This window comes from Nestor notabilis, unplaced genomic scaffold (assembly GCF_000696875.1).
Source record: "Nestor notabilis isolate BGI_N333 unplaced genomic scaffold, ASM69687v1 scaffold7595, whole genome shotgun sequence".
In the NCBI taxonomy this organism is placed as follows: domain Eukaryota; kingdom Metazoa; phylum Chordata; class Aves; order Psittaciformes; family Psittacidae; genus Nestor; species Nestor notabilis.
Genome location: NW_009929729.1, coordinates 7,332 through 79,420, shown reverse-complemented (window position 1 = coordinate 79,420; position 72,089 = coordinate 7,332). Strand labels below are relative to the sequence as shown.

Here is a 72,089-nt window from a genome sequence, read left to right as displayed (position 1 = left end):
AAATGAACTTCAAACAAGCATACATTTCCTTTCTTCATTGTTATTGCAACTTTAGCATATTCCTTATAATGATTTAACTTTGAATTGCAGCTTTTCTGTTGTAAAAGGTAGCTTTATTGTCTTTTTTATGTTACTTCACCTTGTTTTTCTTATGATGACTGCTGATTGGTCAGGGAACTGGGTAATTTTAGCTGAGAGGACTTCCATTAACACTTTAAAAACTACAGACAATACTGAACATGTAAGAATACTTTCAGGACGTTTATTGCTACTTTTGAGACTTGTAACTTTGTTTAAATTTTTAATTAAATAGATTTCTTAGATTCATGAATTAAGTGTTCTTTGAAGTTTGTGTTTTCCCTCAAGCTCAAGATAGTACATTTGCAACAAGATTTTAATACAGTATACTATAAAATTTTAATTTCCATTCCAAAATTATTAATATCTGTCCAGGACAACTTCAAACTGATGTGTACTAATGCAATGATTTACAACAAACCAGACACCATTTACTACAAAGCTGCAAAAAAACTGCTGCACTCAGGGATGAAGATACTGAGCCAGGTAATAGAAAATACAAAACAAAATATTAAAAAATATACTGCTTCTTTTCTGATCCCTCTTTCATTCAACTTTCCTTACAGGGATCTCATGAAAACTAATAAAAACTTTGTATTTGTCAAATGTTTGCATATAAGAATTTAAATACATTGTTTTAAGGCTCAGGTCTCAGTACTGCTACTAGATCAGTTATTGAAGAAATATTTCGCATTTAATGTTGCATTTTCTGAAATATATTTGCTAGTATATATTTGCTAGAATAAGAAAGAATGAACTGAAATAAAGTCCTCTATGCATTATTAAAAGATTCATTAAAGCAGCAAATAAAAGCATTTCTGTGATTTTTAGGAGAGAATTCAGAGCCTGAAACAAAGTATAGAATTCATGGCTGACCTGCAGAAGACAAGGAAGCAGAAGGACAAGCCAGAACTGCAGCAAACTGGCGAAGATGAAAATGGTCCTGGAAAAGACAAAGGAGAACCTGTGGATGGTGATCCCAAAGCATTCAAAACACCTGGCAAAGAACACAAAAAGTGAAGTATTATCTCAGTAATAGTTACAGCATACATCCTTTACATGCTGTGGAAACAAGATGACTTTTAGAGACCAGTGGATGGGGGTTTCTCTCTTCCGGTAGTGCATAGACATTAAGACTTCCTCATCTGAACAGAGCAACATTTGTATAAAATGTCCTCATACACCAAAAATAAATAAGTTTAGAATCTTTTACAATACCCTTTTTTTTTTTTTTTTTTAAATGTAGATAACTTTGTACTGCTCATCAACTCCATTCCTTCAATTGTTTTCTATTTTAGGGTCTGTTTCACTTAAGTAGTATTGTTTTGGAGAAAGCTTGCAAACAGGACCTTTTAAATATTTTGGTACAAATAACTGTAGCCAATTCCAAGTACTGTTGTGGGGTTTTGTATTTGAAATATGTAAATGCGTAGATACCAAATGTATACTTACTGAGATATCTTTTAATATAGAGAAATACCCTTTTCGGTGTTCTGAAATACTAGAGAATGTATTTTCACAGATTTGAAAATACAGACAGTAAATTTCAGAGTATCTAATATTTTACCAAAACTGTCCTTGTTAGTTCTGTGGGAGTGCTGACATAAGATCTAGCAACATGCTAAACTCAGACATTAGTGTGGCTGAAGCAAGCTGAACATGCTGAAGTAAGCTAAAGACCTTTACAGTTATTAACACGGAAAAGCATTTGCTGATGCAAAGTTGTCACATACTTTTGCCAGCTATATTCAGTGGCACTTTTCTTGTATTAGTTGTTTTGTCTACAAAAACAGTTTGCATAGGACACAAAACCAATTTATTCCCTGTATCCTTTCATGGTATTTAGTTGGTGTCTGTTAAATCTGTCTGTTAAATGTAGTAACTAAGTTGTGTGCATTCTGTTCACAGGAAGGACAAAGATCTACTTGAAGACAAATTGCGGAGCACTAACTTGGAAAGGGAACAAGAGCAGATTGATCGTATTGTTAGAGAATCTGGAGGGAAGTTAACAAGACGGCTTGCAAACAGCCAGGTAGGTCTTCGTGTATTTAATAACACCTTTCACTTTTCATAAATAGGCTTACTTAGCATCTTGTGTCAGCTGAAACTTAAGGTAGATTTTACTAGTTAGAGTATACACCATTCCACACGTAACTGATCTTTTGTGTAACATCTTAAGGTTTAAAAAAAAGGCATATCAGCTGAACACATGCTAAATTTCAGCAGCAGAGCAAGTTCAGTGTACATTTCCGGAAATTTTACATAATGTAGTAGAAAAACGTGAATAGTAGGAACCTCAAGAAATCTGACCTGCAAAAATCTGTTGTTCTGAAACAGCCATGTATCTGATCAAAGGTTATTAATGTTCCAGGAGAAGGAACCCAGTTTGGTAATACTGGGCCCACTTAATTTTTCTACATTAATTATATGTATTATCACTTAGCTTCTACAGAAACAGCAAAAGTTATCATCATATCTTAATTCCTTGTGCCTGTACCAATAAAAAAATCAGTGAAAATAAAAAAGGTAAAAGCAGCACTCTCTTCTGAGTCTGACCTTTCCAAATCCCTTTCTGATTCCTATTAGTAGGATGATTTCATTAGATGTTTTTATTAGTCTGAGAAATTAAAGTAGTCTGCTCTTATTTCAGTGTGAATTTGAAAGAAGAAAACCAGATGGTACAACGACTCTGGGCCTTCTTAATCCAGTTGACCTTACTGCAGGAGGTAGGTTGGTATGATACAGGTAACAAGCCGCTTTCAGCTATCAGGCCTGCTGCTGTTTTGCTTGGGGAGATCAGCAAATGCTGGCCAAGGACTGGATATTTCTTTCCAGTCTGATAAAGATCTGTATTTAAAAAGGTGCAGCTCAGCATACACATAGATAGGCCACAGTTACGGCTGTTATTAGGAGCAGCTGGAGGGAGCCCTTGGTGGCTGCTGCTTCTCCTGTTTGTGGGAGCTGCACTAGAAAGCTTTTGCCATTGGAGAAGAGACTACCTGCCATATGCTTGGGCACATTTCATTCCTGGACTCCCCTTAAGTCTGGTCTGTGTACAGAGTGCAGTGTATTCTGACCCGAAAGGTCACAGATGTTCCAGAATTAGCTGCTGGGAACATGTTGGTGCCATCTGTGTAATGCCACTAGCTAAAAGAGTTCAGGTGCTTGACTTTTTAACTGCCAGCTCATTACAGAGCTGAACTGACTAGGTCAAGAACAGGCAGAAGTCAGGCCGAAGACTTGACTTTTCCCTTTCCCCTATTTGTGCAGTAGAAAACGTCAGCAAGAATAAAGAAAGTGTGGTCTTTCACATGAAGAATCAGATGCTTTTTAATGTTGTCACCTCTGTTAGGGAGGGACAGGAAGGAGGAAGACTGATAATGAAAGCTTAAAATTTACATTAGATTTTCTATACTTAACCAGTGTTACTACTTACTTAGTCTGGATTCATGTTAAAGACTACACACAGTCTTTACTGCAAAGCATTTTGGGAGGAAAACTTTGAGAGTTGTATCCTGTGTATTCTGAAGTTTCTGGCTATGGGTGTTGAATGAGTTTTCATGTCTTCCTCTGTCATCTAACTATGCCTAACACACTATTGCTGTGTATTGATATATCCTATTGTAGAGCCAGGTTACTGTCCTGTAAAGCTGGGTATGACAGCTGGAAGGCTTCAGTCAGGAGTTAATACATTACAAGGTTTCAAGGAAGATAAAAGAAACAAGGTTACTCCAGGTAAGTGCTCGTTTGTTTGTTTTGTTGGTCTTTTTTTTAAATATAAATCATCCTCCTTTTATAAAGAAAATATGTTGATCTCATTGTTAACACAAATAGTTTGGAACTAAGGTTTTTTCATGAAAAAGTGCATTTTTGCATGTCTGTCAAACAGCAGCACATCACAGTCTAGCTTAATTTACACATACAAAAGGGGAGGCATACTTAATCTTCATCTATATTGAGAAGAGGTTTTCGCAAGCTCTGAGGGAGCATAGTGGGTTGCCTGAGAAGCTGTTACCAGCACCATACTGAATTTTCATATTGTGTTAAGGTGTACAGTATTGTTAATAAAAATGCATTTGAGGTGGATGTTACTGAAACATTTTACAGTGTGTCTGAACAGATGGTATTCTATGAAGTTTGTTTTCACTGTAAGAAATGTGTTCCTAAAAATTTCTTTTTGGGGGTTGTTTTACAACCCCTTCTCACTTTTATATGATGCACACATATCAGAGGTAATAATTAATACTGTTGTTATTCATTAGTGACATACTTGAATTACGGACCCTATAGTTCTTATGCTCCGACATATGATTCCACATTTGCCAACATAAGCAAAGAAGATTCTGACTTAATCTATTCAACATACGGGGAAGAGTCTAATCAAGGATCTTTCAGGTAATCAAAGAACTAGGATGTGTATTACAGCTTTCACGTTCAGAAGCAGCTTGTGTCACTGCAGTATGGGCTGTGTCTTTGCTGTTGAATGATGTCACTGCTGTCTTTATAGGCTGCTGGGTTTAGTTTGTTCAACTTAAGAAACAAGTAAGAGAATTTGCCTGTGAAGTGAAATTAACCAAAATTGAAGGATTTTGATACTACTGATGCATAGGAACACAGACTAAAGTTTAGGTATACTTACGACTAACTCTGAAGGACTTGTGTTCAAAGCCAGGAAAATGTTGAGTGATACAAGTGTTTATAGAAACTGGAAATTTTAACATTAATGAACTCTATTACTGCCTTGAGTGAGATGTATCTTGGGTCAAATACTGACCAAACTACTATGGTTGAAGTGGGAGAACTGAGTCCAGAGAGAGTGATTCCTAGTTAACATTCTTAAATGCTGTGTATACTGCTTGATTTCTGTATTATTTACTACAGTAAAAATAATTAATTCTCACTGTTTCTATTATTCTTGATTATGAAAATTTCAGCACTAAAGTCCTTTTGATTTATGAGAATTTCAAAAATGGAATACACAGCAGTATAAATTTGTGTGACATGTGGGAATACTGAAGGGAAGTACAGTGCAAGGTTTGCTCTCAGTTCAATGCAGCTGCCTCAGGCAGTATAGCTTTCCTAGTTTTTCAGGTTTTGTTAAGTATCTGAATGGGTTCCTCAGCTACAAAAGGCATGGATAACTAAACTAAAGCAAAGTGTTTAGATCCAGTTCTGTGCTACTTTTTTGTGTTCCTATGCTGTACATAGTGGTTTGGCTTCATGTAGCATTTTTCCACTGGATGTTTGGTATTAAAATAGTTACGTTAACTCTTTTGATCTTCTAGTATCCATGATTTTTTGATGAAATCACAAGATTACCCTTTCTTAATGGCTGATAGTTTGCTTGATGTTCTAACTAAAGGAGGACACTCTAGAGCTCTCAGAGAACTGGAAGTGGTAAGAGTGGATTTGTGTCCTGTCCATCTTTCGTTTCAGCACACAAGCTATAAAGCTGGGGAAAGGTGATGCTGATCCTATTGATGGGCTCCATTTTAATGGGTAAAATCTCAAAGTGAAGACTGATCTTTGTCTCCAGTGGGAGGATTTTCTGGAAAGGGATTATTCTGACTTCTTAATTAGTGAAACATGAAAATTAATTAAGTATTGACAGGCAGTCACACATTCTTTCCCTGTCTACTCTCTCAGTCCCATTAGCACTAGCTTTTGTTCCATTCAGTAAGAAAATGCCAGTAAGCAGTAGTTCAGAAAGGAGGTGATCATGGACAGGCTTTCCTATTTCCATGAGGAATAAGTTTATCATGTTCCTAGCAGCCACTGTTTAGTTCAGGAGAACTAGTAACTAGTTTTTCCCTTTATGTGGTACAGTGCTTTTAAACTCAGGTATGTGCTGTGTAAAAATACTGAACAGCTGCTCTTCACCTCTTAGGAGATTTCAGTACCTGTGTATCCCGACCATGAAGGGAATCAGAGGGGATGATTTGACAATGTTAACTTAATTGGCAATCTAAGAATGAGTTGAGAATCTCCACAGGACAGTTCCTGTTAACTAGAAGTCTTGCTTTGAGTTTCACATCAGCGTAAACTATTGAAATAAACAGATCATAGCCTTTTATTAATGGGTCATATATTAGGTAGATTAATACTAGCCATAGTTCGTGGGTCAAAGATTAACCTTCAGCCCCAGTTCAGACCTTTGTTTAGTCTTACTAGTTCAGCTCTTTCCTGGTACCCAGTAGTGACACTGACTTAGAGGGTTCAACCACTACAGTTGCAAGTATTAAGTTACATAGAAGCAGAATACATTTCAGCCTCTAGAAGTCTTCCTTCCTTTTCTTCTTGCCCCCTAGTAAATAATCTCTGATGTGACATCACTGGGGAAAAGCACGTGAACTTTGCAAAAACAATACAATATGTGCTGTAAAAATGAATTTTAGTAAACATTAATAGCTGAAGAAAGCCCTCTAAAAACCAGCTGCTTTGTGACTTGGTTTACAGAGGAGGCTTATTATGACATTGTATGTTTACCTCACTTTAAAAATACTGCATATTGCAAGATTTTGCTAGGAACGTGAAGGTTAATTTTAATGCTTTCTTTAAAAATCCTTTCTCTCTTCAGCCATCGGAGGAAGCTGAAAGCTCACATGAAAGAAGCAATGCAATGAAAGATGTAAAGGTAAAACTTCTGAATCGATTAACTACTCTAACCAACTGACCTGTCTAACCCCACAGTTAAAAAACTGCCTACAACTGCAGGGCCTGTTCAGCTACACAGAGTGACAGGCTGTAAAGGTACACTCTGACTTGTGACAAGAGCGTGCGATTTTGTAGGCATTTGGAGCATAAGAATCTCCAAAAAGTTAAGTCTTAAATGAGAGTTTACATCAAGAGAACTGGAAGAAAATGCTTATAGATTTTGTTTCTGATTAGTTAACCATGTGTTAGATCTGGTTGGCAGCTACAGTCATTTTATTCTTACCTTAATCTGATTTGGTTTAACATGAACTTGTAACATAAGTAGGGAATATCACATGATACACAGCTGTCTTTGAGAAAAGTTTTCTCAAATACCTTGACCCATATAAACATACAATACATCTCTAAAATCATTCCACCCAAACTTGTTCACTTAGAAAACGTGTAGCAGCAGTTCTAGGGGAGAAGGAGCTGCTCTCCTGGAGCGTTCACTCGCAGCCCATGCCCAGACTGGTTTTCAGTTTTGGCCTCAAATCTTAAACTCTGCTTTAGGTGAGCTAAAGGGGGTTTTATTCTTTCTTTTTTTTAAATTGGGATGCTGGTCTTAAGTTTCTGTATCATTTGTGCCTGCCCCCAGCGGTTTTAGCAGATGTCATTTTCTGTGCAAGTATGAAATAGAATCATAAACTGAGTAACTGTAGAGCAGTGGAAGTTCACAGGGTGTCTTTTCAGCTTTCCCTCCATATGTTCACATTTTTGTAGAGGAGCTTAATTTTAACTAACTTTGCATTTGGATTTTCCTCAAGCAATGTTGTTGTTGTTTCAAGGCTGATCTAAATTACTACTTGCTGCTTTTTTGTTGTTGTTTTAGGTTATGGAAATTGATATTGCTGCCAGGTTGGACTCTACTAATAATGACAGACTTACAGCACTAAAAGCAGTTACAAACTTTGGCATGCCTATAGAAGAGTTTGATTCTGAGGGTGAGTTTTCATGGTACTTGCACTTTTGATCTGTCTGTAACTGTTTTACTTTCTCAGTCCCTTTGCATAGTCAGCCTTGCTATGTTTTATATCATAATGTGAGTGAATATACTCTCTTACTGGTTAGGAATTTATTTATTTTCTTCATTACACAGAGGCTGAAATCTTCCAGAGGAAACTTGATGAAACAACAAAGCTGTTGAGAGAACTCCAGGATGCTCAAAATGAACGACTAAGTACAAAACCACCCCCTAATATGATTTGTCTTCTGGGTCCATCTTACAGAGAGATGCACTTGGGTAAATGCACTTTTTCTGATCATTCTTGCAGAACTGATCAAGTCCCAACTTGGATTAACGTCAAGAAACGCAAAAGTTTAGCAGTTACAGTGCAGACTACATGTCCTCTTAGGCCTAGAAAATTCAGCATTTTTCAATGTAAAGCAAGATAAAAGTCTTGAAGAGTAATTACAAGTATTTCCTCTTTATTAATAGATTTCCTTAGAAATGACTGGGAGCTTTCTGTATGCCATGGGGCAGACAATAGCCAAACGCTTCTAACTCCCTGATTTTTATATGGTCTTTGAACAGGGCCTGCTTAAGTGTTACTGAGTTCTTAGCATAAGGCTAGCTTTGCTAGGTTTGATCTGGTTATCAGTCTGTTTTATTATAGCAGTTAATACCAGTCATACATTCTTTAATCGTCTGAGCAAAGCTGCCTGTCTCTCAGGTCAGTTACACAGCCTGGGTTAATGGCAGCCTTGTAAGACGGGACTGTGTGCAGAGGGTTATGTTTACTTGTGCAAGTAAAACCAACTTTTGCAGTACCAGCTGCAGCATATGTGGTATAAAATCACCCCCTTGAGGTGGTAAGATAAATCCCTCATTACTGGAGAAATACTACCAAGTTGGTATAACACCAAGTCTAAAGCAGATCAAGTATTACATTTCTTAACATATTTAAGTACTTGCAGCTTCCATCTGGGAGGAAAACCACATTTATAGCAACACGACCAGAGCCCCTGGTGCATGTACAAAACTGAATGCTGGCTCCTGAAGGCCCTCTGGTGCTGACACAGTGGTTGTGGGTGCCACCAGCTTCCTCCTGGGTGTTGCAATAGTGTGAGCCAAGCATCATTAGCTCACACCTCAGCTTCTGGTGTTCCTTGAGCCTTGCTCAGCAGCTCTTCCCTTCTTCCTCTTCTTAACCATCTTTCATAGTTCCCACTGTCTTGCATGACTGCATGCAGTACAACAAAATGCTTCTGTTGCAGATACAATACTTAATGTAGTTGTATCTGTACTTAAATAATTAAGCTGGGTTTACATGGTGAAGGGCTCATTTTGGGGATTTTGTGTCTACGCAGCATATAAACACATCCACTTATCTTTTCCAGCGGAGAGAGTAACCAATAACCTGAAAGAACTTGCACAACAAGTGACTCCAGGTGACATTGTTAGTACATACGGAATCCGGAAAGCAATGGGAATTTCAGTTCCCTTACCTGACACGGAAGACAGCTGGGTAGATTTGACAGAGGGTGAGTGTACAGAGATGTATTACAGCATCTGTTCAACTAAAACAAAACCACGTCTGCAGATCATTAGACTGGCTTGCGATAGAACTTGCAGTAACCTGGTTCCAACTTTCAGTTCTTCTCCCCTTTTTTAAATTCTGTTTCAAATGGGAAGTTGCTGTGCTTGGTCTCAGTCCAGAATTAATCTTTTGGATGTATGGGACTTCGGTTCAGCTACATGAAGTAACTATTTTACTGTGTATCTTGCAGCAATGCCAGATCTTAAAGCCTGGCACTCCTTTCAATTTTAGTTTTTCCATTTAGCATGAACTTAAAAGGGAAGAGGTAAAATTCCTCACTTGCTAAACGACAATATTGCACTTTCTCCTTCTCCGGGCTTGTGGCTGTGCCTGCCCTTTGCTTAGTTTGGCCAGCTACTGCTTTGTAGGTGGACAGCATCAGCCCAACTCCACGTCTCCAGCCAAAAATTACTGCTGGTTTGGAGGGAGTAAGGATGCAGATCAATGGAAAACCAAGTGCCAGAACCAGCCCCCCTGTATGTCAGATCAAGGGTAAAAGTTGTGTTCCTCCCCACTCCTCACAACAGGCGAGTGGTTCCTTTCAGGAAACTAATACCCCATTTATTCAATCTGTGATTGCAGTCAAGATATTTCTTAATGAAAAGCACAGGGTTACTTCAGGAACTTAGCTCTGCAAGGAAACTGCTCAAGAAATTTTGGTTGCAAAAGTGTTGAGCGTTTTCTGTTCCATAGCGCTCCACAAGTGAGGGTACGTTACGGAGCCAGCCAACACATGGCACTTTCAGTACAGAGTAGCACAGCTACTCTGGCTAGTACAGAGCATGCAGCTGACTTGGGACTGTGCACCAATAGCAGATGTCAGGAGAACTCTAGGGAATGCATGTTGCATTTAGGCGTTTTCTGTGATAACTGAGCCGGTACCTGCTGTAACCTTTCAGACTTTCAAGAACCTAAGAAGACTGTCACCATCCCAGAAAGCGAGTGTGGCCCGGTCACAGTCTGAGGCTCTGGTCCAGTTTACAGCTGTCTACATGAACCTCCTTCAGGTGCATTCACCTGGCACATGTACTTTGTGTGTTAAACTACTTTTGTTCATGAATTCTGGGGACTGGTGACACTTGAAATTGAATGGTTTGTACTAGAGTTATGTCCGCTACATAAATGCACTAAATTATTGTTTTGGCATTCCTTGGTACCTCTGCTGCATTTAAGTTTTCCTGGATTGTTAAATGTCTGGAAAAGTCAAAGCATAAGTGAAAACATACCTGTATATGGGGCAGGGACTCACCAGCAGTTTCTAAAAGCAATTTACAGACTCTGTATCTCAGTCTGGTTGGAGCAGAAATCATTAGTATCTGAACAGGCAAGTGTCCCTTTTTAAGTTTACTGTGCAACTCTAATGATCATGAGGAAGAGAAATAAACTTTTTGAGAAATAAACTTTTTAAGAAATAAACTTTTTAAATACGAATGACAGAGCTGTGGGAGACTCTGGATGTGGATCCATCTCATCTCAGAGAGGCACTGCCATCTGCTCACAGGGTTCCTAAAGCTTGAAGGCAAGCTGAGACATGTACCATGCTGGTAAGGGGAGACAAACCCATCTGCTTGCTGCCAGCAGGTGAAGTACCACACTGCTACAGGATGGTCAGTTCTGAGAATCTCACACAGGCAAATCTTCATATTACTGGAAGGTACTACTGAATACTACCTGCATGATGATTTTAGGCTGGCTTGTCAGAAAGGAGCACCTAGGTGAAAAAATAGCATTAAGAGTTGAGTTCCTCTTCACCAAAACCACTGCCAAAGCAGACTGACCACACAGCTTTCAGGCACAGAGAAGTCAGGCACCCTCGTGGTACCACACAGGCAGGCTGTGCCCTGGTCTTGTCAGTAACTCTCACGTAGTTGGGCAGTGTTAGACATGGGCTCACCACAGGCATCCTGAAGCATTTGTAGACGTTGCTCCTTTTGCCCTGTGTTTCCAGTAGTAACCCTGGATGTGGTCAGGAATGACATGCAGTGTGCCAGTCCCTCTGCTCAGCAACCATAGAGCATGCAGGGCCATGGAACTGAACTACAAAGCATCATGGTGAATTCCACCCCTACACCCAGTCCAGCATCATCACTACACTCCCTCCTTTCTGCCTCTCTGAAAACAGCCGCAGGAATGTTTTGCAAGTTTTACAATTGAAATTCATCCCAGAAGGACTGAACTCTCAACCTGGGTTTTTCTCCAGTAGTTCAGTTGTCCCAGATAATTTCTTAATAAAAGTCACCGCTGGAATTTTTTCACAGGTCAGTCCTGGTAGTTGCAGCTGAAATACTACTCCAGGGAATGAATTTTTCCATGGGTATTTTAAGTCATTTCCATGCTGTAAGAGAAGACCAAAGGCACAAACACCATGCATCTCCCTTCCCATCTCTCACAATCCAGGTAGAGGAGCAGGCAGACACAGAGGACAGAAAACAAAGTATTGAAACTATTCTGTAGCTGTTGACAGAAGAGACTTTACAGCATATTTTCTACTTGCACAATTTAACCAAAAAAAAAAAAAAAAAAAAAAAAGTGTTGAGTTTACAAGTAAAAGCCATCTCATTAACTCTGCAGGGGGGTAAGAAATGTACCTCCTTTTCATGGGGATCTTCAAAATCACTGCAAACCCAAACAAGTTTCAGGAAGTTTTTTATTTAATGCCAAAACCAAAAGTTTGTTCTTTAAAATAGACTGCTAGTTCAAGACTTTATTAGCTCTTCAAATGTTTTTCGGTTTAAGGAAACAATAATGCTGTAAAGAAAGGTTTTGCTAACAAGGTTATTCCTTGATCTTGAATTTCACAGTTTGCTCTCACAAGGACTGTGGAAAACAGTTACTTAAATACAGCTGCTGCTTAAATTGAACTTTTTCGGTGGTTGAATGTAGCTCTCATGTTATACAGTCCTCGGTCATCCCCAGATCCAACTCCTTTGTGACACGCCTTCTCACTTCCCAGGCGTGCCTTGCATAGCACACAGACATTGGGCGAGCAGCGCAAGTGCATTGTGTCCTCTTAAACATGCAACACCCCAAGGTCTTCCCATTTGGAAGCTACAGGTCTCTACACCCCTTCTGGAAGCGAGCTTCAGTCAAAGGTACACCCAAGCACAGGTTGGCAGTAGAGTGTAAATAAAAGCATTTCAAAATGCTGTTACAGACAGGGAATTTTCTTTCACAGATAACTTACACCTACATCCTAACAGGTCTGTGATGAGAGACACTTTTAAAAGCCAGCTGCAGGCACAACGCACTTGGCAAAACATTCATGAGGCAAATACTCACTTCACCTAACATACAATATCAAAGACCAAAAGGAGCCTTTGATGCATGCATGGTCCTTAGAAAACAATAAATAAATATCTCAAAACAAGCACTTGCTGAGCATCTGTTACTACAAACATACAACGTACAGGAGTAGCAAAAGCCATTTTAAAGTTTATTGAACTACAACACTGACCTTACGCTAACAAGAAGAGTACAAAACGTCCTTCAGCAAGTCCATGCATGACCCAGTCAACCTCAAAGTTTTCTAACCTGCCATTTCTTGTTGGAGACTTGCTATAGGCACAGGTTTGACCTACCAAATTGACAAAGGCTAGAAGCACAGTGTTTAATCCACAGCTGGGCAATATTTAGACTTCTTCCTGTCCTGAACCATAGTCACTTCATCTTCTAAAGAAATGACACAGTAATTGGAAAGTGGCAGTGATGCATAGGACTGCTTGTTAAACACTTTTCTGGTATGGGCTAGTACTAAACCCAGAAAGATTAGTAAACACTGCTTTGTCTGTTGAAGAGTAAGGCTTAACAGAATTGATGTTGAACTCCTTAACCACCATGCTGCATCATCATACTACATGTGGTATACTGAGGAAGGGGGGATCCATCCTTAGTTAATACCTGTAACTGGGCACAGGCTGTTAGCCTTACAAAATACTACCATCTGCACCAACAGAAAACAGACTAAGTGACTGCAATAAGTAGAGAAACACTAACCTAGAAAACAGTAAAAGCCATTAACAGCTTAAGAGTTAACAAACTAAACCAATGTCAGCAAGTCTATTTCCGTGATGATCTTACTAACACTCTGTGTGTACTTCCAGTATTGAGGCTCTGTTGAAACATTTCCATTATGAATATGTTTTTTCCCCACATCCTTTTGTAGCCTTCAAACCCAATCCGTTCCAAAACTGCATTGCCTTTAAAAGGTACACAAACCAGCCAGAGGCTAGTCAAATTGAGGAAATAAGAACAGAAAAAAAAACCCCAAAGCCACCTCAGACACAGTTCTGTTTATACAGTATCTGCTACTGCTGCTGATCTGACTTTACAAGTCTGTTCTTCAGTGTCCAAACAATTCAAACCAGATTATTTTTGATCCCATAAGTGCCCTTAATGCAGCCAGCATACAGAGCTCCCACTGGCGCCAGCAGCACAAGCTGCCCTCAGAGCTTGTCTAATCAAGCACGAGGACAAACTGCAGGTGCCCCGTGCTCCTCGAGGTCGGGGCTATGTTTTTACGTTTAAAGCCAGAACTTTAAATACACTCACTTAGGTGACTGTATGGAATGTGCATGCAGATACCAGTACAGACGCACAGAAACACAACAGAGGACATGTAATGTAAACATGCCAAACTGGATGAAAGTTAGCTCTGAAGAACTGTTGGTCATGAAAACATTTGCACAGTACAAGGTACTACTGTGGAGGAGGTGAAGACAAGGAAACAGGAATCCGATGCTGTGCAGTTCTTCTTTCCCAAAGGAGCTCAGCACAACTGTCACAAGATACATTTGAGTTTACTTGTGGTCCTCCTCCCATTATTCAGCACCTTCCACTGTGCAGTCTGGTAAGCACTAAAAGCAGGATCCACAGCACCCAGAGCGTCACCTCACTGTCTGTGACAAATGCAATACTGTAGTAAGCAGGTGTGGGGCAGAACCAAGTGGTGGAATGTTCCAACCTAGTAACAAGTTCTACTGTGCATCCACAGCTCTTGGTACTGGAGCTGTTAAACTCCCACAGTGCAGGTAAGGAAAGGAACTAATTGAAAATGCTTCATGATAATTCCAGGTAAATCCCCACATCGGTACAGGAAAAGGTAGCCTTTTTGAGGCTGGTGGCTGCAAGCCTTCCAGGAACTATTCAGAACTTCTCCTCTTGAAAAAAAAAAATAACAAATCATTGTCTTATCTTGAGATGTAGAAGAAACACGAATAGTATATGTATGGTTTTAGAGTAAGTCCTTCACATAAGGAGAGAAATTCTAAGTCTTCACAGAAGGGAGGCAGTTCTAAGTCTATTTTGATCAAGTTCATCATAGCCTCAGTTCAGTCCCATACCTTGGAATTTGGCCGTCTCAGTGCAAACAAAGTAAGTCCTCAGTTCTCCCTTGCCTTTGACATTAATAAGTCCCCGACATTCACATGAATATCCCAACTCCTGTAGTATTTTACTTGTTTCTTCTGTGACCTTTGTGTGAAAAGAATGAGAAACTTGTGAAATTCTTCTGATTATTCACAATAAACAATCATTTCTTAGACATTCCAGGCTCGTATGTTTACCTGAATTTTCCCAAGCTCCCCCGTACTCTCCATGCGGCTGGCAACATTGACAGTGTTCCCCCAGATGTCATACTGAGGTTTCCGGGCACCGATCACACCAGCAATCACAGGGCCATGATTTATCCCTACATAAACAAGAATGAGTGTCATTACTGAAGCAGAAAGTGATGTGGTCTCTACCTTCAGTATTAGCTGTAAGTCACAAGCTTTAGGGGAAAAGAAAAATCGAAACCAAAACAAACCCATTACCCTGCACATGTTTCTAGCAAGTGGTGTTGACACTGGTCTATAAATATTAGCCCTGTCGCTCAGGAGATGTGAAGTGACTCATTCGGTGTAAAACGGGACGTCCGAAAAAGAGCTGGGGCACAGTTCATGCCAAAGCAAAATTCCTCCTTGTAATACACAGAAATGAACATGTGCATAATGACAATCCTGTCTTTAGTCAACAGTTAATGAGAGAGTCCTTCAGTCTTCATCTGTACCTTTAACGTTCTCCAAACTCATCCAGCTGCAGTCTTCATACTGCTCCCTCCAGTGATTAGAACAGCCCATCCATGAAGGAACTTGGCACATTTAAAAAGCTAGACTAGACAGCACTGCCTTTGGCTATTCATCATTTTATAACAGTCCTGTTATAAGACTGTGGTCAGTGGCAAGAAGGGCTCCCCAGCACTCAGCAATTTACCTAAGTCATCCTACCTTGTTTTTAACTTTTACTGCAGAGTTCATATTCCTCACAAACTGAACTTACCAATACGAAGGCGGAAATTGTTAAAGGAATGTCGGTTGATGCCATCCAGTTTACTCATCAAGGCAATCCCATATTCCACCATAATCCCAATGTGAGCATGCTGTCTCTCCTTATCCTGCACAATTCATAACACATGAATGATCAAATCATGACACAGAAGGTTGTGTCAGGCCACTATTCCAAACCAATACTATCAGTGCATAAAATACGTATTTATAAGGATGAGAGCATTCACATTTGTCACTCTGCAGAATTGCACATTCAACAAACATTCAGACTGGATTTTTAAAACTACATAAAATCAGCCAGAACGGCTATGAGGCAACAAGCATGGCATGATTTAATTTTATAATGAATTTCTGTCTAGCCTTTAAGGATTTCAGGTTTCATTTTACATGTTTTGTAGATATTACATACGTGCATCCTGATGTCACACACAAACCTGTGATCGTGAAAGTGAGCCTGAGTACAGAAATTGGTTTTCATTCTTCTGGGAGACAGTTTCAGATTCAGATCTAACGTGGCACTTGAGGATTGCCTTTATGTGCCAGTTAGGAGGTGTGACAAAAAGCTTACTGTCCAGTTCTGAGATGGCCTTGTCTTTGGCAGCCATTCTTTGGCCTCCCTATTATGAGAGCTATTCTATTATGCATCCAGAAATGTTCAGCTACTGGAATCAAAGACGTAAAAAGTATGCTGGGGTTATAGGCTTAATACCTGCTTAGGAAAAAGAGATGGAACTAGGAGACAAATAGTGAATTCAACAGAAGACAGTACACTTTTATAATCTTTTTTCATATTTCAGAAAGTCACTCTTGGTGATTTATTTTCTCTTTGATATCACATTACGTTTTGTTACCTTGAAATGCACCCCAGTACACAGAGAATACTGAAGGCAGATTTCAGCAACAACGCACCTGGTTGTTCTCTTGGCCAGGTGTAACACTGAGGCCAGCTGCTGCCATGTAAGTGCTTCCAATGGTTTTTATTTTTTCAACACCACTGAACTTGGGTTTTAACAAGAGCTGGTTTTGAAGGGAAGGAAAACAGAAACTTGAGAGTTTAATTTCATATTTCACCGTGGGATTTAGCCGGAAATCTTATACTGTCTACAATAAGCATTAAAGATCTCTAGGAATAATATCGGTCACATGAAGGGCAGATAAAGTACTGAGCATTAGTTTCAGTACTCCTCTACCCACTCACAGGAGAAATAAAAGCACTGAAGTACTGAAATAAAGTCCTTAATTCAGGACTTTCAAACCATACTACAAATGCATTAAGTGATGTAACTGAAAAACCCCATCAGATGGGAATGTATCTTTCAAGATAGCAAGGCTGAAGTCAGAATTTAGTCCAGCATAACAGCCTTCCCCCAACCCCAGTGCTCACAGATCTAGCAAAACATTTTATTTTGCCATAAATATGCAGTCCAGGCCATTTTTGCAGAAGCTTAATTACCTCATCAAAATCAGCAATGATTTCATTTAACAGCCGCAAGCATTCCAGGCCTTCTTTATTGACATCACATTCAGTATAAAACACCTTAAAATCTGGTACTGATGCAAACATGACACAGACACAGTCATAAGATTGATGGTACCAGTCCTACAGGAAAACAATATATTCACATGTTGTCAGCAGTCACCTTCCACCACAGGTATTCAAAACTATGATTATTGTTTATAACCATTAATCAAATCACAGTTTTCCATTAAGTCACCTCCAGTACTTTACAGTGGACATCTCATGTTTTATCAGAACCATCAACAAAAATGACTTGCCTAAAGAAAAGCTGAGATATCTATGTATCTTAAAGATTCTCATCTATTCTTGACAGGGCCAATCTTCTGACACTCACCATGCCTGTGAAATCAGCAATATTTATTCTAATAGCATGCTGGCAGAATAAGACAGATGTCTTTAAAATAGAAAAAGATTATCAATGAACTCACTGGGTTGTTACCAAGGAGATACTATCTATTCCTCAAATAACTTCTTCAAAATGAAGGCATATCTTCTGTGATAAAATACGGTCTTTGGAAAGCAGTAAATCTTTTTTAAATATTTGCCAAACTCAAACTGTGTCCTGAAACTGGACTACCAATTCTGAAAACAGAGGCCAACACTAAAAGTTGGCTTTTTTTTGAGGCCATCTGGACAGCAGATTCTTGGGTTGAGAAAGGTCAACCCAAGAGGCAAACAGTGCACCCCCTTACAGACTTCCGTATGCTCATTAGCACGGCATTCTAAATCACAGAAGTCCAATTTAGTGTCCTTCACATAGCAGAGACTAAACGTACCTCATTTCTTTTTTCACCAATGAAATATGCAGCAACATGTGCCGGAAGCACATTTTCCAGCAAAAGCCTGTTAACATTCTCCATTGTTTCAAACTGTTCATGTTCTTTTTTAAACTTACTCTTCCACAGACAATCCAGTCGACAGTAATAGTCAATCTGCAAAGGGACAAAGTGTGATAAATTAAAGTCATATAATATCCTGATGGAAAATATTAATCAATTTCTTTCAAAAAACAGCAATAAAGTTTCTTCCAGGCCTTTTGAGCTCATACAGTTACAAAAAACGTGCTTTGAGAATGAAGGTCAGAGAAATACGAAGCAGACAGTACAAACACACGGGGTGTATTTACCAAAATGACATTTTAACAATACAGTGATTATTTTTATCTTAAATTACTGCCTTTATTTATAACTAATATTGACATTAAAATAGAGATAGATTCAAAGTGGAAGAATTTTAAAGTTGTGACTTCTGTAATGCAAACTGTTGAAAAATATAAAAATGTTCCCACCCCTTCACAGTAAAAAGTTTTACATTATCTGTAAGTACGAGTGAGTATGTTATCTACAACCAAGTACAAGAATATATTAAAAATATGTACTCATTTACTCATACACATATAAAATATGTACTCATATTAAAATACATATTCATTTAGAGCACAATTTCAATGAACAACACTTTTGCATTTTATTTAAATCAACTTATTGCAGGTAAAAGAACTAACCTACTGCTTTTTAAATACATACCTGTTTTGCAAGTAAAATCAGTGTTATGTAAAACAGAACCAGATATAAATTAGTCATTATCCTTGGCTCTTTGATGAAAAGCCTGAAAAACAAGAAAGCAATACAAAGTCATCTGTATCGTTTAAGAAAATCCACATGATTAAGGGTTGCGGGGTAAGAGGAGAGGAAGAAGAGCACAGCAGACGAGGGTGTCCATGCTCAGACATCTACCACTAATGCCATTGATTATTTGTGCCAGTGGCTATATGGTTATAGGCCCTATCCTAGCAATGAGAAAGGATTATCATTCAATTCAGCACATGAACTGTGTTTCCCATAATGACAAAATGGGTGCTGAAATTTTGTTTAGTAGGTGTTGTAGTGAGGTGTTCAAGTAAACATGGCTTTATCATAATGGAGCCACCTTAATTTCCACTGCACCAAGTTGCAGCTTTCCACCCCACGCTGCCCCACAAAAACATAGATAACACAACCTGGAAGTAGGAAAAGAAAATTTCATATATGTGGGAGGAAAGATGATAACAAATAAAAAACTGAATTGCTAAATGTTTTCAATTGCTAAGTGAATTGCTGAAGACAGCCATTAGAGATCACACTTGTATATAGTTTCACACAAATCTGAGTGGCCACTCATATTTCATGGTAAGATTAGTCTGCCTTATCACATCTATTAATTTTCACAACTGCATCAAACTAAATTATCATTACATGAATAGCCTGGGCTAAATTAAGAGCTCATTTAGGCTGTTTTAAGCTGTGCTGACAGCTCATAGACTCTGCAAAATAAATTCTTCCTGATCTTCAGCTATGAGACTATGCTGAGAATCTGAGACAAACTTACAAATGAACAATAAAACCCTTTCACAAGATTTCTCTTAAGTATTTTTATAGTTTCTTCAATTAGATTTGCTGTTACTTTTCAAAATACATGCAGTTAGTAAGGCAAATGAAGAGTTCACTGTCCTACTGACTAGCAAGGTCTCGCAAGCACACCTTGAGCTTAGCAAGGCTTTTCTTCATAGTTTAACAGAAGATCAGCCTTATTATGAGATTAATATTCTACCCCTTAGCCTTTAACTTAAGCTGAGCTTTCAGAAGCCATATTAAAGATTTTTTCTGAAAAAACACTTTCTTTAAAAAAAAAAAATTAAAAATCCATATCATTAACTTTACAGAAAGGTTTTTCATGCCCAACTTACATGATTTTGATATTTCAATATTCCTCTAAGTGTACAGAAATTTAACACCTTTAATAAAACATTATTCTCAATTATAGAAAACTTTACACTGCACCTGGTACTGTTGCCATAAAAGCTCAAATTTCTGTGCTGAAGGGTATTGAAAATGATGAGGTACACAGTCACAGCAATGGACAGGAGGAGAACTTTGAGTTCGAAGCTCATTTGAAGAAATACTGAGCAAGCGATGAACGCCAGTATGCAGCAGTAAGTGTAATACTGTAAAAGAAGAATTGAAAGAGCAGTTGCATTGTTCAGGCTTTATGTCTAAGAGGCCTTCAAACCATAGCAAATGTTCTAAGTTCACAATCATTATAATTTAGATATAAGAAATTATGATCACTTGCTAAATACACTTAATTTTATTTTTTTTTTAATTGCACTAAAAGGCTGAACTTAATTCTTTCTTATTTTTTTTAGTTAAGGCAAATGAAAAGCTTTAAAGAAAAAGCATCACACCAACATAAGCAGTGTCAGATAAAAACTGAAGAGCATTAAGAATTTACCTTCTGAAGACTATTAATTTAAGCAATTATTTATTTAAAGATCAAGACTAACCTAAAGGAGGTTCATAGTCCAGTGAAAACACTCTGAACCAGGAACTCCAGCATTCTGGCTCTATTCTGGACAGCACTCCCCTTTTGTAACCTTAAGTAGATACCATATTCCCAGCTCTTACACCTGTACCATGGGAAGACCATGACCTGCTGCCCAACCTTAGACACAGCTTCTTCGTAAGCATTTTGATGCCCACAGGCATTATCAAGCTGGGGCCATTATCCAAGGGAAATACTGCAAAATCTCCCAGAGAATCTCAGTTCAAGTATGGTGTCTGCTCCAACCGGGAGCATTGAAACTGCCAGGTGGTACAGAGCACGCTGTGCAGGCAGGATTGCTACCTGCAGCCCCAGGCGCAAGTATAAGACACTGAGCTAGCACACTACAGTCTACAAACAACTCCAAAATTACCTCAGCTTCTGCTCCATAAGAATTTATTTCTCTTTATGTACAAAGCACAGATTTTCATTCACAACAGCACAGACCTACCACAGACCTGAGAGATTCTTAGCTAAACAGTTCACACTTCTGCTGAAGTGAATGAAATCAGAACAATTTATGGAGCAATTCAGGATCAGAGCCCATATAGTCTTCTATTATATCAACTCTGTCACCCTAAAGGCATTGAGTTTAACTTCCAAAAGGTAATGAACACTCGAAACTTATAACCCTGATGCCAAACCTCTGAAAAAGAAACCACTACCTAGAGAATGTTGACACAGGTCTGTTGGCCATTTAAGGCCTTTCCTTCTATCAAGATTCTTTACTGGGACAGTTGCAAGTACAGGTCTCACCTCCCGGACTTGAACATACTCACCCTGTTCTGCTGCTTTTTCCTCAAACTTTTAGATCTACTTTTAAGTCTGAAATTTCAAAAAACTGCAAACCCATACTTTATTCAGCACAGCAACAGCAGCTGAGGCATCTTGATTTCATGAAGAACTTTTCTGTTGTCACATACCTAAAAAAGCTGGTTTATACAGCAATAGACCCTGCCAGCTGTCAGTAACATATATAATATTCAAAGGTCTGGGTTTTAAAGTAACATGTATTCACTACTTACAGTTTCTTCAATGCAGGATTGAGTTGTGTTTCCAAAAGGCTGATTTACAGACATGCAAGAACAGAAATTACCAGATGAGTACAATGTGCATTATGTATGTGTAATTTATCTGTTACTGTAAGGACTTGAATGAAAGGGCCCTCATGCAACCTGCTGCACTTTGTTCACAAATATGTCCATTATCTAAGGGGCAGCCAGATGACAAAGGAGCATCCCAAACATTTGGATGATCTCAAAATAGAATGCTAGTTTGGAATTAAAGAGGTAAAAAAATGAAGCCCCCAGAAATAATCCTTTTATGTCACTAGCAAGTGATGAACCTATCCTTACTGAAATGCTCAAGAACACCTTTCAAAGGTGTTGAGTAACCAAAATAAGCCAAGATTCCAGCTTTATCCATGAGTACTCCAGACTTCTGAAAAATCGCGAAAAGATGCACAGTAAAGCCATAGCTAATTGTAGAAACTATCCCTAGGACTACCTTGTGGCACACGTAAGTCTTTGTGTTCAATGATTTAAAAATTCTGCCTTTATAAAAAGATTAAAGATATCAAAATGCTGCCATCCATCTGTATTTTACACACCATCCAAGACTCATTTTAATCTTAGAAATGAAGACAGTACTCACATAGGTGGTGGCACATGGGTCATTTGATCCAGTAAAGTTTGCAGGTTTGTTCCCTTCAGTGGTCTTGATTTATTGGGGAAAAAAGAATAACAGAACCATCTTACAAACTTGTTAGCAGGTAGTCACTAATGTTAAGTTTTTCTCCATATATTATGCAATGAGTCCTGATCTGATGTTTCAGTGTTACTGCAATGTAAGTGTTGAAATACTGTGATATCCCATACAGCTGTAGTAAACATATGAACACACAAGGTGCAAGAAGGTTAAAATTGCTGAGTACTTACTTATCTTTTCATTCAGGCTGACGTTTCACATTATGACCACGCTCACCTAGGAGCTAACTAGTGTAAGCATGTGGTTCTGTCTCACCCCTGGGTTCACAGCTGCTGTTCCCATTTTCTTCCAGGCTGTCTATGGTTGTGTCATGGTTTAAGCCCAGTCGGTAGCCGCTCGCTCACTCCCCCACCTTTTCTTCCCCCCCTGCTTCCATAGGGATGGGGAGGAGAATCAAATGAATGTAACTCCCGCAGGTTGAGACAAGAACAGCCCAGTAACTAAGGTATAATACAAAACCGCTACTGCTACCACCAATAATAATAAGGGAAATAAGAAGCAGAGATAATATGAAACTAAAAGGGGAAAATAAAACAAAAAACACAATACAATTGCTCACCACCCGCTGACCCGAGCAGCGATCTGGGCCTTCTGGGTGACTACTCCCAGTTTCTATACTGGGCATGACGTGCTGTGGTATGGAATACCCCTTTGGCTAGTTTGGGTCAGGTGTCCTGCCTCTGCTTCCTCCCGGCTTCTCGTGCCCCTCCTCACTGACTGTAAAGTCCTTCATCAGGATAAGCACTACTGAGCAGCTAAAACATTGGTGTGTTATCAGCATTGTTCTCAGACCAAAGTCGAAAATACAGCACTGCACCAGCTACTAAGAGGAAAAATTACGGTTACAGCTGAACCCAGGACAGGTGGTGTTCACATGACACCACTGTGAGCCCATTCAAGGACCTAAGCCAGCAGAAAAACAACCCTACGAAAGAAAACTAAGCATTTTCTGCAGAGTTTCAGAATAAACTCTCCATGGAATCAGAAGAACGGCAGATGAAGCACGAAGGATTGGAAGGACATCACTTTTAGTAGCTAGTTATCAGATAGTAGTTTAACTGTTAACATGATGTATCACATACAGCTTGTTTGAAAAAAAATAGCACAGGAGAGTGGTCTTGAGCATGAGGTAACTCCAAAGGGTTTTTTTTCAAATGCATATATCCCAGGTTCAATACAATACTCAGACTACAGCTAAAAGACAGATGCCATTTGCATTCTAGTCTAGCAGTAACTACACACAATATCTCAGGTTTCAAGAGAGTCAAGCTATATTCTTCGATCCCTCATCTGCATTAATATTGCAAAAGCAAGTAGTACAGTAAGCTGCTTAACACTTCTACCAGCTACAGCCACACATTTAAACCCACATTAAGAAAATTGGAAGAATATCTTAGTGATGATGATTACCATCAATAGTAATTATAAATTCCATCTTAAAAGCAAGAAAAGGTGGTGTAAAACAGAATTCAAGTCTATCACATGCACTTTTAGTTCTACAAACTGGAGGTTTTATTTCTAATGCTTTTACATGTCACCATGCATTATCCTTGTGTAAATCAACTCATGTTAAAAATCAGTTATTAGAAAAAGCAACAAAAACCCCAGTACTTGATGAAAAGAATACAGGAAGTTACTTAAACTGTGGATGTTACAATAAATTCGCAGAATAAAGATAAAGTGACTACTTACGAAATTAAAAATGGCTATAATCAGCAAGGCACCAATAGTGATGACTGCTAAGGGAAGCCTGAGTAAAGGCATTGTTTCCACCTTTTCTGAGATAGCACAAAGGTGGCGCAGGAAAGGCCAACGTTCTGAGCAGCGCTTCTGTAAACAGAATTAGGTTGGTTTAGTAGCATACGTAACACTTTGATACATGGGCAAAAAGAGTTCTAAATATAAGACACTTTTTTCCTGCAGGAGATTGTCAAGAGTCTTCACTGGAATCCTAATTTAGAACCCTGAAGCTAGGCATTCACATCAAATGCCTAATGTCTTTTCACATCTGAAAATAGAGATAATGCTTCCCTATTTCAAAGAGGAATTCTTATTCTTTCTTATTTCAAAGAGAAATTCTGAATTTCTGCTTTAAAAATACAAATTATGATCTGATTGAAAGCTCTTGAAACATGTATAAAAATATAGCTATAACCTATGGTTTTGGGTTGTTTTTTTTTTTTTTTTGTTATTGAGCTGTAATGTTGTATCTGGAACTACACTGTCAGATGACTAAATTGAAACCAATCATAGATGGTCCCCTTTCTTGTCATCTTTATATCCTCCACTTGTTGCTACATAGAAAAACATCCAGTAAAGCACATGCGTTTCATGATTTCAAGGATTATTCAAGGTGCTATTCCAAAACACTCCCAGTGTAAAACTCGAGCCCAATGCAATTACGGTGCTGGAATTCTCTTTTTCTTTTCTCCATGTGTTTTTTTCATATGTAGAAAACACACATGCACACGTATACACACACTTCTCCTTCTTTCTCTCCATAGACATATATATAGACAAACATATAAAACCCCATCCATACATATATATAAAAACATAATACATACATAAAATCCATACATACTATATAACTGTACTTTAAAATTAATCATAAAACTTTGTCCTGTGTACAGAGTGCAATCATACTGGTTTCTTCTTTCCCTTTTACACAACTTGATCATGGATTTGTAAGAGACACTGCTTTCTGTACCAGTTTTTCTGCAAGAGCACCACCACCACTGTTCTGTAGGATGATGGTGGCATGTTCTCAACAGAACATCAGAATTGCCTCCCACCCATGGTTTAGCACAATGTAGATTTGACAAGTGTAAGGAACTTCCTAGAATCCCTTCCATCTCCCACCCCTGCCTCCAGATAATTCTCAGAATGGAGAAGGATTTTCTTTATTTTGTATCATCTAATGCTATGTCACTATGAGCTGTCTGTATGATACTATGTATTATTTTATACAGTAATTGCATACATTTAATAATGCAAAGAAAAAGGAACTACAAATGCAAAGTGGCCTAATTGATGTAATGGTGAATTTGGAATTCTAAAAGCTGTGAAATTGTTGCCAATAGATTATTCATGTTTGTAATGTTCATTGGACTTTATATATTATTATCAAAACTTGCATTTAAACTTATTTTTATTTTCATATTCTTTTCAGTGTAGCAAATATCAAATTTAAAACCAAAACTACTATTAGGGACAAACATAAAAATAAAAATAAATTTAAAAATTTATTTAAGCCCACTCAGCGGGTGTTAATATCTTCCTCCTACCTGTCTATTCTGGCACCCAAAAAGTCTGAATTACAGTGAGAATTTTCAGACACGAAAATCTGTTTCAGGCAATAAAAATCTTCTGGTAACTCCTATTGGAATTAACAGCTTAATTCATCATCCTAAAAGATAGAGCAAGGTGCCGAATTACCTCTTATCTGCTTATGAGAAGAGGAAACTTTTTTTTGTTTTAAATAAACTTACCATACATTTCTCAGCAAAGCATACAAACAAAATGAGTACAATGATGACTGCCACAATGCCAAAGGAAATTCCCAGTTTTGCAGTTCTGAACAGAAAAGAAAGCATAAAACAAACCAGTGTTAAATGGGGAGAGAAGGGGAGAATCAAACCACAACTCAGACTAACATTTGCTGACAGTGTTTCTCTAAATTGAAACAGAATTTTTCTTGTAATAGCACTGAATGACCATTACATTACACAGGTTATTGTTGCTCTGTTACATAAATACTAATTTAGGGTGTTCTACTACTCAGTGACAGCCTGAACCCCTATTGCTTGCATAAACCACATGGAAATTGCACTGCAACAGTCATGAAAAACAAATACACCATAAACTTCAGAATTATCAAACATTTACTTTCTCAGAGTGTGAGAAGCAGCTCAAAATTCCCTCCTTGTATCTCTACAGACAAAAGGATCACTGAACATATTTAACCAGGTAATCCCATTTTTCTATGGCTTACTCAATATGCTCACAGCCAACTATTCTTGTAAAATAGTATCTCACACTTAACTGATCATCTCCCTGTGTGCAGCAAGCAAAAACAATGTTAAAGAAACATTTCCATTTTATTTTCATCCTGATATCTAGGCAGTTATACCAACAACATGACTGCATTCATTTATTAAGGTGTAAATTAGTCCTAAGAGGTGTATGTTTCTTAAACGTAAACCTTCAGTAACTCCAAAAGACTGTAAAAAGTTTCATGCATGTGAATTTCACTTTAGCTACAGGTTAACTTGAATTATAAATTATTAAAATATTGACACTTACTTTGGCATTATGAACATCTGTATCAGAAATATACAGAGGAACACAAAACTGGCACATGCGAAGTAACTCTTCAGTTTTAGAATAGGAATGGTGCGATACTGAAACACAAATTATAATAAATGTTAAAGATGATTCCAGGCTGGTTTAAAATTCTATTACATTTTTGTGATGATACAGATATGCAAATTTATACTGTATCATTAAAAATATACATAGAACTAAAAGGGAACAAAAGAAAACCACCAAATAAAATTCACTCAAACATCAGTCAAGAAAAAATGCCCAAGAGGGAAATCCACCAAGCACGTAAATCAGCTCTTCACAGATGCACAGCCAAAATCCTTACAGAAAATGGATATACACAAAAGTAAACCTAAAGTGTGTATGTCTACATACAGTGCACCACAACACATTAAACTAAAGAACAAGTGTTGAAACAGGAAAAGTACACTGGACCTAACAAATAGCAGTATTATACTTGCAGTGAAACAACCACAGAAAGCGAAGTATTTTCAAAGTTATTTCATTATGGATGTAGAAATAATTTTTTGTTTGGTTTTTGGGGTTGGGTTTTTTTGTTGTTGTGGGTTTTTTGTTTGGGGTTGTTTTTTCTTTGGCAGGGAGTTGTTTTGGTTTTTTTAATCTTATTACTTCTGAAAGAAGTTCTTCATACCAACATATCTTCATATTCAGTTGTCAAACTCCTACTTACTCCTTTAAGGCAAGAATTTAATCACAGATTAAAGACAATCTTCTTTAATTGACAGAATTAGCATTCTCAAGAAAGAATGGCCAACTCAAACGAATCCTGAAATGTGCTTTCCATTAGTTGCCAAAAATCTCTGGATGTGCAGTCACCTCCAGAATCCAGTTTCAGAATGAAGATAGTTTCAAATATATTCTTATGCTGTTCTGAAGCACAAATCAAAGATCGAAAAATGATTATTTTGAATTTACCAACCTCTTTTTCAAGACTGGGTTCTGCAAAAATCAGTGAAAACCCACAGAAGTCATCCGATCTGCCGCACCACGGACTGCATTCAGAGACACACATGTTACAAAATGTATGCAACAGGCCAAGGAGAGTATGCAAAAGCATCACTGTACTTGAAACACCACAGTGTACAGGGTGAGAATGCCACTGTTTTACACACATTTGACAGTTCTGCAAGCTCTTTGTGTTTCATAGCACAAGAACAGTTACATTACCATGTAGCTGACAGGCAGATCCAGAACACTCTCACAGACTCCAGCATCTGCCAGTTACATGCAAAATGTAACCCCAGGCCTTGCTGAAGGTTTACAAATAGCAAAGTATAATAGCTGGTGTTAGAGATGGCTCACAGCCTCCAAAAACTTCCCCTAAATAATATCAGGCCCCCACTAGGAATAGCTGAGGTGCAGTGTTAACAGCTTTGCTGTAATTTAGATGAAAGAAAGAATTTTTCTTCTTGAATCCACTGTTTTACATTTGATAGCAATTTAAATACTGTTTTAAATTAAAAACTAAACAAAAACCAACCACAAACAGCATTGCCTGTGTTTGTCCACTTTTAAATGCAAATATAGTGCCAAATGCACCACCTGCTACTGATACACCACTTACCTTCCATGAATCAGGCACCAAGGCAACTATATTATTACCCCCAAAAGTGTGGTTTTACTTTATACACAGGTTTTGTTCAGTCCTGCACCCAATTTCCTGACACTTCTTATTTTAATAAGCAGAACACAAACATTAACTTCCTATGCCATCCGCACTGCAGCTCAGCTCATTACTTCAGACAGTGCTCAGAAACAAAACAATTATATTGCTATTTCATAGCACCCCACATTGAACAGCTATAGTAACCATTGGCTTTTTGCCCTAATAATGCATTAATACTCTCTTGATACTCAAATTAAAACCAAAAAGCAACTAAAATAATTAAAAAACAAAAAAAAAAAGGCAAGACAAAAATCCTGGTAACTATTCATTTTTAAGAAGTAAATTTTTTATCTAGGCTTAAAATTGAGAGTGCAGATTATTTTCAAAGAAAAGATGAAGAAAACAATAAGATACTGCATACTTAGTTGAACTGAGGCCCTCAATGGTTGACATCATTTCATCATAAATATCTTCCTCTATCCTCCCCTTCTGAGATGAATTTCTGGGAACGAAATGAAGTCCATGACACAAATGCTATTCAGAAACAGGGAATGGCTACAGAAGACCACACTTTCAAAGCACATAAGTGGGAGAAGCTACCACAGAGACATTAAACAAGAATGCTCCAAACTCATAAACATACATCCATAAGCATTTTACTGAGCATTTCTCTAGTTATTCAAACCGTGCATTTTTTGAGACAATATTGTGATAAACTAAGAGGATTTTTGACAAGTGAGAATCATTTACTTGGTTAACTCAGCAGTACAGATACCATTGTAAGCTTTTCTACATATAGTGGCCAATTTTTTTTTTTACAGTATGATGGCATACATTAGTATTACTAACTAAAGGCATTATCTTGTAAAACATAACATATTTACTTATAATACAATGATAATAATTATTTATTTGGTACTATAATGCTTATAAACAAATCTAGCATTTCTGAGTAAGAAAACTAAAAGCTGAGGTAGCACAAACAGTTACAACATAGACATGTATACCACATGAGATGTCTTGATTTGTTTACAATGCTCTATAGGTCTCTTACTTCTCTACTCCCTTCCATCTTGCTACAGGCCATAAAGTAAAATACAACCTGAATGACTGAGTTGCCAGCAGGATGGAAGACGGGGGAAGCTCCTGTTAAGAGTCTAACAGTAACAAACGTCATTTGAGAAGTCTTTTAAAGGCCAAAGATTTAGCTTAACCTTTCTAATGCAGCAATACTGTACATGCTGACTAACCAGCCAAAATATCACATGCTTACAGTACCCTTAACTGCAAGAGAAGCACAGGGTCGCATATTTTAAAAGAAGAAAGTATTTGACAAACCTATCAGAGTTTCTCTGGCGCCCAGTGGAACACAAAGGTATTTCCTAAATCAAATAAGGAATCAAGAATAAGTTACACGCTCAGTAAATGGCAAACAACTATTGAAAATAAACTTCAGGAAGCTGCCAAAGCCATCTTTATTTAAAAACAAAAATCAAGAACCCTTCTCAAGTAGAAAAGTTTATTAATATCAATCCTTCCAACAATGTTCTCTGCTTTAACAATTGAGTGTTTTCTGATCAAAAAAATCATTTAAAAATAATTGAACAGATATTCCCTTTTATTTTTCTCCACAGCCAGAGAAGTAATTAACATCAGCAGAGGCAAGTAGACTGGAAGCCACTTCCCCAAACCTGAATGGACCAATACTTAATTTAACGCTTACTACAGCCATCTGTCCACAGATAGTAGTACAGCCTTGCTGCGCCTCCAGGAGCACACCTGAAAGCATGCACATCTCATTCCTGATTTCAGGAAGAAAAATAAGTTTTCTTAAATTTTAGAATCTTAACAATCTTAAGAATTCATCATCTTAGAAATCCTTTACTGATACAATCCTGTTGCAGGTAGAACCTGTGGACGGACTGTTAATTTTCTATACATTTTAAGTAAATATTGCATGCATCTGCAGGCTGGAATAAATAATCTTTTTTCCAAAACCACATGTAGTGAGTGAGCAGGACCCAAAGATGGAAAAATGTCGGGGGGGTGGGGGGAGAGAGATATTGTCAAAGTTTTACTTTGAAGGTTTACTGTGAGTATAGCATTCTAGAGAATGCCCGAGTCTGAATACTGTTAAATTCTGGCTGAAGTAGTTGTTTCAGAGATATCTTCTTAGTTCTGTGTACATATTTAACACCATGAGTAATAGCAGAATTTCAGCCACAAAACTCATATCAGATTTCAAGTGTCACACCATAGACACAAGGAGCAGCTTGCAATTTTAAGATAAGAATTGCTACTTTAAACCTCACCTTTCTTCGCTTTCCTTGTGAACTTGAAGAGTCACTGCTCACGCTCTCTCTGTGGTTCAAGTGGGCGAAGGGCCTGGCTGCTCCCCATGACTCTAAATAACGTGTCATCCGAACAGATGCTCGCATCTTCAGCCCATCATTAACTCTCGTTTTAGGGAGATTATTATTTGATATGCATTGTTTGGACTAACAGAAAACACACACATTTAAAAACCAGAAAATAACACAAATTACAAAGCAATGAAGCTCTGTGTACTTTGGTAGTTTAATCTATTTAGTAGGACCCTAAACACATACCAGCAATGTGTCAGTCAACCTCAACTCCTTTATCTCATTTCATTAGTGTGAGCTAAAGCAGATCATGACATAATTAATTTGCTCCAGCTGCCTTTACAAGCCTTCACTTGTAACATTGCAACATTCAAACTTCCTTTTTTACTTACAACAATGTGAGAGACTGCAGGATCTTATGAATAGATACAAATTCCTTGCAGTCAGCACCTCACCAGGGGAAGATTCCCAGTTCCTGAGCTAGGGTGTATCAAAACAGTGGTTAGAAGCAGATCCCACAAATTACAGACTCAGCATTAGATTATATCCCTGCGTCACACGTGATAAGTTAGACAATATATACAGGGCATACAGCAATACCCTTGTGGGTCTACAAGGAAGCTAAAAATGCAGAATAAACCAATATGTCAATCACTGGTTATCCTCTAACATTTCACAGGTATCTTCAGGTAAGCAGGGGCCATTTTAATAGCGTTAGATCCTCATTCTGAGCATATGTGCTGTGTAAATGTAGGGAGGGTTGCAGTGTTGACTACATAAAACATGCAACAAAGATAAGATTGTGTTCTTACTAATTAAAAGTGGCTCTATGCTGTTCCTTCCTGTAAAGCTCCTGAAGGAAAGAAGTTTGTCATTTTCATTCTTTTTCCGTTTGAAATATTTTACTTATCAACCACAAGCTGATTCAAACCTGCAATACTAAAGGTGTTTGTGGTTACCAGGCTCTAAAGGGACAACCAACAGTTGCTAGCTCTACACTCACATCCAAGATAGTGAGGAAGATGAAGTCAGAAGCTATTTTACAGGGAATATCTTTCTGAAGGCGGCCACAGAGTACAGGTATTCTTTCATGACTTCATTCCACCCTTTAACCTGGATTTGTGAGAGGTACACTTCACATAAACATAGTCAAATACGTATTTTTACTCTAAGTGGACCACATAAGAGGTTTCAATATAACACTTACTACCATCAAGCTAAAGACATCTCATAAAACTGTAAGTTGTGCTTTCAGATCTGAAGTCCAAAATCCGAGCTACTCAGACGGCTCATACATGCTTTAATTCTGTTGCTGAATTTAAAAGGTGTATGCACCACAGACACCTATGTCCTTAAAATGTATGTATATATTTGAATAAATACACATTTAAAAATAACCACATACCCTTGGATCAACAACTAAGTAGGTTTTGATATTCATGGATTCAAGGTAAGGATCCCTCAGGTGTCCATTCCCTTCTTCTACTTCGTATGCTTTGCCTAGGTGATTCAGTGTTGCTTCAGTGATGTGTACACGGCTGAGAAGGGGAAAAAGAACAAGAGACCCAAACACTTACAGAAAGGTCACATTAAGCATTTCATTTACATTTCAATGGCCACTGCTGACATTTCTCCTTTTCAGCCATCTTGTGATTTGGCAGCCAACTGCAAAATCCTGCCAGTGCTCAAAACCATATTTGCAATCCTTTACTGCAGTTCTTCACAGGGCATCTTTCATAGCAAGAATGCTGAAAAACACTTCCAGAATGGGATAGTATCAGTATAAAATTAAACTGAAATAAGCAGAGACATATAAGAAACAAGAATAAATGTGATCAAAGGAAATCTGATCACTGACAAGATGGACTTGCAGGCAGGTTGTTTCAGATGGCAAGAGCTGCGGAGAAAGCTCACAAACAAAGCACAAGGGAGGACTGTCTCAAGTTAGAAATGCATGAGGAGAGGAGATGGTTACAAAAGTCTGGAGGGAAAAACAGAAAAGGTTTTTTGTCAGCTAGGAGGATAATTCTGAAAGCCTGTCCCATCTGAAACAATCGGAGGAGAGCATAGCACAGCAACAACAGCAGCACGCTTCTAAGGGGAGCAGCTAGTATTTTTCTGTACCCATTCACACTTTCCCTTTAACATTACTTAGTTCAGTATCCTGAATCATATAGTTCCATATAAATTACAAGCAATATCTTTCCATAGAATTTCTCAACAAGAGACCTGTATTCATTAAATAGCATTTCATTTCTTAAATTCTACTTTATCTTCCCATGGCTTCTCTCACTTTTTTTTGGCATGGAGGGGTTAAACACTGCTGCCAGTCCTACATCTATCCGCACAGAGCTGGAAAGGAACATTCCCAGAATGGAAGCTGACAGAGTGCAGCACTCTCGCCTCACTACAGAAAGCAAGGGAATCACTATCCCTTCTTCTGCTTCCTTATACTGCATGAAGGTTTGCCTGGAGATCATTTAGCCAAGACCTGGAGACCACTGGCTGTGGCTTCCCACAAGGAAGACCAAAAATTCCTCAATACTTTTAAAGCCAAAAGGTAAGAGTTCTGGAATATAGAAGATGCATGGTTTTATTTGTCTACTGGTAATTGCCTCAAAAAAAATGTGGTCTTTAATTGTTACCCTGATTATGCAGTTTTGCAATCAAGGTGAATCTTCAAATCTGAAATTTTAAAGCTTTCTCTAAAGCATCACTTTCTCCCACAGAGCCTGGGTGATGTCTGTATGAACTGAGCCTTGGAATAGTCATGTACTGCAGCGCATTTTTTTGTGTTTTTCTGCTTACCTCAAAAAGCAGTACATGTGTTCACTATCCCCATGTTCCATTTTACCAAGCTTTCTCCCCCCTTTTCCCCAAATCACACACCACTGTGGGACATTTCAGATCCTACTGCAAACTTCTTCCCGTTTAAATTACTGTAACGAGGATTTCTCAGCAGTTACTAACACTCACTGGATTCTGAGATCAGTACATAACCAAAAACCGCTATTGCTAAAGCTGCCTCTCAGAGGCAAGCTGTAACACACATTATTGCACTTCCCATGCTAGTAAAGAGTACCTAGCATACTGCATTCAGTTTCCTATGCTTACAGGCCTGAGAATACCATGTTCTGATCTTTTGGGCATATACATATTAGGGAGAATGGGTCGTAAATGCATTTTTAATTTTGGTTTTATGCTAGTCCTTTCTGTTTTGCTGCTGTATTACATTTTTAGGAATGCAAATAATTTTTAAAATTGGAAGGAAGATGAACAAGAATACTCTGTCAATGGAAAGAAAATATTTATAAAGTAAGAAGTTTTCCTGCATCCTTTCAAAAGTCTTTAGAATTCCTTCATTTATAGAAACCCAAAATATACATACTTTATATTTTAAATAAAAACCTGCAACTGCTCCTAATGACAAAACTGCTGCTTCCAAAGGGGCAGGACTAGCTAACACTGGAATGGGGAATCCCAGACACATCTTTTTTTCCGCAGAGCAGGAAACAAATACATTTGCATAGTGAATAGAAACCCTTCCTCCCTGTGAGACTCAGTCTTCCACAAGTCGAAGGTTTCCTTTGGCTGATTTTGAACCACATGGTACGCGAGTGCTAGACACATATAGGTATAGGAAGCATTGTAATGCATTGCAAGTGTAATGTTTCTGAATCAGCATGCCAACCAGCTTTAATCTTTAACAGACTATCAAACATACGCATGCAGAATGTAATAGAATAACCAAAGTTTCCAAGATTAGGCAATGGTCCTAAACATGACTAAGAAAATGATATTTTCATACCATATTCAGTCATGTTGTTTGCTTTACCAACAAAAGAAACTTTACAACTCTGTATTTGTGTTTAATCATGCTGAGTCAACACACTAAAACACTCAACGTGGATGGTATTGCAACTGTTAACCAAAAAAAAATTAGTTTACTTTCTGTTTTGGCCACCAATGCAAGAAAATAATTTTATATTTATATCCCCTTATTGCTTTGCAGAAATTAACTTTTAAGTTACAAGCATATAGCTAAAAGCCGACTGAAGCATAGAAATAATAAGAAACCCTGTTACGTCCCTGGTTAGGATCACTTTCCAAAAGAAACCAATACTTTGATGCTTAAACATACACACACATGAATGTCATCCAATTAATAACTACTAATTTGCACAGACTGCCAAAAACCTACAAAATCATGGGCTTATTTGGAATGAAAAAAGGGAAACTTAATACGCAGGGTGAGGGGGAAGAGGGAAGTTCCTTATCTTAGTTCTAATCCCCAAGTTCAATTTAGGATATAGTATATTTTTCTAAATGCTGGTGGTTTTTAAAAGCACTTGTATCTGTCATTTTCAATGAGCATCTTTAAAAAAAATCAGCATGAATACGCGTCTCAGACCTAATCCTCTGCACTGCTGAGCAGCACACAGCATGTTACATTACTGCTTTGCCTCAAGCTCTTCCACTCAGGACCACTCTCCTTCCTGTTCTGCCCATGACAAATGCTACAGAGAGAAGATGCAACAACCAACAGACCCAAACTCTCCTTGCTTGGATGCTCCTTGTGAGGCTACATTTTAGTTTTTGTGTTGTTCACTTCTTTTTTTTGGGGGAGGGAGGAGAGGTAGTTATGAATATAGAGTTGAACCCATCAATATATTAACAGAAACACTAGGTAAATATGCAGCTTTGTCTTGTCGACATAAGTAGCATATGTATTCTTTAGGTAAATTTACAAATATAGTATTATACCTGTGCACATGAATTAACTAAATCAACACAATGCACTGCTGAGGACACACAAGTTTCTCCAGTGAAGAGAAGGTCAAGAAAGAGTCGCTTGCCTAAGAATAGAATTTTACAGCCCACTGAAAATAGAATCAGAAAATATTAACATTTTACAGCCCCGGTAAGTACACATTTGTCCTATTGTCATCATCTCATTATGAAGATCTGTGTCATGGCACAGTTACAGTTTCAGACTCATAAACCAGGATTATAAAAACCATGATGACAGAGTGCATTAGCACTGACAGGGAAGATTCTCACCCAGGTACGCCAGAGGATTCCATACGGTTTGCTAAGGACACATCGTGAGACCAGACATCGTACTGCCACTTCCGGAGGCCAATGACACCACACAGCACATTCCCAGAATGAATGCCAACCCTCATGTTGATATCCACTCCCGTGGCTTCTCTCACCTGCCTGTGGAGGGAGGAGAGTATTAGAGAATAAGTTACACCTGTGAGTTTCTCTCCACCTCCTGGAGATCCCTTAAGATTTAGTCTCATTATACACTTAGTGCAAAAGACAAGAGACAAACTTACAACCCAGTGTGTAACTATTCAACTACAGCTAAGAAATACACTTTGAATTTTGACAAAAATTACTTTATTCAATATCTTCATAGCCTCAATATATTAAAGAGTCTTCTGTGCTATACTTACTTTATTGCTTCACACATGTCAAGTCCCATTTTAACACAATTCCTGGCATGAACCGGTAAGGACACAGGTAGTCCGGAGACACAGTAGTAACAGTCTCCCAGGATTTTTATTCTCATGCACTCATTCTCCTGTGAAATTATAGTAAACACATTTAACAGGAAAAAAAAGTAGTCTAGTGACACCAAAACTAGGACTTTTCTGTATCATTTTGAGAAAGTCAGGCTTCATTCAGTCCTTGTTAAAGCAAAACTTACTTGTCTTTTCCCACATCCAAATGCCTGGACATTGCTCAATGTCCAATGTAAGAAGAATGACCACTTCAAGCACTTCTGAAATACAATCATCTTGCTCGTTCTGACTTTATTTTTGAAACTGTGTGCAACTGAGAAACTATAAGTAAAAATAAAACTGTCACAGAATTTGCCATCCAGAGGATGAAATCTTCCTTTCCATTTTTTAATCTCTGTCTTTTTTAACACCTGAACTACAGGCAGTTTGTTCACCTTTTCCTCAATTTTTGCATGGCAGGCTCGTAAGTAACATTGCGCAGCATCCTGTAAGACCCACACAGGATTTAGAGAGAAGTGAGGAGTTAAGCTGCCCAACCTGGTAACTTTGCAGAAGCAGAATAGGACTTTTTGTTTCAAATATGACTGAAAAGGAAGCTGCATATACTACACTTTGCTATCGCTAATATGAAAAACATGCAATACTATCTGGCAGCAGAAAACTTTTTCCTAACTGTGCAACAGACGATACTGCTGCCTATGACTGCCTGGAAAGAGGAAAGGGGAAGAGCAAAGAGCTCCTCATACGGTCTTTTGCTAAGACATTATTGAAGAATTTTAACTACAAAGGTTGCAAGCAAGCCAGGGATAATTCTACAAGGCTATATAGTGTTTGACTGGTGAGTAGAGATGGCTTCATTTGAGCCAGCTCACACCCTCAGCTGCCCAACCCTCCCTGCTGTAGGAACAGCCTGGCAGTTCTTCAATCAACTCAAATATCAGCCCAAATCACCGGCAATTTATCAAACTAAGCTATTCTCCCTCATGAGTCAAAGCCTTAAGAGAACATCCGTCATTCTGCACCATGTTACTGACCGCTGCAGCAAGCAACAAGCTTACATGATCAGCAGGGGAACCCAGCCCTAGATTAGAGCTGTTAGACTTCAGCATCCAGCTCGGTGTCCAGGTTAGCCATCAACTTTTACTAGGTAAACCAGAGCCCACAACATTTTTACAGTATGGAAAAGATGACTGAGAACACTCCTTGGCAGAACAAAAATAGCTCAGAAAGCAGGAATCTCTTCTTACAGTTCAACCACAGAGTTGCAAAAGACCTTGACTCACTAAATCCAGACATTTTTAAACAGTGCAATTTGAAGACAGGAGAAATTGAAACCTACCGCTCAAAATCTGGAATCTTTTATATTTTTGTATGTGAGGAACCGTTGCAAAAAATTACCAGATAGGTTTAACCTCACCTTCTTCTTCAACATAAAAAACTCGTGGCACCTAAGATGAAATGGCTTATTCTGTGTGTTCTGAATAGCTGCTTCACAATAATACAGTATTTAGTATGACTCTCTTATTGGCCAATACTTTTGTTACAGCAACTGTTTACAGTAGTTTTAACAACCACCGAATTCATATACATACAAAGATTAGCAATGTCACTTAGTCAAAACCATTAACTAGGGTTTTAGCCAGGTTTTAGTCGGTGATATATTTAATATTTTATTCAGTGACATCCACAGAGGTTTAATTAAAGTTATTTCACTCCTCTGCTGTATCAATATTTTTGGAGTTTTTCCACTTTTTCTAAAAGAATTTCTAGAATTTCACAAGCCCAAGATTTTCCAAGTCCATTAATTGTCTAATTTACACTGAGTATATCCAAATACAGTAAATTATGAAATCAAAGCCACATCTTTAAACCATGGGAAGTTTTGACAGCTAGACACTCACTAGTCTTGACTTATGCTTTACCAATGTTAGATTTCTAGAAGCACAATTTGGGTTGGTTTCTGTTTGTTGGGTTTTGTCACATAGGATGCAACAAAACACAGCGTTTATTTTCCTAAAGCCACATTTGCCTCACAGTACTAACACAAAAATCAGTGGATATGACAGAACATACGCCTAGGATTAGGATCAGATTTGGGGAATAACAGAAGTCATCACACAGAGTCAAATCATGCAAACACATATATGATACAGTTCCTGTAATGTGAGAACTCAAAAACAGAGTCTGCAATTACAGTTGCAAAGAAATTAACCTCAAGGAACACTTGGAAGTTGAAGAACTACTGCCAGCCCGAAGGGTCAGTAGTGAGCGTATCTCATCACAGGGGCCGTTTTAATCACTTCATATTCTTACATTTTCCTGTAAGCACCCATTACTAATTATTACTCCTGAGTAAAGAACTCCTTGGTCTGATGCAGTATGACTTAATTTATGAATGTAAATGTGTGCCTGAGAGTTCTTCGTTTACAGAGCCAACAATCCTTCTTACTGAATACAGCAAAGCTTCTCGATAGAGCTTGTATACAGTACTTCTTCCAGCCCTATTACAACTATTTCTTTCCATCAGACAATTCCCTGAACAATACAGATAAACCTCCAGACTCAAGAATTAGAATTACAGTAACAGCTTGCTAAATGTCCCAATTTTGATATAAATTTTGCTGGAATGTGATTTTGCTAGTTAGCTTTAAAGCTAAAACAGTCTTTCCTTCCTGACTTCAGAAGCACTAACACCAACTGCCCCCTGTCTTGTGGAAAAGACAGATTTTTTTTCCAGTTGTGGCCTTTATCCCTACTGCACAACAAACTGCAACACCTACCTTTGCAATCTGATCAAATTTTCCAAAAAGTTCATTCAGCATCACTACTAGTTCCTTAGGAGAGCAGTCACTGGCAAGGCGAGTAAATCCTACAATGTCTGCATAAAGAATGCTAGACAAGAACAAAAGAGAAAACCAACGTAATAGAAATACGAAGATATGTCTATTCTACAGTTAGCTTAAATATTACAATGCATTTAACAGAAAGCATCTCTCTCCTTGGAAAACAACTCCAGAAAAAGGATTCAAGTATCTCAACTGATTAGAAGACAACACATTAGCTCATGACATGTTACCTTCCCACAACAGAAAAGAAGCTCATTCAGCCTGAAAGTCTACTTCCAAATTTTAATTTCACTGGACCATATACACTGTTAAGAATCAGCAGCTTACATTAATACAATTACTTCTAGATTTTGCACTTACCTAACATTTTGGTGCCTTTTTACATATAGACTATGGAAGTTATTGTCATGCATTTGCCTATTATCATTAGTTTCCTTTAGTCGCTCTATGATTGCTAGCTTCATTTCCATAGAGATATGAGCCGGCAGTATGGATAAAAGCAAATTTTCCTAAAAGGAGAGGGGGGAGGGAAAAAAAGTCAATGATACAAAATTCTGAACACAGTAAATTTGAAACTGCAGGATTTCAGTGACTGCAAGAAGGAATAGAAAACAAAAGAGACACCTTTATTCAAATAGCCTTTGAGTAATGCAAGTCAGGGTTCCCAGAAAAGGCTTTCACATTTCTGTTCTCAAAATCATGGACTTTACAGCTAAGTAAGGGTGTTGCCTTTTTTTCTTCTTTTGTTCCTTGAAACCTATATGTGACATCTCTCTGTAACTATGAGACACATCAAAATTCAGCATTCAGTACCACAATTTCAGAATAAATGAACATTTATTTTGCCCACCAATCTCAGTGTTATGCTAGCATTGTCCAATAAAGCTTCTAGTAAAAGCTTGTATTTTGTAGTGAAAACTATGTAGTATTGAAAACCCTGGTGAATTCTCAAATGCTGAAAAAGCAGCAACAGATACCAAAGTGTCGACACCATGCTGCTACAGCTTAAAGGAACTGATGCCTCTGAAAGAAAGTCTTTTGAACTGAGTGAGAATACAGACTCTTCAAAACCCACTTACATTGTTTGACTGTTCAGTGCACTGTTTTACACTGGCTTTGACTCAAAAGTCTTTTCTTCAAAGACAACCCTGCTAAGTTGCTGGGCAGAAGAGGAAGACAAAAAGAGAGTACTTTTAACCCAGGAAGGGCCCTGCCCCAGGGACAGAGTCACCAAAGAGGAAATGTTGCATGGAGCAGCTACAAGCAGGAACTTTTTCAGACGACATCACCAGCAAGGTCAACACATTGTGTAACTGAGTAAAATGCTGTCCTCTTGGACCAAATCTTTTCGGTTTTCTGTCCCTTTTTCCTGAATACCCAATGCAGCACTTTCAAAGGGCAAAAAGCCTGTGCCTGCCACCAAAATGAAATGCCTTGGGATCACAATGGGAGCCCTTGAGCATCAATTACTGTCCTACACTACGTATACACAACAATTTAGTTTGAGACTGCTCCCAGAAACAGAAACACCTCCTTCTCCTCCTCTAGCATTTTAATACTAGGCAAGTCAACTTCAGGGAGCAATTTAAACTGACAGCAGAGCCCAGTGAATGCAACAGGGCCACTTGAGGCTGACACATTACACAGTTTTCAAGGAAGTGATGATGAACCCTGAACTGCATTTCTCACATCATCTTCACAGAGGAAAATTGGGTAGCAAAAAGGAGACTCAAAATTGTGTGACAAATTACAACACAGATGAAAAGCAAGCTATCCATAGACTTCAACCATATCTACTCTTCAAACAAGCAACCATAAAAACCATGCAAGTTACCACATCACCCAAAGAATGAGAGCGCAGTGCCTGTATAAGCTGATCAGATGCTTCCCTGATGTGTGGGGAAATTCTGCCAGGACTTTCATGCAGATTTGTCCTCTCATCTCACAAGATTAGCATCAGAGAACAGATCACATTAGCACTGTGGCGTTTTCTTCTTTTCAATTTGATCCTGTCAGCCACTTTTCAGCCCCTTCATTTTATTTAATAACTTGTGGGCAGAGAACTTGGTACCTATCAGCCTTCTAGGGCTGCTGTTCTTAACCCTATTTATACCAGGATAACAGAGGGAAGGTGCCCTAGTTTCAGCTTTAATGCTTCTTTACAATCCTTCCTTGGTAAGAAATTTATGTTCCTTGCTTATTCTTTAAATACCACTGGAGTTTATGGAAATAAACATTTTCAAACTCAAATGCTGTAATGTATTACACAATTTCTTTTTCTCCTTTAGGCTTCAATTTTCTTCTAGCAAAAGAAAAATAGTTTGTGAGACAAGAAAATACAAGAATAATAATACTTCAGGATTCAAAGCAAAAAAATATTGCCAAGGTTACCATGAAACTAACTGTTGAAATTACAGGTATTTTTCAGGGCATTAAGGGCATGTTCTTTTAAGTTACCTTGGGTCAGTCTCAGTAACCTTTTACACTGGGGAAAAAGTACCTAAAATAACTGGAAATTACATTCCTGTTAAAAATATGGTGATTTTCATATAGACAAGCCACAGAGAACAGCTTCCTCCCTTTAATTTCCTTCTTTTGTTACAAATGGCACAACTTTTATTTTTGACACTAGGTGGGTATCACAAAGATTGGACCAAGCCTTTCAACATGCATTAGTCACCAACTATATAAAATTATACAGACTTCAGAAATTCAAACAAACAATTCATAACATGAATTAATTCACTCACTTGTTGCCTCTTTTCAATCTTCAATTTCATTCGGACCTGAATGCACTTTAAGGTATATCTGTACAAATCCCACGAAGCAACCTGCATTTGGCGTTTGTGAAATGCACCCATCAAGTTACCACAAAGGAAAATGATGGCATTGGCAAATAGCTGCACAAGAAGAAAAACATTTACTTACTGCAGAACAGTCATTGATACTTCACTAACACATATACTAGTCCCTGAAAAACAATCATCAACCCCAGACCACATGCAATTTATCCTATCACACACCAAATCACAGTGTTGCAATTAGCCAGGATGCACCAGGGGATATCAGGTAACTTGCACAGTCACAGACATTCCTGTTCAAACATACAGTAGTATAATAAAACAGAAGATTCTGCTGTATCAGTTAGCACCTATTTGCAGGCACCAGTGTTTGATGCACGGAGAAACCCACATCAAACACACTCATGCAACAGTGTGCTGTGTGAAGCCTGACACACACTTGCATCAAAAGAGCTGGGGTGCTCCTTTGAATACACCATATTAATAAGTGTTGGTGAAACTTATTAAAAAACACCCAGTGGCACTTCCAGGTCCTACTGACGCCCCAGGGCAGCAAAAGCCCTTTTGATCCACCCAGTAGGCAGTGCCAGGTGAAATTAGATAGACCCATCTGAAACAGCACAGACTGGGAAGAATGATTGTGACAGAGTCTGTCATATTTTGAGTAACTTAATTAAGAAATTAAAATGATAATTCTGCTTCTTACACTTAGGGTAGAAAACCAAAATTCATTCTAGATTAAAATAATTGCAATTTTAAGCTTGCAAACCACATTGGACCCAACATCCAAACCCATGCATTTGACAGATCCATGGGAAAGCTTGGAACTTATTTAAACAGGAAGTTATGCCAATATCAAATGGTAATAAGACTAGGGTTTTTAATTACTTAATCAAGGAGTATTTCCTTACCTGAAATAGAATGGATTCCTTATTTTCCTGGGAAGTCATGCTTACCATAATGCTTAGAACAATAATATGGGAGAGAGCAGAAAGAACGCTAATTATGACAGCACCTCGCATCCCAAAGGGTAGCATGGTATAAACTGTGAAGATTATGAATAGAAAGAGTGGCACCTTTGGAAAGAAAGACAGAAAGAAAGAAAAAAAAAAGGAAAATAATCACACATACGTGATATGAGGTGCCTACCAAAAATCACTACAGAACAAGGAGGAAAATAGCAGGATCTTGCTCATTTTCAGGCTGAACAATTAAATATTGACGTTTCCAAAAGCACAATTAAAACCATAAGGACAGTGGCAGTCCTAAAAGCTTTGAGGGAATTAGCAGCTATAGATTCATAGATAAAACAGTTTAACATGATATATCACCTTTAAGTTTTTCAGTTGTCCTTGCCCTTCCATCCTGAATTTATCAATTACATCTGAAGATGGACTTTGTACATCCCATACAAGGAACAGTGTGTTGCAAGGATAGAAATATCGAATACAGTCAGATTTCTCACCTTCTCCAAGTCATTATTTTAATATTAATACCACCCAATCACGTGTATATATTTACTCTCTATTTGATAAAAAACAAAAATCCAACCAATACTTCCTGTTGCTGATACAATAATTATTGTTGCCACTAACTACATATTCAGCTGCACAGATTTTACAAAATGCACGATGGTCCACTAAACTACTAGGGAGCAGGTCTATAAAACTTAAATCCATACTTAGAGCTTTGCTATAGTGTTTAGCTCATATATATGGAAAGTAACAACCCCAATCAGAGAATATTGCAGTGCTCCTGGCTCAGCTCCATCTCATCATTGCAACTCAATCTGTGCCGTTCCAGACATGAGCTTCCCTTAAAGAAGCTTCAAGGCCCAGTCTGCATTTAATAGTTTTGCCAGAATTAATAGCTTCACTGGGACAACAATAAACAGACAAACAAGAAAATAAGAGTTTCATTCAACAAAAGTTACCTTTTCATGTTCATTCCAACCCAAACCATTCTATGATCTTTACCATTTTAGCTGGACTGAAAACAACCTTTTCTGCCATATGTACAAGCCCTTTCACACAATGTTCTGAACACTGTAACAGTTTTATAAGCATGGACAAGCAAAGGTCATACCTGCATTTAAATAGTAGCTTTAATTAGTGATAAATTCATAACTTAAGATAAAAGTCTGAAATGAACCTGCTCACTTCTACTTTCTAATCTAGCATCTCCTTATATTTGAGGCTTTAAATCAATATTAATGAATTATTACCACATGACAACACCACAAGGCACCAGCTTGCAGCACTGAAAGCAGCAAAACCAAATCTTGCTTTGTTACATGTTTGTTAAGAACACTGTATTTTGGTTTTTTCCTAAAGTAATAGGTTCTTCCTTAAGTTAAAAAGTACTGAACAGCAACTGTAAATACACAGTGCTGGCTCTAGGCCATAACACAAATCAGATTTTGGTCATTTAACTGATAAGTTATATCTTTCATTATTTGAAAGAAAGAGGGGAAGAGTCAGTAAAACAAGATACACAGTCATTTTTATTTCATTAAAAACTCTTCTGTTTATATTATGCGATCTTAGGAGGAGTTTCCTACAGATTATGGTATTTTTGGCATCATGATATCGCCCGTCTTCTGATCAGAGATACTGAGCAATGGACTTTAGCCACACCCAGCTATGCCAGGATGTGTCATTAATTCTCATTGTTCATTTCACCTCTCCCACTGATTTGAAAACAGCCTCCCTAGGGCACACCCAGCCCTAGACTCCTTTATACATTTCTTGAACCCCACTTCGACCCTATAAATTAACAAAGCAAGTATTATTAACGAAAAACTCTCTCAAACACGAATTCATGGTAATTAAGATTTAGTAAGGACTTAAATAAAAAATACAATTTAATTACAACTTAAAGATGCAATTCCCACACAAATTTATGCAGGAGTCCAATTTTCTCAGCTGAACTGTATTTTCATTATAATAAAAAATACAAACTAGAATTTACTAAAATAAAACTATAAAACCAATTTAGGAATGTGAATCTAAATCTCACAAAAAGTTTATTATGCAATTATAATCTTCAGAAAAAAATAAAGCCCACAAAACACATTTGTATATACTGGCTACCAGTTTCATATAAGTACCTGAATGAACAAGATATACATACCTGTTCCCACAGTTGATAATCATTCTCTCTTTCAAAAAGCGACACATATCCTACGATTAAGAAGCAAATCCAAATCATAACTCCAAATAGCATCAGCCACCTCCGAAACAGGGATTCGATACACAAAAGTAAGTACATGACTGCAAACATGACAAGAGCAGCACATACTGCAATGATGAAGGCAAGATGATAATGTGCTTCCTGTAAAAGGAGAACGAAGTGTTATAGTTGGTTTAAATGTCCCCTTTGGAAAAAAACAAACATAAAATGCTATGCTATACTGCCCTGGAAACAGCTTAAGTAGCTTTAAAAGATGCTAACCTGAGTTCCTAAGTAGTCTAACTGTGGCAGCATTATTTCCTCATACTCACACATACAGAGATAATAAATACTATTATAGATATCCAGCCTACCCCAGTTCCAGAATTATTTCAAAAATTAGTGGGTTTTTCTTTTAAGCTAAGGTCTAACTATGCTATGTTGTACAAAGCAGGTGTACCCAAAGAAATGCATTTGAGGAGTTCAAGCTTTACTAAAAAGTTGATTTTTTAGTTTTACAAGAGATGACTTCTTACATATAAATAGCATTGCTACTTCTTTTCTTTTTCAAGATAATAAAAGCTAAAAGGGATATAAGTGCAATTGGTAAGATTAGATTTATTGCTAAAGAGAGACTTAAAGGTACTTTATTATGAAGCACAGTATTTGGAGAGCAGTGTTAGAAGGCAATGAAGGATCAGAACAGCTTCCTTATTACTTTTTACAACATTATCTTTAAATCAACTCCCCTTTTCAACAGCTGTCAACTGGACTGGCTTGAACATTTAATTTCTTTACAGAAAGTTCATACTACACAACAACAAATTCTTTAAACTGCATCTTTCCTATGCCTACAGGATCCCTGTTCCTTAATAACTAACTATTGATTCAACGGGTCACCCGTTGAACCTGGGAGATCACCTGTTGTACTGGGAGATTCCTGTTGTATTTGAATTAATAGCTACAAATGCTTCAATTAAAACAAAGAAATCGCCTCAGGAATTCAAACCAATGAATCACTATATTCTTTTACATTTCTTAGCTGACTCTAAAAAACAAAATATGAGAAATGAAGTACACTTTAACTTATGTCCTTGTTCCTTCCTTGGTCCCTTTATTATTGCTTTACTATCCTAGCTACTATTTAGCATAGATTATGATTTGTTCATAACATATAGGAAGACAAGAACAATACTTATAGTAACTGCATGTGCCTATCAACACAGTCTCCTCTCTTCCCTGTCCCTTCAAAAACATGCACACCATTACATACATAATTACTTGATATAACACTGCAACTTTGATACCATACGGATCAAAAAATTATTTAGCTAAGTTTTTTGTGTATTGTTATAGTGACTTCTCATCATCTTTGTAAATATCAAACACAAAGAAAAAGCTATACTCACCTCAGTGGTAAAAAAGACTATAATAAGAGTAGTCCAGAAGATGATTGCAATGAAGAGCAGCAGTAGCAGGAGCGGATGCTGCTGGCTCGTATAGCGGTACTTCTCATAGAGTGGGTCTGACATCCTGCAGTCATCAGTTTCATTGAAGAAGTATTTACCTTTAGCTGGCATTTTCTTCCAGGTTAGCTGCTATTGCACTCAGTGCACAGAATAAGACACAGCTGAAGCTAGTGCTTCAAAGAGAAGGTTTGTCTTTTCGCTGCTGCCTCTGCAGTCTTCAGGCACACTGAGTAACCCACGTTTTCTGGCTGTACTTCTCATGAGCATTAACTTCAGATTTCCAATGCAACCAGAAGCAATAGAGTTAGCCTCCCCACAACCACAGGCAAGTCATCATCAACCTGTATTTGTGAAGAGAAGAGGTTTTAGTGTGGGGGGGTTTTTTAATTATTATTTTGCAAGTCTCTAACTCCTTTCCATAATCTTGCATATCACTTCCCAGGATGAACTCTGCAGAGACATTCATTAATTGAATGTATTCCAGTTATGTGTATAGAGTGTTGCCCAAGGCAAAAAAGGGCAAAGCACATTCCTTAAACTTCCTATTTGCACGCTCTAACCAGTGAGCAACCAGTCTCTTGCTGGCAGGGTGGAAGCCCAACAGCCCTGTGAGTGGGCTATGGTGCCCAGCAGCTGCAGGGGCAGGGCTCAGGCAGCGCTCACCAGCGCCTGCCCTACGCACGCCAACTGTGCCCTGCTCTAACAGCTGAAACATTTTCCTATCAAAACCGTACTAAATCTGTTTTGCTGCCTTTTGAGCAAATGACTGAGTTTCCATAAGCATGTTGTGTAACTGAATACTAACTCTTCCGAAGTGATGTGCATGCCTCTCTGTGTATATATACCTGAAAGCTTTAATCACGTTATACGTTGTATTCTTTTTCAGAACATACAACTTAAAAATTAAGAAATCCTTTTTTTATTCCTTTCACACTTTAATTAAAAGGCATAGAAAAAGAGAAAAGAATACAGCTGTCCAAACCAAAATTCACTAAACTTTTTTTTAAATGAAAAAGATAGTTAACATCTAGTTCTATATACTTTATTCAACTCTAATTAATAGTGTTTCCAAGGCAACAGGTGTGTTCTGTTAACAATGAACATTAAGGAATGTACTGTATTGTTAATTACTAATGACCAATGTTTTTCAAATAGATTCATGAATACAGTTCACTTAATGCCAAGACATGTAACAAAAAGAAAGCAGAGGGATGGGATGGAGGGAAGCATGAAAAACAGGATTTCAGAAGAAGTCTTATTAAAACTTGATAGCAGCACAACAGCTTTTTTGCCACTTCACTGCCATCACCATGGTGCCCAAGGTTACTGCTCTGGGGAGAAAGAACCCACTAAACGACTTACAGAAAAGCCAAATCCTAGGCAGTTACTCTCAAAAGGCAAAACATTTAACTGCACACACGTGTTGAGACTGCATTCACACTACAACCAGAAGTGGTGTAAAGGAAGAAGTTTCAGAAGCCATACTGAGTGATTTAGCCTATGTAAACAGAGCCAAACACCTGCATACTACCCAATTACTAATGGCCAAGCATGCAAAACCACATATGCCAATGGTGAGACTGGACAAAAAACTTAACTTTTGCAGCAAAATGTGTACTACAACCTAATGCTCAGAGTCTATCAGAAACTTGGATTAATCACAAAACCAGAAAAGATTATTGTATGATTTTTATTCAGTAACACCCAGAATAACCTCACATAAGTATTAAAAACTGAAATAAAAAGACATCTTTCATAACATCTTTCCTGTGTATAGTTAATGGTACACCTAATAGCTCACATGTATTGGTTATTACTGAGCTTTTCTTCATAATAAAAGGCCTCTCATTTCTCACCTGAAAAAAAAAAAAATCTTCTGGTACTCATACATCTGCTGTGCATAGTAATGCTCTTGCAAAGGTGTGCAAGTGCATCCTGGAAATGACTGACACATAAAGTAAAGAAGATGCCAAGAGCAAATGGAAACATTCAGATCATGCCCTAATGCATTTTCCAAGTCATACAGGTGTCTGCAGAATTACTTGAGTATAGGCCAGATTTTTCTGAAGAGGATACTATCAGGGCCAAGTATTTTAGTCAGAATTCATCTTTCAGTAACAAAGACAACACACTATAGACAGAGGGAAGGGTATAACTATGACGCACTGGAGAGGCCAACAACTCACTGAACAGCCTGAAGTCTTCCTTTACCATAAAGGCAGGAGGAGTGCAGGAAAGCACTCTGCCTGATGTGATCCGCTATATACAGAAGAGATTATAGGTTTGCTGTTCCAGTTCCCTCTAAAAAGCATATTTTCAGAATAAAAACATTCAAAAAGGTTCTTCAATATACTTAGAACTTGCAGAAATACAATTTTGAGGGTAATTTTTGTGATAATGGTATTATGAGAGGCAGTGTTATTTTTTCAGTTAGCAGGACCAAATCGATTTTCTAAAAATAACTGTTCATTGCTAAGCAGTAATACATTCACAGTTATGAGAGACAAGCAATCCTGTTTTGGGCTACTTAATATTGAAATCTAAGAAAAATGACTTCACAGCTTGCTTTCAATAATTTATGCTTCTATGTCAATGAAAAAACAATACCAGGGACAATCTCTATTCTATAGAACTACATTGCGTGGCTGTGATTCAGTTATCTAATGTTCAAAAGATGAAAAAGATGTCAAATGTTAGGTTGGAACTATCTCTCAATATTACTTAAGAGTGTTACAGGATAACAAGTTGAAGAGACATGTCTCTTCAATGGCTTAATCCATCCTAATGAAAAAGAAACTGCTGCGTTACCGATTTGTTTATTCCTCCACTGATTTTTGTATATATACAAGTAATTACGAAAGTCATAGATTTGCTTCTCAAAACTCTTATGTAAAGAAACCTCCAAACAGTACTGTATTTGTCTATCTAGAATTTATAATACATAAATGCTACTTTGAGATGAATAATTCAACTCTGAACTAGTTTCGATTTGCATCCCATGTCCCGCTGCTGCTACCACACTCCTTAAGAAGTACCAGAGCAACTTGTGCTCCTTCAGTACCAGTTAAATATTTATTTAGATTGCAAATTACTTGCAACACACAAAATTGGCTAGTTGAGAATCATGCAATTATGCATTAGTTAAACAAACACATTTTTCCATGTGACAAACGATCTCTCAGTCATCACCTTACAATCAAAACCAGAAACATACACACACGCATATTAGCATAGGAATTGTATTTTGGCTCCAAAACCACTACAAACACTTAACAACTTGTTAATTTTTTTATTTATTTATTTTTTTAACACTACTGTCATTACCTCTTCGCATTAACATACAAGACAATCTTTTGTTCAAGAAACTTCCACAGACTAGGCTGGAAGTCGCCACTTTTTGCGTCATTCCCCTTTCTTCTCTGATAATTTTTCCAGTAACCTTCAGAAAATGTAGAAGACAGCCTTGAGAGAGAAAAAAAAAGCTTCTGTCTCATGGACAGCATCACACCCTACTAAAATCATCAATCTAATACACTCCTGTTCATGTATTTAAGGCTCACATAAGCCCTGTGCACCACAGCATCATTTTTGCTTTTTTCTTTGTCACTGTTTCTTGGAGATCTCCTGTTCTCACACCACAAGAGAGGGGTAACCCTGAAAAAGCAACAAGCCACAAAAACCAAGCAGCACTTCCAGAAGCACCAAGCCAAATGGAGACTGAATCTAGGCTGCTGCCATAAAACCATGGAGCTCTGATCATCTGTTTATCAAGAAAAAACGCACTTCTTTAGAAGCCTTCATTGTGTTCTGAAGAATTACAGGGGAGAAGGAACAATTTGTCAACCAGATCGACATATATGAGAAACAACTCCAACAACAGGGGGTGGAAGCTTCACTAGGAACCTTCAGAAATGTCTACCAACAAAACAAATATTTAGACAGATCTCTGTGAGCTCCACAGCCATCTGCATGCCAAATAACATGAAAAACCTTTGGTCACATAAAGAAATTTGCCTAATGAATATGTGAGAACAAGCACTGGACATGCAATAGGCATAAAAAACCTGTCCAATAGGATTCCTTACAGAACATCAGTCAGAACAGCTACAGCCTTCCAAATCTACTCTGTTTCAAGCCACTGGGAACAAGGCTGTTCTCAGATTCACAAAAGAATCTTAACTAGGTATGTACTGGGCAAGACCTAGCACACATGCACAGGCACTTCTCATCTGCAAGCAAAAAAGACAACAATCTTCCACAAATCTGGTATTTCTGACTGCTCTGTGCTCTCCTGCCCATAGATAGGAATTTTCAAGCATCACTAAACTCTCTGGTCTCCTACTGAAAAGCCATAGAGCTTTACAAAACATATAAAAGCCAACATTTCATTAGGCTACTAGGCTTGGACTGAAGCTCTTTTGCTCTCCTGGGCTAGTTAAAACTGTTAGGAGTGCTTTGTGTCTATATAAATTTTTATTTTTTTTTTTTTTTTAGGAAATGGCCTGGACTAAACCATTGCAGAATAGACATGACCATGCTACAGAGCCTACACAGACCAAGTGTTTTACAGAAAACTACCTGAAACATGGTATCATGAGCCACACTACCAGTCATGTTACAAAAATCAGAGAAGTCTCTTTCTTTGGCAGTTTGCTCAAGGTAAGTGGCTAGAAAAGATCCAAGTCTCTTCACAGGCAAAACTAATCTGGGAATACGTATTATATAGACCAACCTTTCACTAGGCAAAGCAGAAAGTTCAGGGCAGACGAGGCAAATCAGCTGATGGGGTAAGAACACAACTCCTTGTGTCTTCAAAGCAGCAAGGACTTCCCTCCTTTCCCCTCTCCAGTCTTGTCATAAACAATGTGTAGTGTACCTCTAGGTAACAGCCTTCCCACACACATCTGCACTGCAGGCACATTTTCATAATGTATTTTCATAATGCATTTTCATAATATGGCTAGTAATTAAATAGAGCATTCTTCCTCCCATCTTGTTTTCTAAATAGGCTATTACTACTTTCCAAGTCACATCAACAATGTCTTTTCCATTCTAATAGCCAACTGTCACGCAAATAAATTTGTTAGCACCTCAAATTTCATCCTCCGGTGAGGTGACCATCTGTAAAATAATGTAAACATTTGTGAAATGGAGATGATTTTTGCCTTCCAGCAATTCGTTCAGCCCTGCCTGCACAGCAGCACTACACAGCCAGGAAAATTCAAGTTGATTTTTCTGTCAACTTGAAATAGAATCACATCCAATTCTTGCATCTCATAAGCCCCTTGAAGTTTTGGCTGCTAAGGTTTTATTTCTCTGAAACAGTAGTAAGTAGGCAAATGCCATGAAGCTCCAGCCTTCTCAAGATGCCTCTCAAAATATATTGAGATTTGAAGTTTGGCTTGAGTCTTTGCCCTGGTGATTACTAAAGGGTCTTGCCTTGACTCCATCTCTTTTGACCAGCAGTAGCTAGTGATCACTATCTAGCAGCTATTTCTCAGTTCCAGTGACCTTTTCTGCTGTATAGACAGCTGCTTTGCTTCCAGAGAGTCCCTCATCCCCAACACCTGCTTGGAGCCAAAGGCAGGAGCTACTTTGCTGCACACATCCATCCCATCCACAGCTCAAATCAGTTGCAGAGGCCCATGAGTTTGCCCCCACAACATGTGGGTGCATTTGTTTCAGGCTCACTGCACTAGGCCCTTTTTTTCCTTTCTTTTTCCTTTTTTAAATCGCTGCAGGTCACACACTAGCCCAAGGGTGTTGATGCAACTTCAGCACCTTACTCCCCAGCAACTGTCCACAAGGAGCAATGCGAGGGCAGATAGTGGAGGGAGAAAACAGAAGAACATTGAAGGCATCAAGAGAGCAGAAAGCCACTCATCACAGTGACTTGTCTCCAACTGTGGCACAAAAAGCATGCTCCCTCCAGCAATGCAAGGTGGAACAACAGGAAGAATGATGTAAATACAAAAATCAGACTGATAGCAACAACGCAGTTCTAGGGATGGCCCTCCTTATCTCTGTATTTGCAGAGCATGAACAGTTTTCAGGTACTAGGTCCATCACTGGCTGGGAAGTGGATCTGGAAAACCTGCATCCTTCTGCTCCCTTTCTCACTCACACAACAGGATGCACAGATGGCCAGTGGTCATGTGCTTTCCCCCTTCTCTTGGGAGAGTCATTCACAGCAGCTACTGACCAAGTTAATACCTTTCCAAATAGGATCCAAGTATGTTTCAGGTCAGTTCTTCATTTCAAAATTACTGATGTGTTCACAAACACATCCACATCCGCCTGGACAACTTAAGTAGTATTTTTTTCACTTGGGTCTTCATTTGCCAAGGACTCAATTCTTGCTCACCTAAGGGTGTTTACTGAAAAGCAGTCTCACCCATGAAATAGTAAAACAAACCCTAACAACGAGAAACAAGTGATATATATTGCCTTATTCCTTTCAGCAACTGCTGCACAAAAGCAAGCAGAACCAGTTTTTCCATCTTTAACTACTACATCGCCAGAGACAGAAGGTACAGTTTTGATTTCCATTAGATCTTCTGTTTCACCCAAATGACAACAGTGTTTCTGAAATTACTTTAGCAATTTCCATGACAGGAATGATTGCTGACCGTAATTACCCATTTGCAGATATTAAAAGAGAATCAAGAATCTATAAACATCCAGTAGAATAATTGAAGGAGATCAGTAGATGAATTATGAATCTCAAGCAAAAATAATCTCCAGTCTAGTGGACTCCACAACTAATTCAGTCTAGGAAATGAACATTAGCAATCCAAACATACACCACAGGAAATACTATTCATGTTAAAGACACCACTTCTTCCTTTTAGATTTTGCTTTCAAATGCTAGCCTGCAGTCACCTCAGCTTTTTCTACTCATACAAAAATATTACATGGAGAACAGGTAGGTTTTTAATAATCTGCTAGCAGTGGTAAATATTACTTGCACAGGTAAGTTTCTTTATAAAGGTAAAACCTTTATATATATTATGAAGATTTTCCTGTGAAATTTCACCTTAATTATGTTTAATTTCTGAAGATCTCCTTTTGCAATACAGAAAAATCTTACTTATATTTACAGACTATTTTCTCACAAAAAGTGAGCATACCCACTTAAGCACATCATGACTCAAAACTGTATCTACATAAAAAAGCCAAATCAATAAAAAAAGGTAGCCTGTCATCTGGGGAAAAATAAAATAAAATATCAGGAGGCATAAGAAATCTCACCACATGTCAGAAAGACCACAGTAAAATATGACACTACATTACTTAGGCTGTGCCCTTGAACACTGAGAGCCACAACAACGGTAGTGCTGAATGCACTGCAAAGCATTGAGGTGGAACTTTATTCACCATCTTATTTCAGTAGATCGCTTCTTCTCATGACATTTCTTCTACAATAGCCTTTAAAATAGGAATAACCCGTTCTTCCTATCTCAGATTACACAAGTTTGCAATTTGAAAACAGCTTTTTGATCACCAGTAGAAATGTAAGATGTAAAATACCAGAGGCTGTGTTTTCACAAACACAGACGCAAGCCCAAAGCCAGCTCAGAGCACCCAAAGGAGGAGGTCTCAGCCACTGGGACCACCTACCCTGTGCAGCTGCAGGGCCTGCCTGCCCAGGCACCCAGCTCCTGCACCCTCCAGGATCTCTTCAGAGGCTGTTCACCAAATACAACCACGAATACAACCATTTTTGGCAGGTCATCTCTCTGACAGGATGGTGAAGTGCAGCAGCTAGCAGAAGTACTGATGAGCTCTGGAGCTGGCCTGTCTGTGGAAAGGAAAGACAAACCACAAGTAGGAAAGCAAGGGCAGCAGTAAGCTGTTAAATTGAGTCATCATGTCTCACAGGTCCACAGCCTAAGAACACCAAGAATTTAACTTCTAGAGCTGGGAGGTTTGTTGCTCATTTTTAAATACCACTATTATTACGGGATGTGCTTTGAGGAGAGCTTATACACAGAAAGAAATCTCCATTGATGCAGGCAGGACAGAGAAATTATGACAGAAGATGGCTCAGGACACTGAAGATTTGTAATTTAAGACTAGTGAAAAAGAAAGAATCCATATAACCAGATCAGTGCAACTCAATTGTATGGGAGGGTTTACTACCATTCTAAGGTAGTTTATTGTGCAAACACATGATGTTCAACCAACAAATCTATTAGGCCTTATAATTAACTGCTGGGTCTGGCTCAGCAGGGGAGGGAGGGGAGCGAAAGTAGTCTTTTTATTATACTAGTTTTCATAAGCAGCAAACTGCAGGGTGTAAAAAGATACATCACAGCAGAAAGGAACTGAGCTGTGCTTTGCATCTTTCAAAGTCCAAGGCGTGTGATTATTTCTTGATTCCCAGACTCCCTGTCACCTCTCACAGATAGATTTTCTGACTTTAGTGGGTTTAAAACTGAACTTGGTACTACAAAAGTCAATACTCACTTACACTATAAGTTTTCAGTGACCTATTTAAAATTCATGTCTTTGAACACCGTGGCCTCAGAATCCAGGATAGCTTTTCATTGTGTAATTTCAATTTAATTATATCACAAGCAAAATGCTTGTGCAGTTATTTGTAATAACAAGCCCTGCAATGTTAAGCTATATAAGCTGCAGGAAAATATAAAAACAAAGCAACACTGAAACATAGAATATTTAACTTGAACACTATGAGGAAAAATAGTTTTCAGCTGATACAGGAATAGTGGAGTGTGTGTGTGTGTGTTTGTGTGTGTGTGTGTGTGTAAAAGCCTCAATTTCTACTAGAATACCCCTGATTTTTACAGAAATTAAAATCCCTGACATTTTCAGAAGATTTTTTGAGTAAAAAAAGTGTACTGCACTACGTAATATTAAGACTATATTGAAATTAGTGATTAAAAAAAAAAAAAAAACCCACTTCAATAAAAGTATGTTTAAACTGTCAAGAGGTTTTTTCTGACATTATCATTTAGGATACAGAATTATAAGCATATGGCAAACAAAAGTGATCAAGCAGACAAACTTCCTAAGCTCAATATGTAATTACTTAATTACATCTAGAAAAAATCTCTCATTTGTAGAGCAATATTCTGAATATGCCTCAGCTTTTCTGCTCACTAAAACAATTAAGAAGCACAGGCTGATATGATGGAGCCAGAGTACAAGGATGTAACATGATTTTTCTAACTATGGTTAGATATGCCAAGAGACATTCAAAAGTTAAAAAACATTCAAACACACACAGAGTGAATAGGAGTGTAAGGGGCACCACATATTACTCTTATTTTTTCCCTGTCCCAGTTATTTAGGGGAAGTGTTACACCTCAACACAGAAATGCATCTTTCCCACCTCTAGGATAAATAGTGTATTTGCACAGAACAGGTACAATCATGGCAAGGGATAAGGGCCACACTATGGGTGGGAAGAAGATAAAACCTGACATGAGCAAGATAAGAAAACACTTGCTATTTAGGTTCAGTCCAACTAAAACCAATAAAACAGAGAAGGAGGCTCAAAGATAAAAACCTCTCTCCTATCCACAGCACTTCCACAATGCTGAAGTGAGTAGAAATACATAAAGGCAGCTAAAATACAACTCCTGTGCTGACATCAACAACAGCTTCATTTCTTTGGCTTTTTTCTCCCAAGTCTCTAATTTTCTTAGATGAACAGGGACATGTGCACTGAAAATGTATCACTGAATAGTAGGTAACAGACTTTTAAGGCCTCTTGAAACACAAATCAGCACTGTATTCTTGCTGTACTCTGTTATCAGTACAGAGTTCTAGTACAGAACCAAGTACTTTAAGTGATTTTGTCCAACATCATGACGAAATAGCAAGAGTAAACCACAATGTAAAAACAGTATCACTAGTGTCTGCTGCTGAAGGCCAGAACGGTTGTTTCTATCTTGATTTGTTTACTCAACAGTCTCATCTCTATCATCCTTCAGATTAGTACTCCTCCTGAAGCAGACACACTGGCAACCTCACTTTGGAAATAAACCTCAGCCCAAGGCCAAGAGGTGGACAATGGACACAGCTGTGCATCAGTACCCAGAGCAATGTACTGCAGGGTGATATTACAGTACAAATATTTTTGTTAGGGTATAAAATGCTCTTTAGGAAAGCAAAGCCTTCATACTATTTATGAAACTAGAGGGAAGGGAAGGAGACAGATTAAATCCAATCCCCCCTTTACTTAACAACTGGTACTTCAAGAGTAAGTCCTATTAAGTAAATGTTTCTAAAATCTTATTTCTAGACACTATTTATTACAGGGGAACTTTAATGTGCCCCAAACTTCTTCACATGTCAACCAAGCAACATTTGTTACACCACCACATCCGTACTTCACAGCCAAAAAAACTAAACCAAAAACTAACACTTGCAATAAGGAAGTTCCCTCCCTTGGAGGTTAAGTATTCAAAACACCACCAAGGAGACATGCTTACACTTCTAAAAGAAAAGGTGTTTCTGCAGTCATGCCCTACAACAGCAGCCAAAACACAATTCTTTTTAAGAAGCTTTCCAAAATGTAACATTTAGAGTTTAGGAAAAGTCCTTTGCAAACTCATTCTGAAATAAAGCAACAGTAATGGGATGCAAAACTTTAGGATCTTGTATTTTCACTGCCACTTGACAGCAACACACACTTCAAAATTGTGAGGAGTCATCTACATATTTTTCACTGATGCAGGCAACATCATGATCCAAGCATTCATGAGTGCCTGGGTAAGGTCTTTGATCATGGAAAGAGCCAGGCCACACAGAAGCAGTGATAGCTTTCCACAGACAACCAACATGCCTCATGGGATTTTTCTTCCATGCTAAGTTTTGATAGTGTGCTAAGAGAATCGAATGTCTGAACACACATCCAATCACTTTAATTCTCCTCGTTTTGTCCTATCTTTCACCTTACCATTTTGAGAGCTTTGCTTGCCAGCCAGCCCTACTGTTCCCAGCTCCACGTGAATACTGGAAATCTGCACCATGTAAAGCACTGAGCTGCCAAGGAAAACCTGGGTTTCTCACCTGACAACAGCCTAAAATGAAACCGACACTTTTAAATTAAATTAATTGTTCTTAAACAGCTTTATCCTTTCCATTTGCTGATATTAAGTCCAGTTAACTAATATTAAACCAGAATTACTTAACACCAAAATCCTGAAATAATAAAATAGCCTCGGCAAAACTTCAGGATATGGCAAAAGCCGCTTTTCTAAAAAGCTATGGAGTTACTGCCTCAGAGCAACATGAAGTCCACAGAAGAACTTTCCAAAATAGCAAAGTACACAGCCACTCTCCTAATGAGGGTTATCACTGATCAGTACCAGCCAATCTCCAGGGCTGCACACAGCCATTGAGAAAGCATGTTTTCCCTGTACTGTAAAGTTGAGCTGTGCACAGCAGATTACTCTGGGGGTTTATGGTCCTCAACCTCACTCAGAGCACTTGCTTGTTGTTTGCTTACCATTACAGGCCACAGGGTTCACTGGCAAAAGTAATATTTCTCCACTCCACTATGGACTGTTCCATAATTTTGAAATTCCTGCAGTTGAGCAAGAGCAGCCCACTCAGGTATGATCCTTGCCACTAGTCTTTTGACCTAGCACATACACCAAACTCCAGCAACACAGGGAATCTTCACTTCAAGGACCACATTAACAATGCTTCTGTATCTTCCCCTCTTAAGAATTATAAAGTACTCAATCTCCATCTCCACACACTATGAACATTTTAGCCAGCCAATCAGTAGAAGAAAAAGTACTTAACTATACTGTGGCAAGCCGCAGATTAATGTAACTTGACAGAAATACTCAATGATAGATAGAAATGTCTCAGCAGAGGGCTGAAGACTGATGAGAGATACCACCTTTATGCTAACTGATCCCATGCTTTTCAACCAAGGCTGTGCGACAGCTAAGGATGCTTTGCTAAAAAGAATGTTTTACTGACTTTCACAGCTTTCTTGATAATGAAAGCCCAAAGATTTTTCTGTGAGTTTTATTACACATCAGCAATATCAGCAATAAATATAAAATAAAACAAAAAAAAATACCCCAAGAAGTAAAATTTTTATAAAACAATGTATAGATAATTCAAAACAGCATAAAATATTGTTTGGTATTCTGGATCATAGCAAACATGACAATATGGCAGGAAAAGCAGTTAAAAAACCAAACCAAACCTAACAAACAAAATATTCCCTACCTGCACCTTGCAGCTCTGGAGAAAGACTTTTCTACTGCTAGTGTGGAAATGAAAAGATTCTGCCTGCTAGATTTGCTTGTCTTGGAGCATGAGGAAGGAAGAAAGGCACATTCCTAGGATATCATGAATTGACGCAGATGATCAGAAGCCGTAGTTGGGTTATCATCCTTGAACTCAGCACACCAACTCTCCCATAGAGGAATCTGTGTCATAAGTAACAGCTCTTGGCTTTGCTTTCCTCTCTTCCTACTTTATTGTCTTCACATGCAGTACAGGAACAACTGCTTAGATGTGACAAGATGCCAGGGAAGTTCAATACCTTGAAGCACCAGGCACCAGCAGGAGGCATGGTTGGTCACTATTCATTTTTGGAGTCCAGTACACACTCACTAGGGACAGGAACCAAGCAGGGGAGTAAATAGTTATATGCAATGTTGAAACAATCACCCAAAGGAGAAGAGGCCGGGAGCAGGAAACCAGAATTACGGTGTCAGTGGGAAACCTGATACAAGTTAAATAGCTGTGCTGGAAAGGGAACATATCAACATCTACTTTGTTGTTCACCTCAAAGCTCTGCCACTAAAGACCTACCTTGGAAACCAAAAGGCAAGTGAAATTGCCAAATAATGGGGCATAAAATCAGAGTGGATGCAAAGTATTTTATTGTAAAAGAGCTCATATAAACCTATACCTATTTTCAGATAAATTTTTGCTAGGACATGCAGACTACTTTCATCAACACTCAAAATAGGTTCCCCTATCCTGTTGCAGTGGGTTAAATGTCCAGTTCATACCTAAGCCCTGGGTCAGTTGTGACCAAGTCCTACCAGCTTTTAGTCAGGATTTAGCTCCACCTAGCCAAGCCAAATGGGCATTAGTATTTATAAAAGTTAGGTGGAAACTGGAGCTGATTCTTAAGGAAAAGGTCAAGAACCTGACAAACTATCTGGCAGCCTTGGAGACAGATAAGAGAGGGAAAAAAGACATCTTGCAGAATTCATCTGAAAAGGCAGATAGGAATCTACTCTGTGTGTGTGTAAAAGTAGATAAAAAGAAGAGTTCATTTAACCTCTGTTACATGTTCAACCTGGAACGCCCAAATAAGCTGCTGCTCTACTTTCACCTTATTATGCATCCAGTATTAAGGATGAGTGCCTTGTAATCAGCAGAGAGAGGCCTCATTTTCCTTTGAAATGAACCAATGCTGTGTGTAGAGCAATGCTGGGCAGCAGTTTATTGGTATTCAGTTGGGAAAACAGGAGGTTGCCCAAATAGTTATGGTGTCCAGGAATTTCATAGTGCCTTTTAAAATAATATACTATGACAGATTTTAAAAGTCATCCCTGAACCAAAACTCTTCAGAGTTTTTTAGAAGAGGAGCTAAAGGACCTAGAATTGTTGCTGTCAGTGTTTATGAAGATTCTTAAATGTAACAAGTGTAACTTGCAATGTACCAGGTTAGCATTTAGAGAACTAATTGAATGACTATGCCAAATTCACATTTCACCACCTTTTTTAAAGATGTGTCTAAAACCAGAACTTTCACCAGCGCCCCTGATACACAATTGTATGCAATTATCGCTCTGTTGCAGGGGGATCAAGCTGCTGCTCCCCCAGCAGTGTTCTCAGGCTCAGGTCCTGAGGACAGTGTACTTCCTATCACACACAAACATAAGCAAAGATAATAAGCGAGACAAAGACTACGTCAAAATGTAAGGATGGGGAGGGTGAGAAGAGAAAAAACAAAAGAAGTTTCTCGGTGTATTTGTAACTGAAGCTCCTCAAGGGGCACCGTCTGCTGATAAGCAGCAAAGCTTCCGGAAACGATACGCAGAGTAAGTACTTTGATCCATTTTTTGACCTGCAAGACAGACAAACACCTCCACATTCAACACTAACCACAGGCACCTATTTCCCTAGCAACAGCTTGCAGGTCATTTTCATTTTGACTGAAGAACATTTAACCAGTTACATTATAAGCACTGCACCTTGCTGCTCTAACAGCAGCTGCTTTTCACACCTACCAAATTGTTATTTGTGTAGTATTGAGCTGGTGGATCAATGCTGCACCTGCTTATCATGTTTTTTTAAAAAGTATCTAAACTTTATCAGGTTAGAATTGGTCAAAGGTGAAAAAACCCTACAGTATTTAAAAAAAAAAAAAAAAGTCTTCATTTTTCTGCTTAGAATACCTCTGTATGATTATTTTCAAGATTTTTCTTTTTTTAGGTTTGGAATATTAAAGCACACAGTAGAGGACAACACACATGATTAAAGTTCTTAATTAATTTTAAGGACATTTCAGTAGCTTCAACAAACCCCAGAATAGAAGGATGAATTACTTCAGTATTGTGAAATCCCAGATTTATACACTTTGCCAAATACAACATTTGTTTAGAGCAAAGACTTGCAAAATTGTTTGATCCTTCCTAGTTTTATTCAAGACATCTGTTCATTGATCATTCACCAGAATATTTAATAAACTGTGTAAATCCAGATTTTGCTGTGGATCTAGAAATTACACAGAAGTTAACAAAACATTGGGTTTGTTTGACTCCCTTTTTCAACACAGCAGCCCCCTTCTCTTTTCTCTTTTGATCCAGTTGTGAGATATACCTTGTATTCTGACCAGTAGCTTCATTTTTTAAGCGTAAGTACAAATTACTGATAATAATAGCTTTGACTACTAATTTCAAATGTGTTCCCACTGTCCTCACTCAGTTTCTGGCTGGTTTAGTGGACACTTCCACAAACCTCTGTCAAGAAACACTGCAGTGCACCAAGGTTTCAGTTATCTACTCAGTTTATTTATTAACTTAAAAGTACAATGTTGCCGTGAGTCTCAAGAGTTTACCCTGCTACTACGCATAACACCAACACCAACACCGCTGAAGCCCTCTTATGAATGCTCATCCTGAATAGCCACAGTTATACAAATACCTTATTTCAAATTAACCATATTTACACTGGGAAGTGAAATGTTCTACATGAAATCTCTCACATTGTTTTTTAAGAATTTCTCTAATGAATATTCTGAACTGAAGCTCTGACATTCATTTAAGTCTTTTAGGGCAAAATACAGTGACATAATGTGTACCCAGTATAGGTTTGGAAGTATTTTTCAGATCTGTAAAAAACTCATTTTATTACAATAATTTTAACTGAACATAAGTATTTTAAAACAAAACTGTGATTGTATTATTAAAATACCATGCCGTACTTCACCTATGTCTTATCAGGGAGATCCTTCAGATGCTGTTTTATAATGCTGCTGAAGTTATTTCCCCCTCAGCTACATATGGTCCATATTTGAAGAACTCTCAATATTTTTCAGAAGTGTTTAAAGTATATTTCATATTATTTTTTTAAAAATTAACAATCACTTATGAATCAAACTAATACTCTTACAAATACTAAGGTACGTCTTCCTACTGTACTGCCTGGCTGACATTCACAGATCTTTTGAAGGTAACTTCCATGTTATCCTAAATGATAATATAAGGAAATACAAATTGAACTGATGCTTAGCTTAAAGGCTTACTTTATTGAGAAGCATTCAAGACAATTTATTGTATAAATAGTATAAATCCTCAGGAACAAAAAAGAAAGCCAGAACAAAGCAAATACTATTAGATAAACTGGCACTACTTCCTCTCCTATGCCACCCTCAAATTTACATTGAAAACCACAAGAGTTGACAGTCCATTGATTTCTCCCATAAAAGGGATTTTGAAATTCCTAAACTACAACATGAAGGAGCATGCTGACTGTACATGTTGCAACTCACTGAATAGCTTTCAGTTCCCTTCTTCATTTTACCTCTTGTATTTGAATGTGGTCATCACTATCTTAAAAACTTAAATGAAATAAAATCCTCCTCTGGATATACCTAGAAAACTGCATTTGCACACAAAGACTTATTTCTGTTCTCCTGGGAATAATATTTTGTGAATGCAGGAACTACTTCCTGAATGTGGGAAGTTTGAAGTAAAAACACACACAGGCAGAGTCAATCTTGAAAGTACTGCTAAAGAGGTTTCTGAGAGTTTCTGGCACAATCTTTCTTGCTCTGACAGGTCTAAAGGTTATGCAGCACTACCGCAGTGGTTTTCAGTTTCAGTAATTAGGGTTTTTCTACCTAGTACAAGAAGTTAATTAAGAACTTTGGAAACTGTAGTTCATATTTAAACTATTTCACACATAAAACTGCAACCTTTTAAAATAAATGCAACAACAGAAATGTCGTTACTACAAGGCCTTTTCAAAGAATACGTGGCTGCTCTTGCAGCTGCAGCTCTCCAACTTCAGTGGAAGCCATTTGGCAAAACTCAGCATGGATCTGTTTGAAGCATTCCCTTTCAGCACATTCATTCATACTGCCGTGTGGTTTACACGTGTACCTTGACAGGGTTGACAGTGACAGGGATTGACACCAAACCTAGCCTGAGTGAAAAGCACTAGAGTCGAAACCCTGCAGGATCAACCAAAGGAGACAGAAAATGTGCCAAACTAATAATACAGCAGTGGACTTCAACTATTCACCTACAACAAGCAAGCCAAATGGCACAATGAGATACAAAATTAGAAGTGCTGGAAATTCAGAAATTACAACCGAGGAAGCAACCATTCAAAACTGAGAATAAGCAGTATCCTTTAATGAAAATGTAATTGAACTATCTAACAAGTATCTAAGTTTATCTTTTGTTGTTGAGGGAGGAAATAAGATTTCATGAACACTACACCCCAACAAAACACAAACTAATAACGGACTTAAACCTATGACCTGCTGGTAGCTTCCTAAAAGATAACCCATAATTCAAAGACTTTACATTCCACATAGAAACACCAGGAAAAAGCAAGTAGTTACACACAGGGAAAGTGCTCAACCAAATCCCATGCTATGAAGCACGCCAGGTCCGGATCTGGAAAGAGAACCAAAGCTTGATAGTCCACTGGCCAAATCTTGCCTGGTATATCAGGGAGCTCCTGCAGACGCACAAATTACCCATTTAATTAGTGTCACAGACATTTCCCCATTTTTCAAAATTATGATTACTTTTAACTTTCACTGTGTTGTTCATAACAGTTTAAGAGCAGGCCTGAGATCCAAATAATGCCAAAAACCCAAGAACGTTATTTCATAAACCACATCCTGTGGTTAAAGCGTAATAAATTCCAGAGGTATTTTTCTCGCCTGTAATCCTGGCTTTCTGTTCTGTGCACATACAAATTCTAAAAAACTTCTGAAGCCCTTAGCCTCTGTATGAGAAGGATGACCACTGTGGTTAAAGCAAAGAACTCAAACCCCATTTTAGGGCTTTTGGCTCTCCCACAGATTTCCTGCTGGCTGGCCTGGTCTGAGTGTGTGGTATCTCTCTCTTCTCTCCCAAAGAAGCTGACCTAATACCGTCGTCCACCCACAAAAGGTGCCAGTAAAACAAACGAATACTCACAAGACGTTTTAGGAAAACAGTAGTCCCAAAGCTTATATGGCACAAATAAATTTGGGCTATAATGGTGCATTATAGTAAACACCTTCATTAGCACTTAAATCTTTCACTGGGCTTCAATCTCATACTTCCAGATATAAACCCTCACGGAGAATATCTGTTCAGCTGTGGCAGGAAGCTTAACACTGGGCTTTAAATATCACACAAAATAGTAATTAAGTTATTGAGTAATATTATTATGTTTAAAATAAATATATAATTAAATAAGAATGCATGATGTTAAGGATTGAAGAACTGACATTCTGCTGCTCCCACTGACAGACATGACAGTTACAAAACCAACACAGCAAATCAGTGCTGTAAATTCAGTTACAGAAGCAGGGGGAATCTTTCATTTAATACCAGTTTTTCAGTAGCAAATGAAATCAGTATCTCTGAGCAATGGTAATGCAGAGCAGTGGATGAAATCATGAAGTTCCTTTCATTCTTTTCACACAGTAGTAACACAAACACTGCTTTTTTTACACACAGTGCAAGCTGGCACAAGCATTATTACCATCACTTCCTATTTCTGAAGTACAACTCACTGCTCAAGCAAACAAACCCAAATGAAATGGGAGAAGGGCCTACATGTGAAGTGAGAGGCATCGCTACCAGCGATGCATTAAAATACAAATACCTACTGCAGCAAATATTCATAAATAAGCACCCTCCTTACACACAGTTTAAATTAGTTTAATGAACAGAGATATAGAGAGGAAACTTTTGTTGCTCATTTTAAACAACTAAGCCCAAAAGGCCTTGCCTATGGCTCTGCAACAGGGGTATCACAAGTAATATTTGCTCAACAATTTCTCCTCCTCCTCCTCCCCACCACTCACTCCTATTTCATCACCACACCACACCATTCTTTCGTTAAGTGGATGTCACTCTTCCTAGGCCCACATGCAGTCAGATCAACTCAAATATAACCATTTGTGTCTCCTAGTTCTTGTTCCTTTTTGCCTACAAGGCAGACAAGGGTCAGTGACTGTGTGCAGCACAGCTTTGTGGGCAGCATGACCAGCACAGTTTAGAGCAGTGGGCTGCAAAACAGAGGCAGGACAAGGAGATGACAGCAGGAGAGTGCTCCTTAACCTAAAAAGGCTGCTGCAGCCACCATCAATGGAATTGTGCTCCCACATATTCCTCAAGGCAAGGGACAGCCCAGAGAAATGTTAGGCAAGCACCCACAACAGAAAAGATCAGCTTCTTTGGGGGAAAAGAGACCTCTTAATTTCTTTGCTAAACAAATTGGTAGGATAGTCTGTAATTCTCTATTTTAACACCTGATAAAGCCATTAACAGTTTAGTTATGCCCAGTCCACAAACTCAAAGAAACATTCAAGAACTTGAAGAATGGGGACCAATAAACACACAGAAGCAGGGAAGACTCACCCAGACAGATTGGCTCTGAAAGCTGGAGCTGTGAATGAGAACATCCAAGATGCTTTCCCAGACTAGGGAGGAGAGTCATAATTGCATCATTTTTCTAGAGGAGCAGTGTCAACAATTTAGGCTGTGAGTCAGTATTGAAGCAGTCAATGCCCTACAGCGGTCCCAGGGGCACTGTGCTATTAGAAGTGATGACTTTCACAACTGGCTGCTGAGCAGGATCCAAGCTTATGCTTATTAAGAGAAAAAGAGAACTGCTACTTTATTTTTCAGTAAGAGCAAGAACATACTGCCAGTACTTTGGGCAACTTCCAGCAGTCAAATTACTGTTAATGTCCAGAACGCTTCCACTTTTGTCTGGGGGCCTCCAAGATGAGTAAATAAAACCTCATGTACTCTTACTTTCTTCTTTTTCCAGAAGGAAAAAGCCAGAAAAACGTTTGACTTGCCAGAATCACCTTATGAACACTATTTTACTGCCAGGTTTATGCCTCCACAACTAAATCACACTCAAGTTTGCTGCCTTAAAAACCCCAGTAATTTCATGTGGGAAATGAAAAACCAGTGTGCTCTTTACTTCCAACTTGAAATTGTTGCATGGCAAGGTGTATACCAAACGCATCTGTATTCAACTGCAGGAAATGGGTGAGGATTAATCAAGGGAGTTTCAAGATAAAAAGAACTAAAAACCTTAAATTAAAAAACTTAGCTTTTAGTCAGAAGGGAGTTTAGCACACAAGCTATAAAAATATCAATCATTTTGGGACCATTTTGCAATTCATAGTATATATGTTATATATCTTACACAGCTCCCCTAGGCAAATCTCACTACCAAGTATTTTTGCATTTAATTACCAGTCTAGAAAGACATACAATTTCCTGTAAGAAAAACCCACAAACATTTACATGTGTCTAAACTGTTTCTGAAGTGACACACTCCCAAATATTTACAAATCCAAAAAACACTTTTACACTAACATTTCCCTTAGACCTTTCTGTTGGTTTTAAATTAAGTTATTTAGCTAACTTTCACAAACTTTCACCATGAAATACTATGAGGCCTGAAAAAGAAAATGTCTCAAAGGCAAAAATGTAAAATATGAGGCAGAAATCACTGAACTACAACATAATGCACAATATGATAAATCCTGTATTCATACCTACCACTGAGTCAGACCAGTTCATCCAGGAGCTAACAGACAAATGTTTCAGGGTAAGGAAAAACATAAACCATATGCAACCCTTCAGTGACCTGAACCATGCATAGAACAGGCACATCTACATTTTTAGCTACTTTACGTATTACATGCAGACATAAAAATGCTGTAATGTGTATTTAAATCATGAAACACTGGTTTACATCCAAACTTTTAGTACTTTATCGCCATATTAAGCCTAGGCATACAGACACTACAAGAAGTCAGAAATGAGGAAGGGAAAGTACAAAATCTAAGTGAAAATGTCTGGTATGTACTTCTGTTCAAAAATTCTGATCAACTCCTTAAATTGGCTGTAAGCAGTTACTGTTTGATCATATATGCATTCAGGCACGTACAACTTGGACTACAGCAACAATTTCATCACCACCTCTTTGTTACATATACACATAAACATATACAAGCACAAAAATCAGATGAGAAAATAAGCTGAAATTAAACACAAGGCAACAGTCAAAACTTGAGTTTCAAAACATTTTAATTGTTCCACAGTTTTTATAAAAAGGCAGAAACGCTTGAATATGCTCAGAGACAAGTGTAGAAAAAGACTGTTGTTCACATGAACTCTCAGATTTAGATGGACTTTAAAAAAAGAGGGCAGGGGGAGGGAACACAGCAGATTTGCAAGAAAGGTGCCAACAGTTCAAACGACGTTCCAAACAAATCAGTGGGGTAAAAGAAAAAAGTGTCCCATTGGGAAGCAAACTGCACACTGTTGGTAGTAGATATGAAGCACAAATTAAGAAAGTGTTCAGAAAAGGTTTTTATATTTAGATAATAGCTAGGGACAATGAAAATAGAAACTAACTTTCACTGAACTCTTCACCCAAAACACTGATTTATGAAACCCTGAATTCTTAGACAGGGTGACACAACAAAAGAAGTAAAATAAAGTAAAATCAAAGCTGCAAATCAAGCATCCCAAGTAGAAGTGATATTTTACACACAGTATGAATACTAGTTGTCTGCTTTATCAGCATCAGGGCTGGAAATTAATACTGTGAACATAAAAGGAAGCATTCAAGTCACCCACAATAAACATATCAAGATTTACAGAAAATTATATTCATGACAATATTTCCCCTAAAGTTTACTCCTTTGGCTGAGATGAAACCTAGGAGCTAGCACGATAATGTGTTTAGAAACCTAGCATTTAAACAAAAAGCTATACATAAAAGTTACAAGTGTGAGAAACAATGCTGAATTAAGTACTGCTACATACGCATGTAGTTCTAATGGTTCTTCCTGCAGCTCATACTGTGAAGGCCAGTTGCAGCACTGGAGTGGAGCGCTACCCATTCCCCAGTAACACTGATAGCAGCCCTGTGTGACCTCCCCAGAGCTGATAAAGACCGGAGCAGAGGTCTTTATCCCTGTCTGTCAGTAGGAGACAGACAGGGAGCAGGACCTGGCCTGACAACTGCTCTTCCTCCAAGCACTTGAGCGACTCTCATTTTGCCATTGGTTTATGACAGAACAGATTGGAAAGAGGTCAGCCTAAGGAATAGGGACAATTCAGTGAAACAGGCATCAAGGAACTCACTGCATCAAGAACTCAATCCATCAAGAAGTCCCAGATAAGAGAAAGTGTATTCTCATTCTGGCAGAAGTGAAACACAAGAAAAGCCAGGATGCTCGTCAATAAAACTAGATGTTTGTGTCAGCACTCAAACTTTGAGAAGGCTGTACCTCTAGTTCTTGTTCAGAAATCAGTCTCTTGCACAAACAAGCTATAATAAAGTACAAAGCCAAGGTAACTGCATCAATACCAAGCCCTATGGCATATTCCAAAAGCATAGCGTATAATCCTAGCCATATATTCCTTCACTTAGCGTGCCTGAAATCTAAAATTAATATTTCATTATAGATAAATATCTATAAAAAAATGTAAGTCACAGACCCAAAGAAAGTGCTTAAAAGTTTTCTGACTTCTCCATTAAGACAGGAAGGAAGTTATAAGAATGATTTAGCCCACTGGCTCACAAGGCTCGTGCTTTATCAGAATATTAATGATAGCAGACATTTTTAGTGGAGGCTAAATCATAAAACTGTGTTTTAAACAAAGCTTTTAGCACTTGACTGCAGAGAAAAACTCAACTTAGGCCAAAAATAGATTAAAATTCATAAGGCAAGTGAAACATCAGCCTCACAGTTTTGAAATGCCTTTCTTCTTTTTAATGACTCATAACCAAAAGCTGTTTGTCAATATTGCAAGGAGGGGGCTCTCCCAGCTTACTATCTTGAAAAAAGAGATTGGTTGTGGGTTTTTTAAACAGAGAAAGGACGGGTGGGTAAAAATCACTGCTGCCTGACTTTGCATTTTGTTAGCTACATATCAACATAAATAAGACTTAGCAATAATAAATAGTTTATGGGAATAGAGGCAAACATCCCAAGAAGCTTAGAACTACATAAAACTACACCTTGGGATCATCCTGACACAGGTATTATTTCCAGTCAAAAGGCATACAGCATTTTGTGTTCTACAAAGGGTCTGTCCAAGCTATCAAATTGACCAGATTTTAAAGATTTTCTGGTTTGGTTTTTGGTGTTTTTTTGTTTGTTTGGGTTTGTTTTGTTGGGTTTGTTTGTTTTTTTTTTTTGCGGGGGGGGGTGTTGGTTGGGTTTTTTTTGTTTTTTTTTTAAAGGCTACCATGGTAAAGAAAACTACCTACCTAGTCACACAAATAAATTGTTAGTAGATCATCACTCCCATGGCAGGGAGTTTGACACTAGATGATCTTCAAGATCCCTTCCAACCCAAACATTCTATGATTAAAACATGAGGATTCATTGTGTGTAAAATCTCCCGTAGTAACTCCCAACTCATAGCCTCCTGTAAAAGAAAGTAGAACAACCTGTCTCACATTTACCTTATGTAGGATAACATTATACACAGGTAATAGCTAAAGCATTTAACTTGTTCCCTGGCAACATTTTGTACAGTCATCCTCTTAGGGCAGAATGCAGATCTGTTACCTGGCCAATTACTGTCTAAAAACTAGCACAGCTGTAACGACCAATCTGCTTCCCTGATGTAAGAATAAAAATCTCTCCTAAGAAGATACACACACAGACTGGTTGCATACACTTCTGGGGTGAGCAAGGAAACAATGTTATCACGAGCAGCCCTGCAATCACAAATTCCTATGACTATAGCAGGAACCTACATACATATTCTGAAATTCAGCTGGACATTACTAAGATTTTTTTTGTTCAAGAAGGGTAACACAGCTAGGAGGGCTGGTTGTGTGGCACTGCACAGAGGGAGGAGTAGCACTCAGCCTCCACTGCTGAACAAGACATCATTAAAGACCATCCACAATTACCTGGGCCATTCCATAGCAGAACAAGTGGTTAGTGCCTACAAAAACCAGTTTTTCAGGTCTGAACTCAAATTGTGTGGTAACCACGCAACAGACCACCCAAGGGTTTGTGACTGACAAGAGGGTCACACATCAGCAGAGGGAACAGCAAAAGAATCAAAGTCTGCTCAGATCCTTCTCACAGAGCAAAGAAAAGCCCTGTGCTGGGAGTGTTAAGTACAGCAACAGGAACATGGGAACTCTGGAGGGCATCAATCAAATCCCAAAGAACACTCCAAAGAAGGGAGATTCAGGGAACAGCATGCAGTATAGTTTGTTTTGCATTGACCAGCAACCTCCAGCGTCACCTGGAAAACTGTTTTAAAATGTGTCTGTTTAGCTATTGTGTCTTTGTGACCGTCAGCTCTCTCATGCCTCCAAAAGTTACATGTTCCTAGCAGGTGGGATTTCAGAGAAGTTTACTTCAAACAGATGCAGAGAGTCAGCAGTGGTTTTAAGGTCCAGTGCAGCCGGTTGCAAGGTACAAGCTCAATGAGCAAGTCCATTGAGGAAGTACCCAGACCCCAAGGTGCTTAAAGCACTCACATACAGGTTAGACACAAATACAGCTAGCCAGTGTTTTGCAGAAAAGGCACGAATCAAGCTAACACCACTAACTAGCATACAAGAAGAGAACTTACTAAAATTCAACCACAACAGTGAAAAGAAGGATGGAGTTGTTCCCCATTCAAGAGTCTGCACACTTCCCCTACCCACTGCTAGGCCACTGCTCCAAGACCAGTGTTAGGTCACAGCAACTAAAAAAAATACTTCTGGCCTATGTGATCTTCAACGGGTTAGGTAGCAGCATGCACAAGTGGTTTTAAAACACACCAGGTTTCCAGAAGACATAAACTGCCTCTCCCCTTTTGGCAGCTACAGAGTCCACATCTCAACATTATCACTAACCCAGCTTGACTCTGGATCAGGGCAAGCTTTTTTCTAAGTGCACTACAGTATTATTATATAATAAAATTAGGTCTCCTCTGCCTGCAAGCTACAAGTTACCCATTTTCTGTAAGGGCAGTGTCACAGTTAAGGAAATCCTTCCTCTCCCCACCTCATTTCTCTCCCTCCCTCTTGAAAGCCCCTTTATTTCTAGTGAAAATGTTCTTATAGCATGTAAGAACTGCAACACCACACCCTCTCTCCAACTAAACACTGTGTTACTCAGTGTGCCCAAAGTTAGGCTGAATACACTGCACTGGGGAAGTGCTGCCTCACTCCTTGCCTTAGTTTGAATGAGAAGCATATTAACTGATTCCCAGATTTCCCATACTTTCTACAGCCATCACTCCTCAGACTTACCATCAAATAATAAGTTTGTTTGTTTTGAGGTGGGTTTTTTTTTTTGGCAAGTGCTTCTTAAAACATTGTTTATCCATTTGTAAATGCACAAGCCCATAGAATGATGCCTGGGATACTGATGCACAGAACATGACGAGAAGCCATCCAGAAAGATAAAAAGAAACAAGTACAGTATCTTTCAGATACTGTAGCCTCCAGAAATGACACTTATAATGACACACATAATGTATACGTACCTCATATACACATATTTCTATTCACAGCAGAGACAACTCCAAGAAAAGCCTCACCATCACTGATTAAGGATTTATATTTCAACACATTTCAAAACAAGCACAGTGGAATGCATTTCTAAATACAACAGCCTGCATAAATGTAGGACAAAAATTAGTTCAACATGTAAAACAAATGTTTAATGCTACTTTGGTAAACCAGTTTAGCTACAACTAGATCCAAATTCCCTGTGTGAACATGCTTGATAAACAGTTATGGAACACACAGCCAATATAAGAAAAGAACAAGTATAAGTTCTTGCCTAAATCTGCCCAGAATATTGAAGTACAGATTTTCCTCCTTTATTCTTCCTATATATTATTCATGAATTGCAATTTAATCTCCTCTGTCTATCAACATTATATTTTATTGGTCTGCACCTGACCAGAAGCAATTAACACCCACA

General features: G+C 38.2%; 2 protein-coding genes across 2 annotated transcripts in view; one reads left to right on the top strand and one right to left on the bottom strand.

Moving 5' to 3' along the window:
* The window catches only part of BRD7 (bromodomain containing 7), a gene marked incomplete at its 5' end in the record, with an annotated part of 14,464 nt that extends 4,169 nt beyond the window's left edge, over positions 1-10,295 (top strand). The window contains 12 exon segments of the mRNA XM_010015121.1: positions 454-564; positions 910-1,094; positions 1,987-2,110; positions 2,729-2,804; positions 3,706-3,813; positions 4,341-4,473; positions 5,364-5,475; positions 6,656-6,712; positions 7,604-7,715; positions 7,871-8,014; positions 9,112-9,255; positions 10,211-10,295. Coding sequence (XP_010013423.1) covers positions 454-564; positions 910-1,094; positions 1,987-2,110; positions 2,729-2,804; positions 3,706-3,813; positions 4,341-4,473; positions 5,364-5,475; positions 6,656-6,712; positions 7,604-7,715; positions 7,871-8,014; positions 9,112-9,255; positions 10,211-10,275 — 1,371 coding nt within the window.
* Positions 10,296-14,633: 4,338 nt separating this feature from the next.
* ADCY7 (adenylate cyclase 7) lies at positions 14,634-46,525 on the bottom strand. The gene is made up of 24 exons (XM_010015120.1): positions 46,355-46,525; positions 44,907-45,107; positions 42,686-42,850; positions 41,724-41,873; positions 39,334-39,482; positions 38,908-39,019; positions 36,059-36,186; positions 35,658-35,816; positions 32,002-32,134; positions 30,546-30,731; positions 29,572-29,615; positions 28,655-28,735; positions 27,547-27,619; positions 26,586-26,683; positions 25,772-25,856; positions 23,973-24,110; positions 19,973-20,136; positions 18,680-18,761; positions 17,930-18,085; positions 17,088-17,234; positions 16,544-16,651; positions 15,627-15,741; positions 14,873-14,997; positions 14,634-14,780 (listed from the first exon to the last, which is right to left on the bottom strand). The coding sequence occupies exons 1-24, from the start codon at positions 46,523-46,525 to the stop codon at positions 14,634-14,636; spliced, it is 3,117 nt and encodes a 1,038-aa protein (XP_010013422.1).
* Positions 46,526-72,089: the final 25,564 nt, after the last annotated feature.

What these genes read in the sequence shown, in the direction of transcription:
- ADCY7 (XM_010015120.1), bottom strand. Translation starts at nt 46,525, where the DNA reads ATGCCAGCTAAAGGTAAATACTTCTTCAATGAAACTGATGACTGCAGG. An exon ending in GAGGGCCTCAGTTCAACTAA is followed by an intron (nt 27,620 to 28,654) that starts GTATGCAGTATC and finishes CTCTGAATGCAG; the next exon opens with TCCGTGGTGCGGCAGATCGG. An exon ending in TGATTTTACTTGCAAAACAG is followed by an intron (nt 18,086 to 18,679) that starts GTATGTATTTAA and finishes GTCCCTTTGCAG; the next exon opens with ATTGACTATTACTGTCGACT.